The sequence below is a fragment of the Carex rostrata genome, chromosome 35 (genome assembly GCF_964058835.1).
Source record: "Carex rostrata chromosome 35, lpCarRost1.2, whole genome shotgun sequence".
Taxonomy (NCBI): Eukaryota; Viridiplantae; Streptophyta; class Magnoliopsida; order Poales; family Cyperaceae; genus Carex; species Carex rostrata.
Window position 1 is genome coordinate 3,983,561 of NC_135952.1, and position 72,089 is coordinate 4,055,649.

General features: G+C 32.7%; 3 protein-coding genes, 1 long non-coding RNA gene and 2 pseudogenes across 6 annotated transcripts; 2 read left to right on the top strand and 4 right to left on the bottom strand.

Annotated features, from left to right (window-relative positions):
• Positions 1 to 1,200: 1,200 nt before the first annotated feature.
• LOC144549578 (F-box protein At4g00755-like) lies at positions 1,201 to 22,259 on the top strand. 3 transcript variants are annotated; one of them, XM_078298351.1, is made up of 5 exons: positions 1,201 to 1,338; positions 1,432 to 1,857; positions 2,090 to 2,262; positions 2,370 to 2,488; positions 2,607 to 2,772. In XM_078298351.1, exons 1-5 carry the CDS (start codon positions 1,206 to 1,208, stop codon positions 2,731 to 2,733), a joined length of 978 nt encoding a protein of 325 aa, XP_078154477.1. In that variant the 5' UTR covers positions 1,201 to 1,205; the 3' UTR covers positions 2,734 to 2,772. The 3 variants fall into 3 exon arrangements, with proteins under 3 accessions (XP_078154477.1, XP_078154478.1, XP_078154479.1); XM_078298352.1 differs by having other exon boundaries at positions 2,693 to 2,772; XM_078298353.1 differs by lacking the exons at positions 2,370 to 2,488; positions 2,607 to 2,772 and adding an exon at positions 22,075 to 22,259.
• A 2,217-nt stretch (positions 22,260 to 24,476) lies between these two features.
• Positions 24,477 to 26,488, bottom strand: LOC144549658 (small ribosomal subunit protein eS7). The gene is made up of 6 exons (XM_078298431.1): positions 26,464 to 26,488; positions 25,681 to 25,779; positions 25,512 to 25,585; positions 25,286 to 25,409; positions 25,002 to 25,184; positions 24,477 to 24,791 (listed from the first exon to the last, which is right to left on the bottom strand). The coding sequence occupies exons 2-6, from the start codon at positions 25,753 to 25,755 to the stop codon at positions 24,669 to 24,671; spliced, it is 579 nt and encodes a 192-aa protein (XP_078154557.1). The 5' UTR covers positions 25,756 to 25,779; positions 26,464 to 26,488; the 3' UTR covers positions 24,477 to 24,668.
• A 978-nt stretch (positions 26,489 to 27,466) lies between these two features.
• LOC144549624 (uncharacterized) lies at positions 27,467 to 28,317 on the bottom strand. Its single transcript, XR_013509735.1, has 4 exons — positions 28,174 to 28,317; positions 27,974 to 28,075; positions 27,796 to 27,882; positions 27,467 to 27,713 (listed from the first exon to the last, which is right to left on the bottom strand). It is a non-coding gene; the product is annotated as an uncharacterized LOC144549624 (long non-coding RNA).
• Positions 28,318 to 37,063: 8,746 nt separating this feature from the next.
• On the bottom strand, positions 37,064 to 38,957 carry LOC144549545 (protein DETOXIFICATION 49 pseudogene; annotated as a pseudogene).
• On the top strand, positions 38,736 to 41,284 carry LOC144549360 (uncharacterized). The gene is made up of 2 exons (XM_078298065.1): positions 38,736 to 38,741; positions 40,388 to 41,284. The coding sequence occupies exons 1-2, from the start codon at positions 38,736 to 38,738 to the stop codon at positions 41,282 to 41,284; spliced, it is 903 nt and encodes a 300-aa protein (XP_078154191.1).
• A 21,776-nt stretch (positions 41,285 to 63,060) lies between these two features.
• Positions 63,061 to 64,949, bottom strand: LOC144549465 (protein DETOXIFICATION 49 pseudogene; annotated as a pseudogene).
• Positions 64,950 to 72,089: the final 7,140 nt, after the last annotated feature.

Genomic DNA, 72,089 nt, shown 5'->3' on the forward strand with positions numbered 1-72,089 from the left:
TATATTGATAAATGACGAAAATATTCTTGGTATTTAGTATTTAATAAATGTAATTCATTTTTTTGTTTATTTATTTTTTGAAATAAAGATATCTGTTAATTCGATTTGATTATTTTCAATTTGGAAGTACAAATAATATATATTCATTTTTATTTTTTTTAGTTTGACATTTAAATATGATAAAATATAACAAAATATCGTTTATTTAAAACAAAATTAGTTTGTGAAAACATAAATTAATCATACAAAAGTAACAAAATATAACATAAAGCTAATTAGTTCTATATATATTGTATGCATGTTTGTTTGTTTCTCTAATTTGTTTCATTACAAATGAAGTCTCTAATTTGTCTTCAAGTTTTAGAAATATAAATTTAGTTACTTTCTCTTTTTGTTATATTTTTAAGTTTTTTCACATTTATAAGAAGTTATTCTACATGATTTAAGAATTTGAGACATTTTAATAAAAAAAAGTTAAATATATACTTTCTTAATTTTTTATTATCGAACCGTTTTTCTTAACAGAGCTTAAAATTTAATTCTATCCAATAATTTACCAAAAACTACTAAGAGTCTACCCTACAGGCCTACACTACAGGCAGCAAAATATTAAAAGAGGCCAAGTCTGGGGAAAGGGACCCACGAGATTAATATTGACCGAAGGAGCTGCCTACTGAAAAGTGGGGACCAGCGAACAGAAATGAGGAAATTGTTGGAATTAATAGCACCACCGACTCTTTTTGAAGAGCAGCTTAAATTTGGAAAATAAATATATATATATATATATAATAAAAAAATAGAGAAAGACCTAAGTCCAATCTACAAAATTCAAGAATCTTCTTATTAGGCGTGAGTGCCAGTGAGAATATATATATCAAGGCTTTGTAATTCCAACAATCCGATTATATATATATAATTAATTTCCAACAGAGATTGCGTGTCAAGATACAAGAAATGAGTGATTTTCATGCACGAATCTCTAAATAAATGAGTGGTTGGATTTGAAAAAGAAGGTTCCTACGATTCCTTAGCAGATTTTTATTAATTTCCTTCGTTTGGCCAACGTAACTCAGCTAGCGTAGGCAGCAGACGTGTCAAATACGTGTCACGTGGTCGCTCATTAATTCCAGATTGTTTCTTTTGTAACAGAATAGAATATATAGGCAACCCTTTCTACTAATTTCCAGCTGAATTAATTAAGTTGGATGGAGAATTGGAATGGATTGGATTTGTTGAAGTGGCTTGGACCTGATTCCGCGACTAGCGTCTTTAACTACCTCCTTCATCCAGCTGATCTCGTTCGCGCCACCGCTGTCTCAACATCCTGGCGTCAATTTCGTAAATCATTTTTCTAGCTCTTTTCATCTTTTAATTTGGAATATATTGATTAATTTATCTACTGAATTACTTATATATTATTCTATGTTCCAGTAATTGAAAATGGTTTTAGTAAGCGGCTGTGCACGAAACTGTGTCCAGAGGTCTCATTCTTCACGAGCATCAAAGAGATCACCACTGGCACTGGCACTGGCACGACACCACTGGACGAGTCCAGTTCCACTCTAAAATGGAGAAACAATGAAATGTATCACAAGATCTACACATATCTCAGCCAACTCCTCGTTTCGACTGAGGCTACTAAAAGTTGCATTTCCTACACAATTGGTGCTTCTAGCACTGACAATTACCCAGAAGAAAGCATTGATAATACGTTTGAACCGAGTGAGAAGATCAATTCAAGGGCTTCTTATTGGTCAAGTTGTGGCCAAGTGGACCCTACTGTGCCGGAGAGTCTGACATACCAGCTCACTCATAATGTGGTTTTTGTCGATGCCATCAGAATACAGCCCTTCAGAGGTTAGTTCTATTTGATCTGTAATTTGTTTATGGATGGCATGCGCAGCTTTCCATCGGGACTTCGTAGCTAATTTATTTAGCCAAAATTATAAGAAATAATTAATAACTCAGGTGGTTGAGCAGAAATTTAAAGATTAAGTTTGTTTTGTTTTCTAATTCCAAAATTAAATATGAAGAATTTTCTACTAATCTTCATCTCTTTAAATGTTCTTCTTGAATTCTTTTTATGCAGCATTCTTTCAGTATGGTGCTCCTATATATTCGTCAATGTTTGTGCAGTTCAAATTGGGTTATACCAAGCAACTCATACCAGTGTCATTGTTTAAACGAAACCAATGTTTGGACCTAATTGCTGATGAAAACTATGTTTGGACCTATATCTCACCTCAATTTCCCATGCAACAGGTGAATATTAATATTTTTATATCCCATGTTCTATATACATTTAATTACCTGTTTGCATCACAAATCAAAGCTTACTTTTTTCTTTTCTTTTTTTGTTCATTTTTCAGGAAAATGTTTCACAATCTTTTGAACTACCACGCCGTATTCTTTGCATTGGAGGTGTAGTGAAGGTAGAACTGCTAGGCAGGGTTCAGAAACAAGATACTGATAACTTGTATTATATTTGGTAAGTTTTTTAATTATATTTCTGTGTATATAGAAATTCACCTTTTTGTTTTGTCCCTGAGTGGCCAAATTTTACATTAGCCTATATATCCTGTGTAATTAGTTATTTTCTTTTGAAGTATCTGCCATGTAAAAGTGAGAGGGCGCAAGTTACCTCAGTGCAAGTTATCTCCTTTGCTTGTAGTTGATGTGTCTAAAATAGCAGGTGGTGGTGGTGCTGTACTCAAATATAACCCGATGGCATGAGTGAACACATTTTTGGACGTGGCATGCTTTAGTTGTGCAAGTTAGACAGTCACATTGGAGCTATATCTTATGAAATTTATATTTCAATTGAAACGAAAATAGTTGTGGTCAGGGGCAGATCTACTGTAGCACAGGGGGGCAGCCGCCCCTCCCCCTCCTGGATTTTGAGTTTTAGTGGTGATCTATTGGTACCGATCAATTTGGGCTCTCCCTAGAAATTTTTTTGCGCTATTTAAATCCAATTCGATATTTTTTTGCGCTGTTTACAACAGTGATACATGTATGTGACAATACAAGAGTTCAATTGGCAGATGCTAGTAAATTATTTTTCAAACACACTTGTCGTTTTCCTTTTTTTTTTCTTTTTTTTTTCTTTTTTCAAGTATAATAGCTCACAGGTTTTATTTTTCGTACATTTTTTACCATGATTTAATATATGTCCTTTGTTTTTAAAAATTAACAAATATCTTTCTAAATAGGGAGAAGGAAATGAGATGTGAAGATTAAATTTATGATTGACGTGCAAACTAAATACAGTAACATATATAGTAGGATTTGTGGCAGTGAGGTGCAAAACTTGGGTTTCTTATCAAATTTAATATGAAAAATAGATGAAAGTGGTATTTGCAAGTCGTTAATCATTGTAGGAGATGTTTGTTCATTTTCAAATTAAATGCAAGGTATTTTAATCTATGGTATGGTGCACATAATTAATATGGAATTAATTAAGTGCTTGTAATTTTCTTCTGAAAAAGAAAATGATCATAGATCTCTCTGAAAACTTTGTAATTTAATAAATCTATCTCCTTGCCCTGTTGTCGATCTCTCTGAAATCGATGATGCTGATTTGGTGCTAAAATACTTTCCTGATCTACCAAGAGAAATAGTGGAAGGTCGACACCGATGGATATAATCATACCTTGCTGGTACATACTCTAAAATTGTTGTGTTGCATTTGCATATATTGTATATATTTGTGTGGGACCCATGTATCTTAATCGTATCTGAAGTTTCTCCTCCTATTTTATAGATTTTTCATGTGGAGGCCTGGAGGGACTTAATTGGTACACAGCGTTTGTAGTCTTACTCAGCAGAAGGCACAAAGAATCCAGCTTCATAGACTTATATAAAGAGAAATGCTCTCATTCCCCGAGACATCATATCCGAGTGTGGCTCCAACTAGTTTAACCAGAAAGAACTTTCGAATTTCAGTCATATTTAAATTTTAAAGTTTTATTTATAATATTTTATAATGCTATTAGAAAACAATTAAACACATATCTAAGTATTAAAATTCTAAATATGTGTAGTTTGAACTCCTAATTATTTTTGTTTTCAAGTCAAAAAATAAAAAATTTATTTCATCCACTATCTTTTATTTTGTGTTCATCATTCTCGTGCATTTCTCTGATCATTCTTGTTGTCTCAGTCTTGTTGGTACCATTTTATTAGTTATCCAAAATTGTTAACATATTTGAGAGATAAAGAAACGAAATTATCCATTGTTTGTAAATTAATTGGATTGATTTGATCATAAGCAACTGAAAAATATTCTCTTCATTGAGTTAATGCATCTGTCCTACTATTGTTCCGGATCCGCCATGGCAGATACAACTACTTGTATTTGTGCAGCGAGCTTGCCATCTGGGACCCTCGACTAAATCCTTATTAACTGAGATCGTTTAAACTCTTAAGCGGTGGTCGAGTCAAAATCTCTAAAGTAACTCAAATTTTGTGTTTAAATCAAGATCGTCTGATCAGAATCCTATCTATTCTGATCCGAGATGGAATGCATAGGATACCTTTAATACAAAACAGATCTGATGGTATAGATCTAAACTCAGAATTTGAGTTACTTTAGGTATAATATATCATTTTAAACGGTCGGGTCGGAAAATTTTCAGAAAACACCATTAAAAACAACAGGATCAAAGTAAATTCTGTTTTGGCACGACTATTAAAGGTATCCCATTAAAAACACTACTAAAAAATTACCAAATAATCTGTTGAAATACAGCACCGAGGCCCAAGCCCAAAGTTCAATTTCTAGATTATTCAAGACAAAGGAAAATACTAGAAATATGTAGAATATGTAGAGACATTATGAATTGTTTAGAAACTTCTACCACCGACTTAGTACTTGTATAAATAGGTGAGACTCCTATTGTGATATGTGTGTCCGTGATTGTATGAGATAAGTGAGTAGTGTAATAAGTTTTTGAATAAAAGAAATTTGCTTACTCCTCTCTTCTACTATTCAAGTTAATAGTCAACATAATCTATTTCCATTAAAAAATTGAATATACTCGCGTATTTATATCAAGTAAATAATTAGTCATGACAAGTACGTATTCCAAAAAAAAAAAAAAAATTCATTTGCATAACCCGACCTACAACATTAAAAATAAAAACATGTCGAGAGCTTAAAACATGTACGGACGGTGTTTGACAAAATGTTCGAGGGAAATCTTATCACATGGTCAACTAAATATATATATATTTGGGGGGGTTGGGGGGGTGGGGGGGATAGTGTTATGTACTCTAAGATAACAGAATATTTGATTGTAGATTTTGACCGTTGAATCGTAATACTTAGGTACCTCATATGAATTTGAGTCCTGGAGTCTTCCCGACAAATTAATTAATTAAGTCCATTTTTCTACAAATGGCACTTGTAGTTTTCTGCATCTTGGAAGGAAGCCTGTTGGGCTTGACTTGTTTTCTTCCGACTTCCCGCAACTTGTAGTGTTTTGTTAGCCTTGAAAGTCCCGTGAAGTTCAGTGTTGTAAAAAAACGGTCTTAACAGCCGTTTAGTCGTTAATGGTGGTCAAATCGTTACAAATATACTTAACGGATACCTGTTTGCAGATAAAAATAATTAATCGGTCGTTTTTCCAATTAATCAACCGTTTTACAGTTTAATCATCCGTTTATTTCTGTTTATTTTCATTTATTCCAGTGATTACTTATTTTTCACATTAATTTTTTTTTCTGTGATAATGTGTGATAATAAGTTTTATAAATTATATATTATAGTTATTTGTAGTTAGACATACATTCAATATTTTTATATATGTTTTCTCTTCATACTGACTTTGAAATTGATTAATTCTTCCGTTATTTATATATCATATATTTTTCTTACTAATTACTCATGTAAAATTTTCAATTAATACGACATATTCATTTATGAAACTAAGTTGTTATCATAAATTAAATTTAGTGATTTTATGTTAGAATGTTTCATTTATTTCAAATAATATGTTATTAGTATTTGAAAAAGTTTAATTCTTGAATTTATTTTTCATTAAATAGACGTGTTTCTTACAAATATAAAGTGCTTATCCATTAAGAAAAAATAAACGTAGTATTATGTTATAATAATTCCGATGAATCGGCCACATACCGATTAATCGTTTGGCGGTACCCCGTCCGTCCGACGACCACATACCGTTATTTACAACACTGGTCGTAGCACGCGTCAAGTATGAACAGAGCCGGTGCAGTCTTTTATTTTTACCATTAAAAAAAAAAAAAAAATCAAACAACCGGAAAAAAATACAAATTGAAAAAAAATGTCATCATCATGTTCAATACACATATTTGTTGAAAATATAATAACAGATGGGATTGCATTCCGCAAAAGGAGCAAAATAATTTGTATAGAATTAAATCAAATAATAAGTCAAGCACTCGGGCTATATAGCGTCAAACAATGAAGAGTACATCAACGAATCAATCTGCTCCAAGGAAAAGTTTTATTTCCGACTCGGCTATTCATTAGAAATGAAAGCATACGAATATACGATTCAAACCCGCTACATTAAGTTCATAAATGGTCGTACTGTTTTATAATAATTGAGCAACGATCAAATTCTAATTAAATAAATAAAGACTATTATGTTCTAATTAATTGAATATGACAATGAAAGCCGATGAAGCTTGATTGCTTCTTTTAACATATATATTAACATTCCATTTCACAATATATATGCTACATATTCATAGTTGTACTATATACATGATTACTAGTCAGAGAACATGGGCCCTGACTAGCAATTTCATATTGATGATAACTGATAACTAACCAGAATTTTTAACTTTGCAATGGCTAACTTGAAAAAATATCTAATGTAAATTAACAAAACATTCTGCCTTTTCAGGGAAAACATCAGTAAAAATAGATACATCCATCATAAGAACATCCAACAAACCAAGTACATAGGAACAATGTTCATTGTGTGTCACCAAAAAAAGAACATTAACAAAAACAAATGCTTCATGAAGCAAACAAGGCAGACTTGGATAGAGAATGAAAATGGAAATTAAACAATCAGCAAGGCTCACCTGATAGTTTCTATTAGGATTTCAAAAAAACAATCAACAAGGCCAGGCCAAAAATGAACATGAGAGATATTGCATAAATTGACAATATACCTCTCCCCCTAACAACAAGATCACTAACGAATTAAAAATTTCTCTCACCGAATAAAGCCAAAGGCATGGCAGGAGACCCTATAAGCAGAGAGAGAACAAGGAGGATGATGGCAATTGGCAAACAAATTGGAGTTAGCGTCACATACAACCCCAATCCAAATCACAACCATAGTAGATGCTGTCAACATAAACATACATGCAGCAAAATCAAAGGTATCTATAGGCACACCTGGCAAAGCATTAACAAGAAGTGCAAATAAACATAAGAATCCTAGGATAAACGACAAGGCGTTTGCTAGAATAAATGTCCAGAACATATAGCTCCTCACTAGAATTAGTGTACCGTGATCTTGATTATAACCTCCAGGGATTGTGAAAGCGGCAGCAAATGTTACAGTTGTGATCAGCACGGAGCCCAATCCAATGACTTGAGTTCTCTCCCATTTATCTTCCAAGGATGGTGGTGGTTTGACATCCATTACATCATTAAACCACTCTTTGGAAAAATTCTGCCCCTGAGCAATCTGGTAGGTTTTGGAGACACTGTTCTTCACATACTTGTTACCAAGGGGCACAATTTAATTTAAGTATTTTGGCCGCATAGTTCTCTGACAAATTTATCGAAAATTATTTATCTATTGTTTTTTATGCCTCAGATCAAAAGTATATCTGCAACTTTTCCTATACTAAGCCTTCAATCACATTGGTGTCAACAGTGAAGCTATTATGTATCATCTAATTAACTAGTGTGTGTTTTGCTTGCTTTGTAGTTTAGTATTTGATAGTGTCGTAGTGAAACACGAGTTAAGTAAAATTAACAAGAAATAATTTTTGGATGCATTTGTTAATTTGGACATACCTCATTACTATCTCGTAGTAATTGCATCTTGGAAATTTTGCATGGTGTCAAGTGTTGGTTATTTGGAACTGTTTCTGCAGCAGAATTCATATTCCACAATAATTCCATACAATACCTGTCCATTCATTGCTGCAATGTGCAATGGAGTATTTTCTTCATAATCTCTTGCATTAGTCATTCTTACTTCCCTATCTCTTTCACGACTTGGTACAAATTGACAAAGAACATTGTAACCGCACACTTCGGCAGCAATGTGAAAAACATTTCTTCCATGAGGATCCACCAACTCTGAGTAAATTTCCACGAAATCCCTTACCAACTCAAAGTCACACTTGCTTGCGGCTAAATGAATGTCAAACATTCCATCGAAAAATTGGGTGCATGCAAGATTTGGATCAACTTCTATCATTCCCATTGCTATGGAAGTAAGTTTATCCCCTATAGCAATGTACAGTGGAGTTAACATTTTGTTGTTGACCTTATATGCCGCTTTAGAATCCAACTTCATCAGCTCCATGCTAATATCTTCACCGTAGTATCTGATAGCAACATGCAAGGCCGTGTCTCCCTTTTCATTTGTTTCTTGCAGCACATCCTAGACAATGAAAAACTTGCAAAACAAGTTTGTTGTGCCCCTTGGTAACAAGTATGTGAAGAACAGTTGAAAGAAGGTCCTGTTGAAAGCGCATAACAAGATGCTAGAAACACCTCTACATTGTGCTGCCAAGGCTAGAAACCTTGAGTTCATCCAGATGATCATTCGAATAGATCCTTCCATTGTCAAGGATGTGCTGCAAGAAATAAATGAAAAGGGAGACACGACCTTGCATGTTGCTATCAGATACTACTGTGAAGATATTGTTAGTTTGTAATAATCTAGCAGTCAATAATACGATAATTTATCATAAAGCTTTGTTCATGAATTGGATGATTAATATCATTTTGTTGCCTTGAGTATTATTGAATTTATGGATCATTTCGAGTTCATGACTGAAATTGTGAAACTCCATAATATAGATGATATATACTCTTAATCTTAAAAGGTCACTAACCAAGGTAATTAGCAGGAACACTGATTACCGCTATAAGGTTAGTATGTGGATTAAAAGATGGTTAAGTTTTACAAACCATTTGACACGAGATGTCATTTTAATCACATAGATACATGTTCTAGGAACATGGTATTTGACAGACCCCGAATGAAAACATTAAATAGAATTGTGTTCGTGTCATTTATGTTTTTCATTCAGTGTCAAAGTTCTAAAGTATGAGGTATTTATCGTTCCCACTAAGAAATATATATGTGTGATTGCTATCTAACACTGTCCGTAAAAAGCAGTCATAACGGTAGCTTTTTGATATATATAGCTTAGCTGAGGAAGTGATAGTCTACCAAAAGTACTACTTGTCCCTCGTATCTCTATACGAGTTATAGCATCACTGGGCCCCTTGATAGAGTAAGATTATCAGCGCGCGGTATGATTACAAGAGTAATCATATTTGATAATCTGCTCAAGATCAAGAAAAGATTCAGTTAGCAAGGATGACACACATCTACCTTGAAACTGATCTGATAGCTATGAGACAGAAGAACAGACACAAGTAAATTGTTTACTGGATCGTGATATTGTACAGTACAGCATCATCTGTGTAATTGGATGGTCATGATGTGTTGCCAGACGCCACCCATGACTAACAGAAGTTAAAACAGTTTTAACTCTGTTTACCAACATAACACAGATCCTATTGGGTCACACCATATAGGAGTTAATCGGAGAATCTTATTTTGATTGATTATAAATTGGTTATGATCAATGATAAGATGGTTATAATTAATTATACGTGTTATAATTAAATTATAAATGTTATGTAAAAATAACAAGCAAAAACATTGGTTAATTTATAAACGTGTTTGACACGTTGTATAAAAGTTAACCGGTTAATTTATAAATGTGCAGGACACATTGTATAAATTGCCGAAACAACAACCGCAAGAAAAATATATATAATTATTCAGAATAATTATACGAATATTATTTGTGTTCGGGCCGAGGGCATTCGGATCTTTTCAGATTCGAGCTTATCCGCATGACACGTCATTGATTCTATCCAGATGACATGTCATCGATACCGAAACAAATAACCGAAAGAAAAATATATATATAATTGTTCAGAATAATTATACGAATATTATTTGTGTTCGGGCCGAGGGCATTCGGGTCTTTTCAGATTCGTGCTTATCCGCATGACATGTCATCGATCCTATCCAGATGACACGTCATCGATCTTATCCACATGACATGTCATCCTTATCCATTCAATGGCATATCCTGTAAATAGGCTGAACTTGGAGGGCATTTTGGTCCTTTGGCAACCGACCCTAAACCCTATAAATAGGGGTGGAGGGGTAGAGAGAAATTCACCAATTCACACATACCGTTTCGTGCAGAATCGGATCGGTATTTTCTCTATTTCTCGGTTTCTCTCCCAAATAGTGTTTCGGTTGAGAAAAGAAAGTTATACGTAGTTAACGTATAATCTTGCGGGTTGTTGTGGAGAATATTTACGGGATCGATGAATAGTGTTTTACCGAATTTCGCGGTATGTCAGTTTTGCATATTGATGAAACTGAGCAACCGAAAATTCGTGTTTACGGGTTTTCGTCTTTTCCCCGTGAATAGTGTTTTTGCAGAATTCCGCGGTTTACGGTACTTCTGGCAGAAGAAATAAACCGCTCTCCGGTTATTCCTGGTGGACAACCGATAGAGGCATCAGACGTCTGATGCTCCGTTTCGAGTCGATTCCTTCCCTGGTGAGGCTCTACTCGCTCGGTCTGCATTCCAACTGTGATTTGGAAACAAGGTATAAATATGTTATATTAATCTATTTAATTTGTAAGTAGATTAAAGTTTTAGAAATCAATCATGGAGTAGATCTGTAAAAGGATTAAATTGGGTTTTGATGCCAAAGGAATACTGAAGGTGGACCGCCTTGGAAAGTTTCCTGACATACCCCGTTTAATCCTGAGCTTAAGTTGGCTGTAGAAATTTTTGTTCTACGGTCATTCCGCACCTTAAGCTTAAACGGGTTTTGGTTACCGCGAAACCCCAAAAGTGGTATCCGAAAACCCTACAGTGGTATCAGAGCACAAGGCTCTCCCGCTGATTGATTTTCTAAAAGTTATAACTTATGCAAATTAGGTGCATATACCGTATATCAGTTTAATTCTTACATTTGCAGCTTAAGTCCAAAACCGATTAGAAATGAGATTTTCTTGGATCGGTTCTACCGACTAAGAAAGTTAAATTAGATTTAAGCTTTCTTTATGCTTTCTTATGAAATGTAAACTTTTACATTTCTTGGATCGGTTTTCCGACCGAGAAAGATAAAATAGGATTTTATGCTTTCTTTATGTTTTCGTTTTCAAAACTTTCAACTTCGGATAAGTAAAGTTCATCGAAGAATGTGATGAAGCAATAAAGTACCTGAGTAAGAGCTGTCATTTCCACACAAGAAAGAGATGGTTCTGTCTAGGAAAGATTGAGTCTTAGCGGTCCTTGTGACCCCGATCTTTCCTGGGAGCCCCTTTCACGTGTCCTAATGGCTGGCCCAAAAGGAACTTTGTCACATTACCAAATTGCTTTATGGACCGAAAAGAATATCTGATTTTAAAACATATAAATTGTTTATGTGCTTTAAATGGTATAAATAAGAACTGAGCATAGCTGCAAAACAAAGAATTGGTAACTGATATATTATATACCCGACTTGGTCCTGTATATAAGTAAATTAGATTTACAGCTTAGAGTAAATTAGATTTACTGCTTTAAAATGAAAATGGGTAAAACTAGATTTACCATCTTTCCAGGGAACCGTGAAAGAAAATTTTCTTTGAAGAAAAATATGAATGTGAGATCACATTTGACATTGTTTCTTTCTGACTTCCTTTCCACGACTGCTTACTGAAGCATATGAAAGAGGTCTTTTAGGAAAATGTAAATGAGATCGTATTCACTATTCTTTCTGTCTGACTTCCTTTCCACGACTGCTTACTGAAGCATATGAAAGAGGTCTTTGAGGAAGATAGGAAGTGGATCACAATCGGTATTTTTTCTGACAAGCAACTTTCACGTGTCCGTAACGCTGACCAAGGTCAACATTACGAACTGAAAGAAATATACGTGACTCGGTCACATATATAGGTAAATTAGATTTACTGCTATCATATAAAAACGTATAGATTAGATCTATCATTTTTATAAGAAACCATAAAAACTACCTCTACAAGATAGACGGTAGCTAAAGTTAGTTACAAGAACTGACTGCTTAATCAAGTCAAAGCATATGGAAAAGGTACTGCTAAGAATAGAAAGTAATGGGGATCATATTCAGTATTCTTTCTAGACTTCCTTTCCACGACTGCTTAATGAAGCATATGAAAGAGGTCTCTTTAAATACGAATAGAATCACATTAGTCGTTCTTTCTGGCGAAATGGTATTGCTAAGGATAGAAAGTAATGGGGATCACATTCGGTATTCTTTCTAGACTTCCTTTCCACGACTGCTTAATGAAGCATATGAAAGAGGTCTCTTTAGATATGAATAAAATCACATTAGTCGTTCTTTCTGGCAAACCTCCTTTTAAATATTGCTGGCACTGTTAAGCATAAACACCAACCCATTAAATATTAAGTAGTATGCCCTTCCCACTCTATCCTCCTCAAACTATTGTTCATTGGTTGATGATTAACCTGCTCAGTGGGCATCGCCTTTTACCTTTGGTGGTCGAGGGTTATGTGAGACATAACAAAACAAAATAGAGTGAGGTTACTTACCGATGATTTCTAAAAGAGTTTTAGGCTCGGGGCAAAGTCTTCGTTAAATACACGTGATGTTTTAACGAAACTAAGAATCACAAAGAGATGTGATTAGCATGTTTGCTTACCTAAGATAACTGATAGCCATGATATGCATACACTGCCTTGGTTATTGGTGAAAACATGGATCTTGGTCCTACTGCAAACGGGAATAGAACAAATTTGCAGTGGGAGTTTTATTCATTGAATAAAACATTACATGAACAAAGCTAAAATCTTTACTTTAAACGTTGTAGAAATATGGCTAAAGAAACGTCTTTTTCTTTACGCTCCTTACTCGAAAAAGTAGACATGCGTGAGAAAAGGGAATATATCCTAAATACACCGGTCCCTGCTGAAATAGTAGAGAGCAGCTCTGTCAGTACTCACACGCTTCGTATGACAAGCGATGATGAGAAACTGGAGAAGCTTAACTGTCCGTGGAGCCACGAGTTGGCCACGGAAGTTATCCTGAACTCATTTCCTCCCAGCTATTCGGAGTTCATTGTGAACTCCCATAAGCAAGAGTTGGATAAGAGCTTGCAGGAGCTCCAAGGGATGCTGAGGATCACTGATAAAGACATTGAGAATAGCTCTCATGTCCTCATGATCCAAGAAGGTGGGAGGAAGATCAAGAAAGCAAAAGGGAAAAACGGCGATTAAGTACAAAGGCAAAGGGAAGTTGGTTCCAGGAACGAACTCTCCCAAGATAAATGTTTCTGCTAACTCTGACTGCTATTTTAGCAATAGCAAATGTCACTGGAAGAGAAACTGCCCGGAGTGTCTTGGAGATATGAATTTTGAGAATGTCTCAAAAGTCTCAGTCTCAAGTATTTATGTTATTGAAATTAATGTTGCGACCTCTGTTAATGATTGGGTACTGGCTACTGGATCATGTGCTCATATTTGCACGAATATGCACGCACTAAGAGGAAGTTACGCAATAAGGAAGTACAACTCCGAGTTGGAAACGGAGCACAAGTTGCAGCCGTTACAGTCGGTAGGATAGAATTGTACTTGCTTAGCGGGTTTATTCTGGAACTAGAAAATGTCTATTTTGTTCCTACCATTTCTAGAAATATCATATCAATCTCGTGTTTAGAGATGAATGGTTTCTCGTTTGTTATAAAAGGACAATAGATGTTCTATTTATAAAAATGAGACATATTATGGACCATCTTACTTGTTAAATGGTCTTTATATGCTAGAAATGGAAAACCCCGTGTTTAACATCAATAACAAAAGACTCAAAACGTTTCATGAAAGTATTGACTTACATGAGACATAAGTCTGAATTCTTTGACGAGTTCAAGGAATTTAAGACTAAAGTAGAAAATCAACTGAACAAAAGTATTAAGGCATTACGGTAGGACCGTGGAGGCGAATACTTGAGTTATGGTTTTCAAAATGTACTTAAAGGAATGTGAGATAGTCTCATAACTCACACCTCTAGGAACACTGCAATGTTACAGTGTTGCCAAGAAAATGAAACAAACCATGCTGGACATGATTCGTTCCATGATGAGTGACGCCACCCTTCCAAAATCATTTTGGGGACACGCACTAGATACTGCCGCACTAACTATAAATATGGTTCCATCCAAGTCAGTTGAAAAGACTCCATACGAGTTATGGTTTGGGAAATCCCAAATATGTCTTATCTTAAAAATGGGATTGCGAAGTATTTGTCAAACGCCTGACGTCTGACAAACTTGATCCCAAATCTGACAAGTGCTTTTTCGTAGAGTATCCTAAGGAAACGAAAGGATATTACTTCTATTACCAGTCCGAGAACAAATTAGTTGTTGCTCGTCATGGTATACTTTTGGAGAACGAGTTTCTCGCAAAAGGAAGTAGTGGGAGTAATGTAATACTTGAAAAAATTCAAGATACATCACACAATACAATATCTGAACTAGATCAGATTAACCCACCTCTTGATTTTTTGGCTGATGAGCATCTGGAAGTACCAAGTCCACAAGTAGCTGTGGATAAGGTTCTAGTCTCGAGCTCAAGTGCTTCAACGCAAGTTGAAGTAGAACTGGATCCGCAGACAGTTGTGGATCAAGTTCGACAGCCTGAAGAACAAGTGCTACGTAGGTCAATAAGAACAGTCCATGCACCCGAGAGGTACTTGGGACTGCACGAGATCTCAGTTTTTGAAACTGAAGATCCTCTGACCTATGCGGAAGCAATGGATAGGCCTAACTCTGATAAATGGCTGGAGGCCATGAGATCCGAAATACAGTCCATGTATGACAACACGGTTTGGAACCTAGTTGTACCACTTGATGGGTGAAGCCCATAGCTAACAAGTGGGTTTTCAAAGGAAAACAGACATGGATGACAATATGACTATTTACAAAGCACGGCTAGTAGCGAAAAGGTTTCAAACAAATTCTGAGAATTGATGAAACTTTTTCCACCCGTGGCTATGTTTAAGTCAATTCGGATATTCCTAGCAATTGCTGCATTTCATGATGATGAAATATGGCAAATGGATGTCAAAACCGCCTTCTTAAATGGAAATTTAAGAAGAGGATGTGTACATGACACAGCCTACGGGTTTTGAAGATCCAGAGAATGCTGGGAAGGTATGCAAGCTTCTTGAATCCATTTATGGATTGAAGCATGCATCACGGAGTTGGAATCTTCGATTTGGCGAAGAAGTCAAAAGCTTGACTTCATCAAATGCGAAGAAGAATCTTATGTGTAAAGAAAAACTAGTGGGAGTGTCATCGCCTTTCTTAATCTTATATGTAGATAACATACTCTTAATAGGAAACGATATTCCTCTATTGCAATTAGCCAAGTCTTCATTAAAGAAAAGTTTTCTCGATGAAGGACTTGGGCGAGGATGTCTATATACTAGGCATAAAGATCTACCGAGGTAGATCAAAGAGACTTATAGGATTAAGTCAAAGCACGTACATTGACAAAGTGCTGAATCGGTTCAGCATGCAGGATTCTAAGAGAGAATTCCTGCCAATGAATCATGGTGCACAGCTTAGCAAGACTCAGTGTCTTTCGACAACTGATGAGCAAAGCACTATGAGTAGAGTACCATACGCTTCGGCTATTGGCTCTATCATAAACACCATGTTGTGCACTCACCCTGATGTCTCGTACGCTTTGAGTGTGACGAGTAGATATCAGGCTAATCCAGGCATAAAGCACTGGAATGCAGTAAAGAATGTCCTTAAGTTCTTGAGAAGAACTAAGGATATGTTTCTCGTCTACAACGTTATCACCTAATACGAAAGATCATAAACATCATAAGATGTTTATAATTAATTATAAAAGATATAATTAATATAAAGGTGATGTAAAGATAAGTAGAATTGACACAGTCAGCAACACAGCTGATCCACTCACAAAATCTCTTCCTCAAGCCAAGCACTAGATGCTTAATGCTTCTATGAGTTTGGAACACATAGAAGATTGGCTGTGAGATTTTCTCAGGATCTGCGAGATCTTAGAGAATATAGAGTTTTGTATATAAGTAGGGTCTACGATGATTGACTCCTAGCTTAAGTGGGAGATTGTTAGTTTGTAATAATCTAGCAGTCAATAATACGATAATTTATCATAAAGCTTTGTTCATGAATTGGATGATTAATATCATTTTGTTGCCTTGAGTATTATTGAATTTATGGATCATTTCGAGTTCATGACTGAAATTGTGAAACTCCATAATATAGATGATATATACTCTTAATCTTAAAAGGTCACTAACCAAGGTAATTAGCAGGAACACTGATTACCGCTATAAGGTTAGTATGTGGATTAAAAGATGGTTAAGTTTTACAAACCATTTGACACGAGATGTCATTTTAATCACATAGATACATGTTCTAGGAACATGGTATTTGACAGACCCCGAATGAAAACATTAAATAGAATTGTGTTCGTGTCATTTATGTTTTTCATTCAGTGTCAAAGTTCTAAAGTATGAGGTATTTATCGTTCCCACTAAGAAATATATATGTGTGATTGCTATCTAACACTGTCCGTAAAAAGCAGTCATAACGGTAGCTTTTTGATATATATAGCTTAGCTGAGGAAGTGATAGTCTACCAAAAGTACTACTTGTCCCTCGTATCTCTATACGAGTTATAGCATCACTGGGCCCCTTGATAGAGTAAGATTATCAGCGCGCGGTATGATTACAAGAGTAATCATATTTGATAATCTGCTCAAGATCAAGAAAAGATTCAGTTAGCAAGGATGACACACATCTACCTTGAAACTGATCTGATAGCTATGAGACAGAAGAACAGACACAAGTAAATTGTTTACTGGATCGTGATATTGTACAGTACAGCATCATCTGTGTAATTGGATGGTCATGATGTGTTGCCAGACGCCACCCATGACTAACAGAAGTTAAAACAGTTTTAACTCTGTTTACCAACATAACACAGATCCTATTGGGTCACACCATATAGGAGTTAATCGGAGAATCTTATTTTGATTGATTATAAATTGGTTATGATCAATGATAAGATGGTTATAATTAATTATACGTGTTATAATTAAATTATAAATGTTATGTAAAAATAACAAGCAAAAACATTGGTTAATTTATAAACGTGTTTGACACGTTGTATAAAAGTTAACCGGTTAATTTATAAATGTGCAGGACACATTGTATAAATTGCCGAAACAACAACCGCAAGAAAAATATATATAATTATTCAGAATAATTATACGAATATTATTTGTGTTCGGGCCGAGGGCATTCGGATCTTTTCAGATTCGAGCTTATCCGCATGACACGTCATTGATTCTATCCAGATGACATGTCATCGATACCGAAACAAATAACCGAAAGAAAAATATATATATAATTGTTCAGAATAATTATACGAATATTATTTGTGTTCGGGCCGAGGGCATTCGGGTCTTTTCAGATTCGTGCTTATCCGCATGACATGTCATCGATCCTATCCAGATGACACGTCATCGATCTTATCCACATGACATGTCATCCTTATCCATTCAATGGCATATCCTGTAAATAGGCTGAACTTGGAGGGCATTTTGGTCCTTTGGCAACCGACCCTAAACCCTATAAATAGGGGTGGAGGGGTAGAGAGAAATTCACCAATTCACACATACCGTTTCGTGCAGAATCGGATCGGTATTTTCTCTATTTCTCGGTTTCTCTCCCAAATAGTGTTTCGGTTGAGAAAAGAAAGTTATACGTAGTTAACGTATAATCTTGCGGGTTGTTGTGGAGAATATTTACGGGATCGATGAATAGTGTTTTACCGAATTTCGCGGTATGTCAGTTTTGCATATTGATGAAACTGAGCAACCGAAAATTCGTGTTTACGGGTTTTCGTCTTTTCCCCGTGAATAGTGTTTTTGCAGAATTCCGCGGTTTACGGTACTTCTGGCAGAAGAAATAAACCGCTCTCCGGTTATTCCTGGTGGACAACCGATAGAGGCATCAGACGTCTGATGCTCCGTTTCGAGTCGATTCCTTCCCTGGTGAGGCTCTACTCGCTCGGTCTGCATTCCAACTGTGATTTGGAAACAAGGTATAAATATGTTATATTAATCTATTTAATTTGTAAGTAGATTAAAGTTTTAGAAATCAATCATGGAGTAGATCTGTAAAAGGATTAAATTGGGTTTTGATGCCAAAGGAATACTGAAGGTGGACCGCCTTGGAAAGTTTCCTGACATACCCCGTTTAATCCTGAGCTTAAGTTGGCTGTAGAAATTTTTGTTCTACGGTCATTCCGCACCTTAAGCTTAAACGGGTTTTGGTTACCGCGAAACCCCAAAAGTGGTATCCGAAAACCCTACAGATATCAGCATGAAGCTGATGAAGTTGGATCCTAAAGCAGCATATAAGGTCAACAACGAAATGTTAACTCCACTGTACATTGCTATAGAGGATAAACATACTTCCATAGCAATGGGATAGAAGTTGATCCAAATCTTGCATGCACCCAATTTTTCGATGGAATGTTTTCCATTCATTTAGCCGCAAGCAAATGTGACTTTGAGTTGGTAAGGAATTTCGTGAAAATTTACCCTGATTATGCAAAGTTGGTGGATCCTCATGGAAGAAATGTTTTTCACATTGCTGCCGAAGTGTGCGGTTACAATGTTCTTTGTCAATTTGTACCAAGTCGTGAAAGAGATAGGAAAGTAAGAATGACTAATGCAAGAGATTATGAAGGAAATACTCCATTGCACATTGCAGCAATGAAGGGACACAGATATTGTATGGAATTATTGTGGAATATGAATTCTGTTGCAGAAACAGTTCCAAATAACCAACACTTGACCAGTGTTGTAAAATGCGGTATGCGGAAGACTACCGCATACCACATATACGGTATACGGTCACATATGCAGATTTTTATGCGGACTTATATATGCGGATTTTAAAAGAAACGATCAAATAAAATAAGATATAATACTCACAATATAATAAAACAAAGAAAACATACAGCCCAAAATAAAATAATAAATAAGCTGGACTTAACAAAGGGCTTTTATTTTTAATTAATGCAAATATATATGAATCTGTATCTCAAAGTAAATTTCGGCTCAAAATCTCATGTACTGACCCATGATCAAAGCTACGCATGCATCTCATTAAATGAAATAAAGTGAGTTTGCGCAGCGAGCCAGCGACAACGGACTTGTTATTCTTTAGTCCCACAGCATCAAATTAAATATATGAAGACGTTTAGGACTCTATAAAATAAGTTGGGAGGTTCCTTTCACAAATCACTTAACTGGATGTCTCCATCTGGATGAGTCTTTGCAATTTGATTGGATCCATTTTAACAATGGATATCAGATCATTTTTTTATAAATAAAATTATTTGAATTAAGAAATTTTAGAATCTGGTAATAGGTTTTAATATTTTTTAGTCTGTTTTCAATGTAGACCGCATATGCAGTCTGCATAATTATTTTTTATGCGGTTCTTCACCGCATACGCATATGCGCCGCATAGAAGCGCATTTTACAACATTGCACTTGACACCATGCAAAATTTCCTTCCAAGATGCAATTATGCAAAATTTCCAAGATGCAATTACTACGAGATAGTAATGAGGTATGTCCAAATTAACAAATACATCCAAAAATTATTTCTTGTTAATTTTACTTAACTCGTGTTTCACTACGACACTATCAAATACTGAACTACAAAGCAAGCAAAACACACACTAGTTAATTAGATGATACATAATAGCTTCACTGTTGACACCAATGCGATTGAAGGCTTAGTATAGGAAAAGTTGCAGATATACTTTTGATCTGAGGCATAAAAAATAATAGATAAATATTTTTCGATAAATTTGTTAGAGAAGTGTGCGGCCAAAATACTTAAATTGAATTATGCCTCTTGGTAACAAGTATGTGAAGAACAGTGTCTCCAAAACCCGTTGCACAATGAGAGGCTTCTGTTGTTACCTGATTAGATAATGTAATTAAAATTTCAGTACACACCATCAAAATTAAACATATTTGAAATTTAACATTTTCTAAGATTGAGAAGATAAGATAGAGGAGGTAACTAATTAAGGTAAAACAGAATTGGAATCGGCCGAACCACATCGGAAACTCAGATTTATTTGACTTGTTTTGTACTAAAATAATAGGAAAATGGGTAAAAAAAGCTTGTTAAGACAAACAAAAAATTAACACGAGACATTAATGCTGAATTTTTTTTTTTTTAAAATGTTCAATATGGGAAAATGGGCGTTTGGGTTTCATTTCACTTTCAGATCTTATGCTTTGAGAGGATGTCATGGCCATTACTATCACGTTTAGCCTGAACCTTGAATAGATAGTTGAATTGCTCTTTACTCTATGAAAAAGGAGGATAGATTGTTGGGGGTGAGATTTGGAGTCTGAAAATCAATAACTTGCTATATTTATTGAACTCACCGCATGTTGCATCATGGATGAATATTTTATGGCAGTTTGTAGGTCAATAATTAATATCTTATAGTTATTTAATTTAATTTCTGATCGGTAGCATGTTGCATCAATGGGAGGCCTTAACCATGGTTTGGACTTACCGGAGTCTCGCGTCTAGGCGAGTTTTTCCGCAAAACTCGGATGAACAGTGCTTGACTCGGCTGAGTTTTTCAATTTTCCGGCCGAGTCAAGCCGAGTTACATCGAGTTTACTCTGAGTTGAGCCGATTCAAAGCAAAAATAACGGTATCACACTAACCTGGACCGAGTCTCAGCCGGCGGCTGTGCGGTCGTAGGTCGAGTTGTGGCTGTGCTGTCGTAGGCAGAGGGTTTGGGGGGTGCGCTGTCGTAGGTGGAGGGCTGCGCTGTAAGAGGAAGAGGGGGCGGAGGGTTTAGGGTTTTAAGGTTTGGGGTGTGGGGTTACGCTGTAAGTGAGAGAGGGACGGAGTGGGGTGGACTGGAGAGGAAGGTGAAAGGGGGCCGGACCCGAATATTTGATTAAATAGAGTTAATTCCCATCCCTCCTTAATCGAATGGATCAAATGGTTCCAATTTTCGTGCTAAATGCATATCCAACGGATGAAACAATTCCAGAATATTACAGAGGTTCTAATTGATATGAATTGGGTGAGTTAATTGGATTTCAATTGAAATTGATTTGAAAATTCGTTACGAACTATTCGAATTTTATCATTCTAATTTGTAATCCGATTAATTCAATATTAAATTATACATATTCAATTAATTATTCATTAATCAACCTAACCGACTAAATTTGAAATTAATTCTTTTATAATACGAATTTTTGCGAATGACCTGCGTGAATTTTCTAAATTATAGTTCTCTTTATAACTCGTAAAAATTGTAATTATAATCACATCATAATAATTCATCGTTTAATTATAGATTTAATATTTGTTTCAAACGGACGTTTCATCATCCATTATAAGAACATGCTATATATTCGTCAAAGTTTGTGCAGTTCAAATTGGGTTATACCAAGCAACTCATACCAGTCACCAGTGCCATTTTTTAAACGAAACCAATGTTTGGAACTAATTACTGATGAAAACTATGTTTGGAGTTTGGACCTATATCTCGCCTCAATTTCCTATGCAACAAGTGAATATTAATCTTTTCTGTCCCATGTTCTATATATATTTTATTTACCTGTTTGCATCACAAATCAAAGCTTACCTTTTCTTTCTTTTCTTTTTTTTTGTTCATTTTTCAGGAAAATGTTTCACAATCTTTCAAACTACCGCGCCGTATTCTTTGCATTGGAGGTGTAGCTAGTGAAGGTAGAACTGCTAGGCAGGGTTCAGAAACAAGATACTGATAACTTGTATTATATTTGGTAAGTTTTTTAATTTCTGTGTATATAGAAATTCACCTTTTTGTTTTGTCCCTGAGTGGCAAAATTTTTATCCTTTGTAATTAGTTATTTTCTTTTGAAGTATCTGCCATGTAAAAGTGAGAAGGCGCAAGTTACCTCAGTGCAAGTTATCTCCTTTGCTTGTAGTTGATGCGTCTAAAATAGCAGGTGGTGGTGGTGCTGTACTCAAATATAACCCGATGGCATGCTTTAGTTGCGCTAGTTAATTAGACAGTCACACTGGAGCTATATCTTATGAAATTTATAGGTATTTTAATCTATGGTGCACATAATTAATATGGAATTAAGTGCTTGTTTTTTTCTTCTGAAAAAATAAAATAATCATAGATCTCTCTGAAAACTTTGTAATTTAATAAATCTATGTCCTTGCCTTGTTGTCAATCTCTCTGAAATCGATGATGCTGATTTGGTGCTAAAATACTTTCCTGATCGACCAAGAGAAATAATGGAAGTTCAACACTGATGGATATAATCATACCTTGCTGGTACATACTCTAAAATTGTGTGTTGCATTTGCATATATATGTCACGCCCCGACGGCCGGGCCGGACACGCGACGCGACAGAACGACATCCTCACATCTATCTGCCGTCCTGTCAACCTACGTCGCAACAGAAAGAAACAAAAACAATACAGAGTAATCTACAAAGCCGAGTAACCAGTTATTTAACGACACAGCTTCTCTATAATTGGCTTAATAATAGTAAACAACTATATCAACATGATTGAATTAATCCACACAATTAAATAATTAAATATCAGATTACGTATGCATATTTAACTGATAATATCAGTTGGGTCTAGTTTTTCAATAAAAGCAGTTCCTTCTAGTTGGAATTCATGAAATAGGCGATTTCAGTATTCCAGTCCATTAAAAACAACTTTAATATCTAGACTCCATATTCCAGTTAAATACACCATTATAATCCGATTACCCAATTCCATATCAAATCAATCAAACAAATCGAAAATACATATTATAGAGAAGTCTGATTACCTGATAGCGATCAATTCAGAAATCTCAATTCGAGTTGCAATGATTACTCAGAATCAACGCGACGTAAACATAATTCCAAATCGATATCAAAACATTTACCAAAATTACTTCTTTTATTTTTCTCCAATTATTTTCTTATCTATTTTTTTTTGCCATTTTCGGTTTCATTTCATTTTCTTGCTAACAGGGCGCGTATAGATCAATTCTCATACGTAGGATACACATATCCTCTCTTTTAGGCAGTAGCAGCAAGAATTAGGAATAGGATAGTTAGAATTTCCTTACCTTTTCTATTCCTAATGTAGCATCGCTGTATGTAAACTATCTCTGTGCTCAATAAATGCCCAAGGGCTTCAAACCAAAAAAAAAAAATGAGAGAGAAGAACCTTTTAGGGTCTACGGGAATCAAAGGAGATCGGGTCAACGGGAATAAAAGAGATCAAAAGAGTTATAGGGTTATGCCGCGTGGCATGGATGCCACCTCCTTTTGATTTTTTTTTAAATTATATTTACATTTTTCAATGTTGAAAATAAGTTCAAAATCATTAAAAATGTATATCGGGGTGTTACAATATATCTGTGTGGGACCCAAGTATTTTAATCGATTGTATCTGAAGTTTCTCCTTGTATTTTATAGATTTCTCATGTGGAGGGACTTAATTGGTACACAGCGTTTGTAGGGATCTTACTCACCAGAAGGCACAAAGAATCCAGCTTCATAGACTTGTGAGAAATGTTCTGCCCCCTGAGGCGAGTGCGCTCCTCCAACTAGTTTAACAGTTTTTCATTTTTGCTGTCTCGGTCGGTACCATTTTACTAGTTATCCAAAATTGTTAACATATTTGGAAGATAAAGAAACGAAATTATCCATTGTTGTAAATTATTGGATTGATTTGATCATATAATTACATCAGAAAGCAACTGAAAAAAATTCTCTTCATTAAGTTGATGTATCTGCCTCTGACCCACTGTTTTGATCATCAATATACACAGATTTCTAGCAAATGTAATTAACATAACAATTTTTTATCAATAGAGGTCAATATCCACATAAGAATTTTTATTAATATATACACCAGAGACAGAACTTGAAATCGATGTCCATGATCAATTTGGTATTGGAATCTGAACATTAATTGGTGAAATATTATAGTTTAATTAAATGGATATCCTCTTTTAAGTGCTGTTCCCTGTTGTCTATTGCTAAATACTTTGTTAAAATAAAGCTAAACAAATATAAAAATAAAGAGCCTAAATTATCTTTCATTAACCCAAAAAAGAACTGTCCAATGTCATCCCTGCAGGACTTGAAACAACATATTGCCAAAAATCCCTAGCTCTATAACACCAAACAGAATACAAAATCCATCATTAACTGGGTACTCAAACAAAACATTCTAGATTCAAGAAATGGTAAATATTCTCCCGATATGTTTTAAGCAGTCTCAGTAACTGGGTACTCAAACACCACATCCTTCCCGCAAAGCTTGCGGTACACCGAGGAGAATGTCTCCAGCTTGTACTCAGTGTTGTTGCGCTCCTTTGGGTCCAAGAAGATCTACAAAAATTACCAATAAAGTATTAATTTAAATTACTTTACTTCTTGGTTCCGATCCGATCAGAGCCTATCAGTTATGCAGTTTGGCAAAAGTAAAATCAGAAGCACAATCAAGTATAAATAACAAATGCTATATTAGTATAGACTGTAAGCTTATAGTAAATAAAACTGTAAATAACCAGGAGGAAGGAAATAACTATAAGAACAGACCTTGATCAACTTGCTGCCATCGAGACGGTATCTGATGCGCTTCCCGACAATCTCAGCAGGGTAGACAACATCCTCCAACATACCCTCGTGCACTGCAGTCAGAGTACGTGTCCTGGGGCGTATCACAGCTGATCCCTTCTTCGGGGGTTTTACTATCCTTCTTGTTGCAACAACAATAACATCCTGCCAAAATTAAAGCACTAATTTATTCTGACAACAATAATGTAATGTTGTCATAAATGGACAGCTAAGTTCTTTGACGAGAAAAAGGAATGAATACCTACCTTTCCACTGAATTTCTTCTCAAGCTCTCTGACGAGCCTGACATGGATCTTCTTGAAGGCTTTCCTGAGTCTGTACGGGACATGAATTATCACAGCCTTCCTATTTCCAGTCACATCCAACTGACTGTACAATACAATCCAATAATTAAAAATAATGAATTGAATAATCAATTTACAACAATGGATAAAACAAACAAGCATCATCAAGAATGAACATCATACGTACATAGCAGAGTTGATATAGAGATCCTTGAGGTCACTCTTCAGCTCTTGATTGCTGTTCTCCAAGTCAAAGAATGCCTGAGAAACAATGTACAATGTACATGTCAGTTGAATAATGAGTTGATATAGAGATTAAAAAGGGCAGGCAGTAATAGTAACAATTAATTAATTACCTGAGCAACAGAGTCTTCAAACTCAGTTGGCTCAAGGTCTTTGTCCTTGCGGATCTTACTTGATGCTGTGTACATTTTCACTTACCTGATCTGCAAATTCTAAAAAAGAGAACAAAATCAATGAAAAGTAAATTTGTCAAGGCAAGATTTTACTGTAAATAAATCATCCTGAATTTCACGTAGAAGGAAGAAAAACATATATTAACCAATGAAAAGGACTTGAAGAGCAAGAATTTTTAAGAATCTGCTTTTGCATATGAAAATTTCTATTCACAAGGATCTCCACATGAATTTGATAAAACAATAATTTTAAATAAGATTAAATAGTAAATGGCTGGTACTGTTAGTTGAATTCCCAACCAAATTATACACAATACGGTACCAGCAAATCAGGGGAAAGAAAAGGAAAAACGACTGGTACAGGTAGAAATGCAAATCAGGTGGGTACCAAAACATGTACCAGTACTGAACTTGACCAGGTGGGTACCAAAAACTAAACTTATCTCAATGTTAGTCAAGTATAAGGAGCATATCATCATATTCATATAATTTACCATTTATGCCATCGCCTAAGGAAACAATGTTTAAACCAACAAGAATTCATTTGGCGAAACTAAAATAAGGTCGCCTAATTCTTATAATTTACCATTTATGCCATCGCCTAGGTTTTGTTTCTTTAGCAGAAACATCAGTACAATGCCGAGATAGCAGAGAAGAAGAGGAGATTTTTGATCGGAACGAGTACAACGAAGAAATACGAATTGGAAATGGAACAAATCTAACCTTGCAAGGAGTTGCAGTGAGTTGCGGCGCCTCTAGGTTTTTCGAGCGACAGAGAGAGAGAGAGGGAGCAAGCACTGCCTATATATACGCCTCTGGGTTTTTGGAGTGCTTATTATGGGCCCATAATAAGACAACGGGCCATAATTCTATTTGTTAATGGGCTTTCTCCTTTTCTTCGATTTTTTTTTTCCTTTTGTTTTCTCATTTAATAGGAATGCAGACAGATTGAATCCGGATCGGGTAGTAATAAAATAATGTCCACATCCCCAGATATAAATACAAATTAGATATTAAACGGATACAAATATAATCAAATCCCTATTCAAATATTGTAACAAAATCAATATATTAATCGACAAATTATTTTTCTCGTTAGAATCTAAACTCAAGCGGTGCATTAATAATTACAACAACAACAATAATCAAGCCTATAGTCTCAAACAAATGCATTAATAATTAATTATTAATACAGAGGATGCCTACTCCTATGTACATGTAAGTGCATGTAGTTTTCTTCTAAAATGTATATTTTGAATTAAAATGAAATAATTTCTTATCCAATTTAATAAGAAAAAATAGATGAAAGTGGTATTTGCAAGTTTGCAACTCTTTAATTAACGTGGGAGATGTTTGTTCATTTTAATCTATGGTGCACATATTATGGAGGTGCATGTATTTTTCTTCTAAAAAACAAAAGAATCATAGATGAGAAAGGAGAGAGTAGGGAATTATTTGCAATGTCATCTTCACTTGTATGAATCTGTATAGCATTGCTGATATGATAATGTTGTTCCTAGTTTCTGTTTGGAATTATAATTGATTTTGGTTCTATTATGGAATTGCTACTTTTTTTTGTGGGCGCAAAAGGTTTATATGGTACACAATGTATACGGTTATATTCACTCGACCAAAAAACAATATATAAGAGAGATGGCCCATTGGTAGAAAAAAAGGAAGAAAAAACCCCATTAAAATCAACACTGGGTTGTTAATGCCAGTTTCTTAATTTCCTCTGAAAATTTGTTTAATGATCAGAAAAACAAACAAAATGTCCAGATTTTGCAATACAAATACAAATTATGAAATCCAACTAGACATCAGGCTTGTTTTATTTTACTTGTCTAACTTCAACCATCAATATTTTGCGTGTGAAGCAACCATCGTTTCCTCTTGTCAAGCTGTACTTTGTAAAGCAACTAATGCCAGCAACTGATATGCTACAAGAACTTCTCCAGTCCATAAACCAGATTCTGTAAAACCAGGAGTTTGTTAAATTTGTTCATCTACAGAAACCAATCAAACAGTACAAGTTTTTCCAAAATAATTAATTACCTTTAATTGTACCACCTTTCAAATTGCCAGAATTAACCCTGGCATGAGGCACTGTACATTTGTTATGTCATGTCTTAATGTATAAACCTGGAAGTAAATTAACAAAAATTTGGTTATATAGATTGCGGCACTTGATGGTAAACTTTTAGATTAAATAACGAAATGATTTACAACTTACCTCGCCAGGCCCAGAGAAGTGAACTGAGGTACTTAAAGGAAGACCAGGAAACACTAGATTATGTACACGTACACCATCTTTACCTAATACTTGACCTCTTGCCTTTTGAAATACCATTCATCAATTGATTAAGTTATATATACTGGTATATTATGTGTAGCAATTCAGTTACAAATTGATTCAATATGTAAACTTCATACAGGATTAGCTGTGGATATATCTTCTCTATTATACAACTGACCCATATGTGACAGGTTGTTTGCAATATGAATTGCATTTTGTGATGGAAATTCCTGCATATAGACAACAATAATAACATCAATATTTATTTCCACGAGTCTTTGGTTTTAAATTTGATATTTTAGTTGATGGTCTTTTATTCTTTGATCAATATCCCTATTTCTTTTGTAAGTTAATCAGATTTCTTTTTGTAAACTAAAGAATTGTGTTTAAAGGCAATGATAACTATGAAAAAAATAGTAGGATGCGACAGAAATTGAGTTCCCAGGATGATCGATGAATAAGCAAGAACCAACCAGAATGGAAGAGTGCTTCATCAACAGGAACATAGATCAAGAGAAATGTGCACATATAATAGCTTTGACATATTTAACGGCCTTGCTTTGGCACCCTATTTAGCTAATTAACTTTGAAAAGTATATTCCTATTTGAATTTTTAATAGCCACTCAACCAAATTGCTCATTTAGAAGAATTTTTTTATTTATTTTTTTAATTAGAAGTACCATTCAATATATGGCATTAAGATTTCAGGAGCTAATTAAAATGGATCTTAATTTAGAGAAAATTATAAGTGGCCATATAACCGGGTCTCTACTCCCTCATTCCCTGTATTTCAGCTCTGCATCTTGCTTTCTCTACAGCTATTGAGGTATTAATTTCATACCTTTTTTTTATTTTTCATTCTTTTAGCTTTGTTTCTCAACTTTAGTTAGTGTCTTTGGAGATAATAAGCAGTAATGTAGTTTTATGGTTAGACATCGACGCTTCAAATTTGTTCGCGAATTTTACATCACACTGATTTAGGTTATGAGTGACAATGACATGCCCTTGCAAAAGCATATTATTAGTCAAAACGTTAGGTGTCTACCCATTTCACATCATATATATTACTATGCATTAGACCAATGAAAAGGTTAAGTGAAATCCTGAAATGTTCTATTTATCTCTCTGTTATCACTACAAAACAAAGTTGTTATTTAGAGTCTCAAACATTATTCTAAACCCTAACCTCTAAGCATAAATCAATAGGGGTATTGGTCTGATAGTGAAATTAGGACTTGAAATTGCAAAGCAAACTAACACACATTCTTATTCTGAACAGTGGTGAAAGCAGCAAAGGGAAAGAGAAGGGATAATCATATCATGGCTGTATAATCGCTTTGACATATTTTGTTAGTTGTAAATATTAATTATTGTGTTGAAAGGCCTCATCAACAAAACACTTACATTTATATTTTCATGACAAAAAACTATGTTTGGAAGATTTGTCACAAAGAGAGCGCGCTCACACAATGGTTATCCCTCTTCCAAACATAATTGCCCTTGATTAGAGGTGAAAGCATGCTTGAAACCTACACTGTTACGTTTTTGTAATATGTCTATTAACTCAGTAATTTCGACTGTACATAATTTATATGTCTATTAATTCAGTCTCCCATGTCTTTTAGTCAGATATTGAATAGATATGGATAGTGTAGACATGGGATGAGCTACTCTTAACTAAAAGACACACATCAATAAACCATTTGATGTAAACACCAATTAAAATTTTTACCACCTGAAAAGTGCCAGTGACTTGGTATTCACAAGATTTCACACAGGTTCCCATGAACATAATGCAAGCAGGCTGAATAACAGGTTTCTATCAGCAAATGATAACCATAATTAATTGCTAATTTGTATTTCATAATAGTGGCATCATGTGATTTACTTGGAAAACCACAAAATTGACAATACAATCCTAAAAAAAGTATCAAAAAAAAAAAAAAATCAAAGACCCAAACAACTAGAAAAAAAAAAAACATTTGCTAAGTACTGAAGCCGGGCATCTCCAACTCGCGGGTGGTTGAGCATTGACCAATCTCTTGTGTCTGAGGCTGGGACTCATCCTTTCCTCGTGTAGGACTCTCCATGGATTTTAGTGCTGTCTGAAGCACGGCAGCAACTTGTCTCATATCTGGTCTCCTCTCCCCTTCCATGAGCAAGCATGTTCTCGCTAGCTAGCTCCACCACTTGTGTAATAAGTCCCATGTTCTCTCTATCCCCAATGATGTGATCATCCAATATTGCCTCAGCACTGTTCTCCTTCATAGCCAACAAAAATTCTGTTGCAAGGCTTCTGATTTCCATCCCTTCCATGTAAAAGGCCTTCTTTCTGGTGAGAAGCTCTACGAGAACCACACCAAAGCTATACACGTCACTTTTTACGGTGAGCAGGCCAGTCTGCATGTACTCTGGGTCTAAGTAACCCCGGGTACCTTGCACATGGGTCGCAAATTCTTCATCATCCCCTGTTGGTGCCAAAACTGAAGCACCAAAATCAGACACCTTGGCCACAAAATTCTCATCCGAAGTTTTCACATCACGGTGAACAATGGAAGGGGATGCCCATGAGTGCAAATAAGCTAATGCTTCTACGGCCTCGTGAGCAATCCTTAAGCGAGTGTTTAACAAAATGACCACAGCATTCTCCCCATGGAGGAGGTCAAATAGAGTTCCTTTTGAAATGAACTCATAAACTAAGACATGGATTTCCAATTCAAGACAACAACCCAGAATTCTAACAATATTTATATGATTAATTTGGGAAAGGATCAGAATTTCTTTACCAAATTCTTTGTTTTGCCTCTCGTTTATTGTCTTGCATTTTTTTATTGCTACCTCTTTGTTATTAATGGTACCTCTGTATACTGTACCATTTCCTCCTTCTCCTACCACATTCTTTGAGTTGAAGTGGTCGGTAGCATCTTTCAGTTCTTGTTCCTTGAATATTCTAAATGAAAATCCCTGCTCAGATTTCATTTCTTCAAGCAACAAATGACCTCCATATTGTCGAAAATATTTCTCCTTGAGTGTAGTGATTTGTCTTCCTTGATAGACCCAATACACCAATGAGCTTGAAAGTAATATGATAACAATAAAAATACTAAAACCTGCAAATTAAATGAATTAATATTAGTTCAACTAATCAATTAATCACTTCTTTTTAATATAAACTAAATTGATCATTTTTTACTTTTTGAGAGTAAATGCCCGTAGGCTGTAATATAACTAAGAAAAAACATCGTTTGACATACATCTATGCAGCCCTTTCCTAATACAACCGAGAAAGTACCTAGCTGGTACATATGTACAAACAACAGATACATATGTTAAATATGTACAAACATGAAAACTAATGAACTGCATATGCCATTTTAAAATACATATGTTTTTCTTTTCAGCCAACTAAATTGATCAATTACTTAAAAGTTATTTTTTTTAGGGTTACCAGCTCACAAACATTTTGTATTAAAAAAGGTTAAAATGGTATTCCAGTATTGCCCCTATTTACACATACCAGTATAGTTCTTGGATTTTGCCCCTATTTACTCGTACCAGTATTTTGGTATATTTCCTATTTACAAGAAAATATACCAGACAATTACCTACTATATAAAAAAAAAGAGATAAGTAACTCATAATGAAATAGCAATTTTCAAGAAAATTACCTATAACGAGCTTGCCCCATAATTGAATTTTCGGCCCATTCTTGTAACAACCTTCAGGGATTGTACTATTTCCATGTGTGCCTGGGGGACATGCACATTTGAATGATCCCTGAGTGTTTTTACAAATCCCATAGCAATTTGTTGAATTAATCAGGCACTCATTTATATCTAGTAAGAAAGAAAAATAGGAGAAAATTACAAATTAGCTAGGGACAACATATTTTTTCTTTCAACTGAAAGAAGATCGAGCAAATTAAATATCTTTTTCTAACAATGTGCATATATAACCTTGACCAGTGGCGTGGTTAACACATGTGCTATCAGTGCTAACACATGCATAACTTGTGCTATTCTTTTTTGCTCTTTTGCAGGTCTTGTCACCTACAACCCAATCAAGGACAGTAGACATCCTTCTGAAAGGTGCCAGGTCTTGTGAGATATGTGGTGATAAATTTGAAGCTTTTTGTATCCATTAACACTGCATATGCACAAGGACTGAAGCTTGACGTATGGGAATTGTTAAAACTATGATCAAACCCAACAAAATATTTCTTCATTCCAAATGGAATGGCAGTCTGGCAGCAACCGATACCACAGCTCCTGCTCACTCAAGGTCACAGATGTACACCCCGTTCCGTAATAGCCAGATTCCACGACATATGCAGATGTCTCACTTCCTACTACCATAAACCTGTTTTGGGTATTTGATAACCAAAACGTCGAATCGGTAAAATTAAGTTTATAAGTACTGCTGTTAATTATTTTTTTGGTTGAGATATTGTAACACAGAAAAGAAACGTCGGCCCGAATCCGAGCTTGGCCTTCGGACATTATAGGAGACCGCTAAATTAGGCCCAGTTTTATTTTCTGGGCCTTAATTTGTTTTTGTTAAAATATGACAAATTAGAACGCAATTGGAAGGTATCAGTTATTTAGTTATGTCAGCAAGTGCCAAAATTAATTTGCATTAAGTGTGTAAAAAAAGGTAAATAACTAATATCAAACAATGTCGGTGGTTAGTGTCATTTGTGTTAAATGTGAACAATATATGGACAAAAGTGAAATAAATCAATGGATGAAAATAGAAGCGGTTAATACTAGCAAGCAACGTGGCAATATGTTAATGGTGGTTGAGCTCAGAATGAAAATACTTCAAATGTTAATCAACAGACCTAAAAATGTATACAAGATTAATTATACTTAACTTCTTAAATTTTTTAAAAAATTAGCATTACACGAATTTTGATTCTCATATATTGAAAGAAAGAAAGAAAGAAAAAGTTAATAGTAAATATTCAGTTTTAACAAAAACATGCATCTTAATTGAAGGTGCAAGCTAGGGATGCCTATTATGACCATTAAATTAATTTACAAAAAAAAAAGAAAGGGTTTGTCTTGTCATATAAGCACGTATTGAGTTTGACAAAGAGTTTTTGACCTTAAATCTGCTATTAAATAAGATTAATTAAGGTCCACGCATATAATAAGAAAAATATCTATCATATATAGTATGTGTATCAAAAAGTCAAATCCAATTTAAAATTCAGTAATATAAATTACAAATTAGCTTCAAAACGAGAACAAGAAAGAAAAAAAAAATGACATTCATAATTAAGCTCAATGTTTTTATGAAGTCAAAATAAAGTCAAATATTATTTTCCAAAGTTTCCTCTTTTTATTAATAGAAAATAATATATAATAATTATATATATGCAATGCCAAGAGAATTTTAGAAAATAATTAAACCGGACACATATATGTAAATTTACACATAAAACTTATGTAGGTTAATTTAGACATATAAAACAAACAACAGATTTGGGATGTTGACATTGGCAGCTAGCGTGTTCTCTAATGAATTTATTTGAGAGAACAAATTTGGTACAAAATTGTGGTTAAATTAAGTGAAAAAAGTCAAATGCTATCTTGGTACTTGATTTCCTTTATGGCAAAACTGTTGGCGTTTTCCAGTGAAGTGCTATCTAAGGCATATATTAATACGAGGAGGGTTCAAGTGCCTTCATTTTTTGTGTTTCTGTCATGTCTTCATTTTTAAAATTTTTAATAACTCAAAATTTAAATCTTTAAATTCAAAATAAAACTATTGGATATGAACTACTTCATTTTATCTATGCATGTGTAAAAAATTATGGCATTTTAACTTTGTTTTGGTTGTCATCTTAAGCTTGTAAAAATGTATACTAATGTGGATAATTTACACACATTGATTTTTCAACTTATTGATTCATATAAAAAAAAAATCAAAATGTGATAATTTTTTATAGGCACATAGAGAAAATAACATAGATCACATCTAATGGTTTTATTTTGACGTTTAAATTTTAAACTTTGAGTTATTTAAGTTTTTAAAAATGGAGGCATGATAGAGGCACAAAAAATGGAGGCATTTGAACCCTCCTCTATTAATATATATAACCTAAAATAGTCAAAACATTTTTTGTTCATGATAAATTTTAACAACATATATTATAAGCCAGTCTTGAAATTATCCTTACTTCAAGCAATGTTTTTAAATTAAACAATACAAATATATATGTCAACTGAAAAAAATATGTCAACTGGTAAGGTTCTTTGAGATAACAAAATAAAATAGTTTCTGATTGTCAACTGAATTTAATTTCTGTTGGATTAATTTCAAATTACTTTTGTAGCAACGTGCGTGTCTGTTACTGTTCGTACATTAACTTCAAATAATAATTTGGAATAAAACATGAGTAGGGTTAAAATGTCCCATTGTTTTTTGCCCCAACTATGCCCCATCTCTATATCTTCGTTTACAAAGTTCAAATAGTCGATCCAAACCGTTCATCTTGTTCTACATATTAAAATGTGCTTAGAGACTAAATTTTATATTTTTTGAAATTTTTTTTACTATTTTTTTAGATAGGTACAAAATCACTACATTTGGACTATCCAAAAACAGTGATTTTGTACCTATCTAAAAAAATTCCAAAACATATAAAATTTGGTCTCTAACCACATTTTAATATGTAGAACAAGATGAACGGTTCGGATCGACTATTTGAACTTTGTAAACGAAAATATAGAGATGAGACATGGTTGGAACAAAAAACAATGGGGCATTTTAACCCTACTCATAAAACATATATCTCATTTAATGCATGAAAATATTGGTCGTGCAACATATATAGGAATTATTATTTTCCAAGAGAAAACTTGGGAATTGTTGAGCTATCAATATTTAATAGATACATAATATATATACAAAGTAGACAGTTTTTGCGAGAGAAAAAAATACATTTATGACTGTACTCTTTCGCAAAAAATACCGTCGCGAATAGAAAAAACACGTTTATGACAATACTTCCTTGCGAAAAGTTACTTTTACTCTCGCGAAAAGTCACGTTTTGCATGATTCTGACCCAAAACAATCAAGTTTTCAAATTTGATATATGATGTCTCAATTCAAATCCGTTCGATTCACATATGGCAACCTATATATAGAGAGAGAGATTGCCTAATATGCTTTCGGTAGCATTTCGGTCCAAGTGTTATTAAGTCAAATTTTAAAAAATTGCATTTGAAACTTCGAACTAAGTAGTTCAATAAATTAGTTATATATGAACATGTTGAATAGCAAATTTTTATTATTTTTCAATTTTTTTACTATTTTTTTATATGATTTATGAAAGATGGTGAAAATTTTTAATAACATAAAATTGTCAATATCTTAGGTCATTTTTTGTTATCTTTCAAAATCATAAAAAATAATAAAACAAATCTAAAACTAGTAAAAATTGGTGTTCTACAAGTTCAATATATAACAAATTGACTGAGGTACTTAATTTGAAGTTTCAAATGCAATTTTTTAAAATTTAACTTGGTAGCACTTCGACCGAAGTAGTACCGAAAACATATTAGTAATCTCTCTCTATTTATAATAAGACCTGGTCAAAAGAAATGTACAAAGTTAAAATTGACGACTCTAATTTTGTTTCTTAATTTGGATCATAACTCGGTGAAATTATCATGTCATGAGTCACATGAACCAAAGTAATTAATTTTCATGCACCAACCACACCACACGGATCTAATTATTTTCTGATGGTTTGTTATTTGAATTGCTGCTTTTGTTGACTTGACATGATATTTTAGAGTTATTAATATATATTAATGACATTTATTAATTTGTTTGTTTTCAGAGTTCTAGAGGGGTGTGCTGTCAAGGAATATACATTGAACCAGACCAATCATTTGGTCATGGTCGTAGAATATATATGCTTTAATATCGACCGACACTAAAGCCATATATGGTTTTGGCATTATATTTTTGACCTTTTTGGTTTAAAATTTCCAATTTCCACGCTCTAAGGAGACCGGAGAGTCGGAGACAATTATTAAATAAATATCTCTTTCATATATGTTGCTAATTTCCTATGTTCAATATTTGTGCTAATATCCGACAAAACAACATTCTGCATGGTTTAATTTCTATGTGGATTAGGAATTCGGATTGTGTACAGAATGTTTATAACCGAATATAAAAATATTTTTAAATTCAAAATACAATACAAAAATATTGATAACTGAAGCTCATATTGACTCCACCATGTTATTTAATATTCAATTAAATGCTGTTAATTATGATCACCGATAATTTTGAGTCATTTGATCAACAGTAAAACTTGCACTAAATTAATTTCATCATGTTTCATCTGTTAGTTATATATAACCATTATAATTTTGTAGTAATTTAGCCTTATATATTGGTAGTGTATCAATATTTATGTAATTTGAATAAAATGTCGTTAATTCTGATCAATGGTAATTTTGAGTCATTTGATCAACAGTAAAACTTGCATCAAATTTCATCATGTTTCGCATGTTAGTTATCACCACTACCAATATATAAGAATTAACGATCAGAGCATTTCCATCCCTGAAATTTAATGGATTTCTAATTTCACGTGGCGATTTTTATTATAATTTCAGAAATGTACCTCAATTTCTTATTTAGAAACTATTGAGTAAAGATTCTTATTATCAATTTCGAGTTATTTGATAAATGCGGCACATTAAACTTTTATTGAATTTTATAACTTTTCTTATGTATAATATGAATTTTAATTTTGGAGTTACATAATTATAAATTATCTTGTAGTGTTGTCAACAATTTCAAGTTAATTCATGTCTATGGATCATCACCCCTGAAAAAAAAAGGTTTTTTTTAATCATTCTTTTGAAAGAAATTAATTAACAAGATCATAAATGAACAAATAAAATGCATATACAATATTTTTCCCAAAATATATAACCAAGCAAAAATGGTAGACATCATTTATATTGTAAGCCAAAAAAAAAAAACCAAGTAATTAAAAACAAACTTGTCTTAGATCACCCGGACTAGATTACAAGAATATATATATATATATTATATACGACCCAGTAATTAAGTAATTAATCCAACAATTGCAATAATCCTTCTCTTATATCAATAATCAAATTTGATTTTTCATCTCCATCGATTGCGGCGGTTTTTTGCGGCTTCTCTATTTTGTTAACCATCTCCAATAATTCATCGTCAGTCTCTTCTTCCTTAGTAGAACTGGTACCAGTGAGCATTAACGCACGCTCAGCTTGTAACTCCCAATTTGTAGATTTAATGACCGCAAGCATCAACAACACACACGTGCCTTGCGCCGAGAGCAACCCGAGCCAGAGTCCCTTGAAATCCATTCTGTAGCAGAATGCGAGACCAAGCGCTACGGGCATTCCAACCACATAGAAAGAACCAAGGTTTACATTCGCTCCGGTTTTCGGTCTAGCACTCCCTCGCAAGACACCGCAGCCAGTTGTCTGGGGACAGTTTCCCAACTCACACATTCCCAAAATTGGAAGCACCGCTGCCGTGAGTTTAAGGATATCGGCATCAGTGGTGAACATTCTTGCCCATGAATATCGCACCGATGTGGCAAAACCAAATGCAATGGAGCCAAGTATAAAGCTTAGTATGATGCCAACAGTTGATGCTCTCTTGGCATAGCTAGGACGGTTCGCACCTAGTTCATTGCCAACACGGGTGGAGACACCAAAACTAAGAGATGATGGAAATATGTAGATGAGAGATGTGGTTTGGATGAGTATTCCCATTGAAGCAACAGTCGCTTGTGGGTTCGATAACAGGCCACAAAGTATGATCATTATCTCATACCACCACCATTCGAGACAAACACTTACGGCACTAGGAATGGATAAAGCAAGAAGAGAACCCCATCCATTGAGACATTCTTTAGTAATGTTAAACCCACCAGTTTGTTTGTGCACCCCTGAGAAGTATGTGTATGTCAGGAGAAATATAACAAGGTTAAGATTGGCCCAGACAGATGCCAATGCCACACCCTTTATACCCAGGTCAAGAACTGACACTAGAAGATAGTTTATTGGGTAATGAAGAAATATTGCAAGCATAGCACAAAAAGTCAATGGAAAATTTATGGATTGAGTCCTGAGATATATACGCAATGGATGGATGAAAGATTGGAGAAGGAGGTCAGGAAGGGAGTATATGAGAAACACATGAGCAGCAGATGCAAGATTCTCTTCCTGACCACAGAGAATCAGGATTGGTTTCATGTAGGTCCAGAGTAATGAAATTGGAATGGAAACACATAAAAGGAGAAGCACGGTGCGTTGAAGAGTGAGACCGAGGAGGCTGTGGCGGTGTGCTCCAAACGCCTGACCACATATCGGTTCCATACCCATGGCTAGACCACTGAGAACAGAATATCCTGTTATGTTTGCAAAGCCAATAGCAAGGGACCCACCTGCCAGGGCAAGGCCACCTAGTTGTCCCAGAAAGAGCATGGAGATCATGGAACGGAGATATAAGATTAGACCGGTTATGATCATTGGTACAGATAAGCCGAGAATAGACCTTGCCTCTTCTAGATACTGATAGATCAGGGTATCAGTTTCTTCTCTTTGTAGTATCAATGGGGCTGTTTCTGGTGTGGTAATGATAATGATTTGCTCATTGCAATTGGTAGTCATGGCTGTACTTAAGAAGGGGGTTTTAATTAAGGAACTAATAATTTCTACCAAATAGAACAATATATGATGTATGGATATAGTATATATATATATAGATTACAAAAGAGCAGTCAGGTTCAGGTTGTGATAATGATTTTGCATGTTTTGCATGTGCTAAGTTTTGTGGTGGGTAAAGGAGAGGGAACTGAGGAATGTTTTGGATAACAGTTGATATGACACCGCATGGAGGTTGAAGAAGACACAAAACGGTTTCCTCGTATATATAGACTAAAACAGAGTAGAGAATTATAAAACAATTTTTTTTAAAATATGAATCATAAATTGATAATTGCATTATATTGTATCGTGTCTCCAAATCATATATAATACCGTCAACAAACAGCAGCGGAGCGAGGGCGTGTACAAATATAAGATAGACATATAATTTCAGAATTTTATAATAAGTCAAGTATACTCTTATAATTTTTATTTTTCAAAGTATTGTTTGAGAGGTTTATTTACAAAATATTTTCTGGTGTTATTTACACAAAGTATTGTTTTTAAAACAGACGATAATTAATGTTTTAAATTGACACACGAAATATCTGAATCAATTGACGATCTGAATTTTTTTTTCTCTAGTCTGAGGCTGTCTGATCAGAGCGTCGTAAAACTGTCAGAATCCCCAAAATAATAAATTCATACACTGCAAAACACATGAATTTTTTAACTTAGAGGTCAAGGTTTAAATAAATTAAACCTGATATGTCATATCATTTCCTCTTAGTCAGGCAGAGCCAAGTGAGGCCAGTGAACACACTGTTTTTTTTTCTCTCCTTTCCGCTTGACTTCGCTGTTCTGTTTCCACTGAACACCTCCCCCCTCTCTCAATCGATGAATCTGCCTCTCTACTTCACTAGTAACTACCCTTTCTTTTCTCTCTGTCGTTCCGTCACAAATGAATAGGAATTAAAAGGAGGGGTTTAGGCTGTGATTCCGACAAGGCTAATATATACCCGTCGCAAATGAACATCAATATTTTGTTCTGTTTACTGGCTGATGATGCATGCCTCACTGGTACCAGTGCTTTAATGCATACCCCTAGGTACCAGTCAGTACTGGTTCCTACTGTTGGCTTTCTTTATCAACTCTCTCTACCTCTGTGTAAAACACTGTAGTTTTTTTGGCTCTGTTTAGATTGTGATTGATTAATTTTTCGAATTATATATATACATTTGCAAATTGCAATCCTAACTTGTCAAATAAAACATTTTAATTAGCACCTCTTCTAAATTAAAAGTACCAATTCCCAACTGCCCCCTTACTTGTTTGTGAAGAAAGATTATGATGTGTATTTAATAAATTATTTAGATAAACCAAAAATAATGTTATGGAAAAAAAAAATACCCACCATTGAATACAAATATGTTTATTAATTGAAGATTATTAACTGTCGGCAACACGTAAAATCAAGATGCAAAGAACATGATATACTATACAGATTGGATTGGTATAACATTGAAACTGTATTCTTACGCAACCTTGCAAGTTTCGGCGGAGGCCGCTTTTACATTTTCGTTAAAAAAAAAAAAAGACAAATGGTGTTTGTTTTCTCATCTATTAAAGACCCATTAAAATTGATTTTAAAGATGATCAAGAGGATTTTTGCAGCCAAGGGTTCGTCTGTTTCTTTGGAGAGTGGTTCATGACGGCCTTCCTCTAGCGGCAACTCTCGACAGAAGGATTAATACAGGGTCTCCATACTGCTCAGTGTGCTCTCAAGGGGTGGAAGACCCAAACCACCTCCTATTTATGTGTGATTTTGCGAGAAGATGTTGGCTGCTTGGGCCAATCCCGATCAGAACGGATAGGCTGACAGGATCCGTTAAGGAAAATTTGGAATATCTAGCCTCGGCAACACCTGAAGAGGATTGGAGCTCAATTGGGAATGTTATCTGGGCTATATGGAGGGTGAGAAATGCTAGGACGTACCAAGGAATCGCCCCGACTCATGAACAGTTCTTGGGGTTCTTAACTGGTATTCAGGAGGAAACCCGATTGGCGCAAGCAATGGACAAAGGTCGGAAGATGAGAGAGGAAAATTCCAATTTAAGAGATGCTCAACAGGAGGTGACTACGGATTCCAGTTGTTATGTCGACGGCTCTTGGGGAGGGGGATGGATGGGAGGGATGGGTTATGTAATTATCAAAGGAGGTACTCTGCTACAGTATGGTGCGGCTCCAACAAACGCTAGCAGTCCGTTGCAAGCTGAAGCTGGAGCACTGAAGGAAGCAGTGAAGCAGGTAGTATCTTTGGGATTGCATAGCTGCACCTTCTTCTCAGACAGCTTAACTCTGGTACAGGCAGTCTCTCAATACCAGCCCCCAATTGACGTGGACTGGAAAGCTTACGGAGAGATCCATCAGATGTGGTTAGCAGCTAAAAGGAATAGGGAGTGGGTATTTTGCCACATTAATAGGGACCAGAATGTAATAGCGGATAAATTGGCAAAGTTAGGAAGAATAGAAGGGGATAGGATAGTGGGGCACAGATACCCTATTTACTGATGTAAAACTGGATGGATGTAACTGCCTACGGGCGTGAAACAAGCAAAAAAAAATAAAAATAAAAGATGATCAAGTGGCAAATAAACTTTTTATTAAAAACGCAGCTAATAATTAATAATTTTATTTTTGATGTGTACGTATACGGAGGTACAACGACATATCATATGTTAAACAATTTTTGTACGTATCTTCACCTGTAGGCTTTTAGGGGGCATTGACAGATTCACTGGATCAGAAGCTAATTAAGAAGCTAACAAAGAAGAATTTTTTCTTTTTTTTCTCGTGCAATAAAATAATCTCATGCATCATCCATTGATTGGTTAAAACAAGTTTCCCATTTGCAAACAATAATCCATATGACGATCCTAAAATATAAAATCTCTCAAAACTGTCGGCAAAGATGCAGTCAATTTTTTTTTTTCATTACAAATTATAAAAAGAACTTTCAATTCAACTAGGGGTGAAAATGGAGCGGATAATGCTAATATTATATTCTTATCCGTCTTTTAATGAGCGGATATGGAAACATATACGTATAGTAAATGAATATCAAAATTTAAAATTAAATCCGCTTTAAACGGATACGGATACGGAACGAATATTAATCTACGAATACGGATACGAAACGAATAATTATTGGATAATTGAGTTATACACTTTAAGATACAAATAAAAATATGATAAATAAAAAGTTATAATTAACTCAAATCAATTTAACAGAGGTTAAAAGCATATTACAGTTATGGACTAAAGTTTTGAATAGAAAAGAATGGAAAGTGAAAAAATTGAAGTAAAAAGGAAAAAAAAATAGCGCTATTATAGCATCATCATTAGCGAACAATAAATTAAATTAGAAACCGGATTGTATTATAATTCATCCAACAACCAAGACTAAAATGAATATGGGATAATTATATAACAACTTCTATCCAGAGCATTAAAGTCAAAGCCGGTTGGGAGCACTTTTGAATCCAGATACATCTGGATATCCGCTCCGTTTACATCTTCATGAAACTGTCCGTATCTGTATCTATCATTATTTCACTGTATGCAAAAAATATATGTATCTGTTTAATCTGAATTCAGATAATCTCTGAATACGAATCGAATACAGAGCGGATTATCTGTATCCGTTTACACCGCTAAATTCAACCCATCATGCTATTTGCGTCTTCTATGAGAATTAGTAAATTTTTGGTCTTTTAGATAATTTTGAAATGTTCAAGACATAGACCTTGACGTATGTACAATAATTTTGAAATGGCATTTAGTGTGTAAAAATCATTTTGAGGTATGTACATTAATAATGGATTCATTTGCACGAAGAACATAATTATGAAAATTGAAGGGATTGTAAGAGAAGAAAATAGGAAAAAGAAACTTCAATAGTAAATTTAGGGATCATGAGAACCTATACTGATTAAATTTCAGTTTCTTAATTATGACACGTCACATCTAATATTGATTGACTTCTCTTTCTTTTTTATGTTAATTGAAAGAGTCATGTATATAATCTTGCTTTTATATTCTCATTATAAAATGTTTGTTATGTCTAAGGAGTTACGTATTTTTTTTTAATTGATACGATTAATTGTATTATTTTGCGAAAAATCTTACTTAGTTAATTGTGTTGTTTTTCATTATACATAATTTTAACGTTTCAACAAATATTAATTTATTTTTAAATTTCCTGCATGCAAACTTTTTGGTAGAAATTGTCTCCTAAAATTTATATTTTTCTCTCGTAATTTTTTTTTCTGGACAATTGAAAATTATCCCAAGTTTTTCAATTCATCATATTGTACTGAACTGTTATGTCACATTACCATCAATGTGCTTGATCTACATTTCGAAGTCAATGAGTATAAAAATCGATAGAATCTATACCGATTTTTATATTCATAAAAATTAAGTTGTACTCTTTCTATTTCTCTACTCTCTTTTTTTTTTTATATATATATTTTTCACAGATAAAAAATTTCTCCTTACACGGATCTTCATGTGACTTTTCCATAGATTTGAAAAATGCTGACATTATAAATAAGAGATAGCAAGCTACAATAGTATCTCTGTGTATTCCCAACCGTTAATTGATATCAGACTTAACTAATTAGTGAATCTTTAGATTCAAAGAATATTCCAATATGGTATCCGTATCTCCATCTATGATCAGCGAATGTCATCTGTCATGTTATTAAAAATGATAAATATATCAATATTCCATAATAGTCGTAAATCAATCATTAAATATACTCATATTCATATACAAACATATGTCAAACTTTTCTTAATAATTTTAAATTCATTATCAAATAACGGTTTTCAAGTAAGTTCTTAAGCCTAGCTATCTTGAAAATGGAAAAAATGGAACTCTTAATTATGTCTATAGCCGTACTCTTGGACCAAAGAAGAAAATGGAGACGGATACAATAAAGTAATGCAAAAAGATTCAGAACAATTAATTAACCAATTTTTTTCATTGGTCAGTTTGTTACAAAAGTTATAATCAATATATATAGAGAGAGAGATGGGCTATGGTGCATTGCAATGCATGGAGGGGTTTGTGCATTGGACCATAAATCTAAAATTCAAAATCCAAATGACCGATCCAAACCGTTCATCTTGTTCTCCATATTAATATGTGCTTGGAGACCAAATTTTACATTTTTCTGAGTTTTTTTACTATTTATTAAGTATTTTACAAAATTGTTGATCCAACGGTGGCTACTGATTTTACTGTTTTGTTAAGTCACCGTTGGATCAACAATTTTGTAAAATACTTAATAAATAGTAAAAAAAATTCAGAAAAATGTAAAATTTGGTCTCCAAGCACATATTAATATGGAGAACAAGATGAACGGTTTGGATCGGTCATTTGGATTTTGAATTTTAGATTTATGGTCCAATGCACAAACCCCTCCATGCATTGCAATGCACCATAGCCCATCTCTCTCTCTCTATATATATATATAGAGAGAGAGAGACTAATATGCATTCGGTAGCATATGGACCGATATGTATACGGTCCAAATTTGAAATTTCAAAATCCAAAAAGTCGATCTGAATCTTTCATTTTGTTCTCCATATTAATATGTGCTTGGAGACCAAATTTTACATTTTTTTTGAATTTTTTTATTATTTATTAAGCCACTTTGAAAAATTATTGATCCAACGGTGACTTAACAAAACAGTAAAATCAGCAGCCACCGTTAAATCTTTAAACAAAAAAATTTCGGTTGAATCAAAAAGCAAACAAACCGAGTTGAGATGACTTCATTCACAACTACTTTTTAGCAAAAAAAATATAACTAGTGCATGTTAAAAACATACAATGCACAGCTATTTTTTACGATTATATGTTGAAAGTTTTTAATTTATTAAAGACACTTAAATTATATATTGGATACCAAACATTTTTTAAAACTAATAAAAATATATATACAAAATTGATTTTTAAACATATTTGATATTAATTCAGATTATATGATTCTTATATCGGTACTGAAATTGCAAATACAAATTTTTAAATGAAGTGCGCAATAATTGATGCTCTACGAAGCTCAAAAATCAAAACTTGAAGTGCGTCTCTGGACCAAAATGTGATCGAGCACAATAATTGTTCTTCAAGATGCGCACAATAATTGTGCTTCAATTTGATTTTGGAGCTTCAATTATTGTGCTTCAAGTCTCTGCCCACAATAATTGATTCCTATATAAGATACTAATTGAATATTTTAATATGAAAATTATATTGAGCAGTTTGGATCAATTGATTATGTGAACTTTGAAAATAAAAATAAGAATGTGAGGTACGATTGAGACATAAAAGATCGAAGGTATATGAACCCTGCTTCTAATACAAATACTAATATAGTTCATATATGAAAGTAAAACTTGTTTAAATTTTTTAAAATGAATTTAATTTTTCGATACAAATACCTATAAACATATATGATATATACATATTGTAACAGAACTAAACTTCAAATCATGTACTTAATTATATTTTCACCCAATCCATATAATGGGAGAAATCAAACTTAATTAGCTCAGCTGCTGTGAAAACTAATAAATTAGCTACTTCTTGATGTGATTAAGCTATTTTATTATAATTATTATTATTATCAAACTTAATTTAGCTAATAGTTTTTAAATTTTAATGCTTCTTGGCTCGTCCGTAGCACCGTAGCATGTAAAAATAAAATATATATTATTTAAAAATTATTAATATCTTATTTTCTATTTGTTTATAAATACTCTTAATATATTGGTACCCATTTTCTTATTTTCGTATTTTATTTAATAATAAAAATATTTATATTTTATAGAATAATAATTAATAACTTATGTTATGTTATGTTAGTTTTTAATATGTTTTATTTTATTACACTATTAATAATTTTATAATATTAATTGTTTTAGAAAGAAAATAAAAAATTTCACAATTAATCCTACGGTACAACCGAACACTCATTTCACCAAATTCCCATACGTACCCGTATTCATAGATTTCCATTTTTTTAAAAGTGAGTTCTCATTTCCGTCAAATCTTATCTCACATAATCCTAGAACAAACGAACATATCCTTATTAGATTCAAATATAGAATCTTACATTTTTCATTATAAATATATACATGTAATCTACAACGAAAGAATGTTTATCGGCATTAATATATGTGTATGAAATGCGCCAAATATTATACAAAAACTATAATTTATTACGCACCACTTAAAAATTAAAAAAAAGAGATAATTTTTCTTTGCTTACAGGCAAGCTAATTTAACTGGTTGCTGTGTATGCATCTTGGTAAACACTAAATAAATTAAAAACAATAAACAAAAGGCAATGATATCTACGTATAGAAAGTCAAATCAGAATCATATAAAAAACTTTTAAATAAATAGTTAATTGCAAAAAAAGCAAACTAAGAAAACGAAAATTACTTGTAAAACTTCTGACAAGAATAAAAAAATTAAGAATGGATTAAGTCAAAACGTATGGTCGAAGTTACAGTCATTAGTTTGGAAGTTAATATCAAATACTAGTTTGTTAATTTTGCATGTAAATTTTGCTGGAGATCATTAATCTTTGTCCTTTATTACGAATTGGTCCTTCAAGTTTAATTTGTTCCAATATATTAATCACTGAATTTTTTATTTGTCCTAATCAAGTCACTTTATAACTTTTCCATTCAAAACATTTAAGGGTACATTTGGATGAGAGTTATAATAGCTAGAATAGTGAAATTTAAGAATAACAATGAGAATAGAAAACAAATAGTGATTTTCATATTAGTATAAAAATGGTGCTATTCGGATTAGCAAAAATGTTGTTTGGATTGTAAATTTGGAATTATGAATAGTTGTAACCGATAAAAAATGGTGTTAACAATGTGTTAATTAAAATGAAAGATAGGTAAGTGGGGTCTCAAATGAATTGTCACGACGTGGAGATAACAGAAGTGGTGTCAATTTTATAATTTCGGAACTGTGTTAGCGGAAATCCAAGAATGAAGCATTTATTTTTTTCTCTTCACACTTTCGAATAGTAGCTATTCCAATATTTACAAGGAATAGAGAATAGCAGCTATTCTAACTATTCCGAATAGCAAAAATGTTGTTTGAATGCACATTGCTATTTCGAATAGCCCCTATTCTAGAACAGCCCAACCCTCTAGGGTACGTTTGGATGAAAGCTAGAATAACGAAATTTGAGAATAATAAATATTTACAAACAAATATTTTCAGATATAGTTGATTTACTAAAATACACAATCTTTTAAATATAGTGAATTAAATCTACGTAAATATAACAAAAGGTCTAGAAATTCAATTGAGATTGCAACAATTATTATTTTTCCCTCTGTTGGAGAGAGAGGGTGAACCAGCGAGGCTGGAAGGGCCCGGGTTTAAGGGGGCTACGTTCTCTTTGAGTTAAAATTTTGCAATTTGACCTTCAATTTTTTTTTAATGTTTTGAAGAGGTCCCATTTTTAGAAATTAAGTATAAGATTTTACGTATACGATATTGCCAAGTCTAAAAACGAATATTTAGAAAGAATATTAAAAATTACGGATTGTTACAATCAATACGTCTAGTATATATGGTGATATCTAAAAGTTTAAGTCTCCCTCTAATGTAACATAATAGTATAATACTGACCTTGACATATAGCCAAAACTGAAGATCAATTTATTTTTTTTCATTATATTTGTAAGAAAATTTTGTTACAGAGAGCATTCTATCCAAATCATGCATGACCGGAATAATCTTATATTGAACGTAGCACATGTAGACATGGGTGGAGCCAGACTTTCAAGTTATGGAGGTCAAATATAAATGAGATCAATTATTACTGTATCTATAACATTCTACCCCACACTATATAGAAAATTGTATATAAGTACAAAAAAATTCAAAATAAATGAGAGTCAATTGACCTTCATTATTTCTTGACTATTCAAGTTATTGGTTTGTTTAAGGGACCAGTTTGGAGGCCCTTGTCTTGAGCCCATGACTCAGGCCCCTATCAATTAATTAATTGAGATAATTTTCAGACTCGGAATGCAGAAGCTATTTATATAAAAAAAAGAGGCCCAATTAAGCCTTTCCTTTATAAAATAAACAAATTAAATAAATAATTAATCATTCCAATGGAATTTCCATATTTCGCTGAGCCGGGTCATATAATAAATGTCAAGTGGGGAATTTGTATGATTTCAGTGGAGTTGGGAAAACAGCGGTTAGAGATGTAAAATAGTCACGTAGTTGGGGGTGTTTATTGGTTGGCTTCGGTTGAAACCGAACTGAATTAGACAAACTAAAATTATAATTCGGTTTTAAAAATAGAATCGAATTGAACCGATTTAGTATTGTAATCGAACTGAGCTGAATCAAAGTTTTATTTTGATTTGTTCGGTTCAAACCAAAATATATTAAATTTTTATTTAAAGCAATTGATTTATAATAAATCAAAGTATATTAAGAAACAAACCGGAATATTAAGAAATAATATATAAAAGTTCGGTCGGTTCGGTTATTTCGGTTTTGAAAATTTTCAAACCGAACCGAACCAAAGTTATAATTCGGTTTTAAAAAGCAAACCAAACCGAACCATTAAACCAAAAAAACCAAACTGTTTGGTCCAAACTAATTTAGTTCGGTTCAAAACCGACTAAACCGGATCCAATGAACTACACGTAGTTAGGGGTGTTCAAATGGTTCGGTTTATTTGGTTTTGAACCGAACCGGTAAGATTCGGTTTAAATGGTTCGGTTGTTCGGTTGAATTGGTTCGGTTCGGTTGATTTTGTGACTTAGTTCGGTTTAAATGGTTCGGTTCGGTTTTAATTTTTCAAAACCGATTAAACCGAACCGACCGATTTTATTGATAGGGTCAAGACTTCTAGTATTATTTTGGTTCATTAATCAAAACCGAAGTTTAAATTGGTTCATTAATCAAAACCAAAGTTTAAATTGAGTATTATAGATGTATTGAGTTTTGATTTTTGAGAAAGTTCGGTTCAACCGAACAAACCGAAGTTTAAATCGGTTTAAATGGTTCGGTTTTAATTCGGTTTGCTATTTTAGTTCGGTCGGTTCGGTTGGATTTTCAAACTTCGGTTTTAAGTTCGGTTTGATTATTTTAGTTCGGTTTAAACCGAACCGACCGTTTGAACACCCCTACACGTAGTGATCGGGTATATTACGTTACATTATTTTATTACAGCACATGTCTCGTCTCGTGACAACACGATACAATTTTGTCACAGCATGTGTCTCGTACCGTGAGTTATTCACATGACATGATTATTTTTAGAAAATTTGGTACGACACAACACGTCAATCGAAAGATTTAGTCAAGAGATGTCACGTAGTCACATGACTCACACATAATTAGAATCATTAGATCTTGATTGAATGGTGAATCTTGAATAAACTAACTTATATTGTGAAAAAAATAGTTAAATTTGACCAAATGTGACTAGTTACATTTTGGACACATCATGTTTGGTCACGGTGTGACTAATGTGTCGTGATTGTCTTTATGAATTTGATCACGACACGTAAAAATCTGACCTAGTCACAGCACGACACAACATATATATGACCCAAGTCACGTCATGACTAATCACAGCACATCATGTCACGTATTTAGATCCATACATAATGTTGCAGAGGTACTTTTTTTTTAGATAAAAAGGTGGAGGTCTAGCTTATCAACTTTTATTTAATTGTTTATAAAGAACTTCTATCTGAGTTTAAAACCACGACCTCTCATATATAGAGGGTGTTGCTTTTTGCCACTAGACAAGGGCCGGTTATTGTTGCAGAGGCACGTAATTCAAGTCCCAATTACAAATGCGGTGTGAGGCTACAAAAATAGAATACCATCCGCAAGGGTAAAAAAAGCTATTCATGATAATACATCGACAAAAAAATGTTATTTTTAAACGTATTGATATTGCCGACATAAGTATCCACGAAGATACCGTCAGCAAAAAAAACAATTTTACCCTTGCGCAAATAATGATACATTTTGTAATGGTACGTACGTACCAAAGAAACTATTTTTTAATTTTAATTTTTATAAATGACATAAATAAAATATAATATAGAGGAATGGAATTAAAGTAGATTTTATATATAGTTGTGCTAAAAGTAAAAACATATATCTTTTATTGCGCCGGCCGCAGACAGTGTTGCCTCGTCCTGCCAGACATTAATTGTTTTTCCAGCAGTCTGCTTTGTGTCACGCTAAGAAATTGCTCTTATTAACAAATTAAGTTGACATTAATTCTTTGTGATTAATTACAAAATTATTGGCTTCATCATGCCCTTTGACTTGTTGTGATACGATTGCGACAGCTAGCTAGCTTCTACTTCAGAGGAGTGAATCAGCAGCAGTTCTCAAATGTCAATACCAATGCCTGGGATTTGGAATTTTTTTCATAGACCATAATTAATAAAACGTTTTTTAGGGACCAATATGATTGATTTTTTTTTTTTCAAAAACCATAAGGACTGTGGGAACCCCACGGTCTCAAATTGATTTTTTTTTTTTTTTTTTTTAAACAGATTTTTTTTTTGAGACCGTGGGTTCCCACGGTCTCAATTTTTTTTTTTTTATAAAACATAATTTTTTTAATTTTTTAATTTTTGTATTAAAATATTATAAATGTTGAATCTATTTTTTTGAAAATAGATGAAATACAATATAATTTGATTTATTAGAAATACTGCAATAAATAACCCGGATCAATATTTTTCAGGTCGGGTTTTTCGCGGCTGTAAGAAAAATTAATATATTTCTTTATGTGTTATTAGAAAAAAATAAAAATGCATAGATTCTGAGTTATTGATCACGGTTCAAAAGTCACTTCTAGGTAATCCAGAAAATATTGTGATCCTTCTAGGACATTTAATTTATAAAAAGTTATATCTATTTTGAGAATTCTTTTTGAATAACAATTATTAAATAACTTAAAAGTTATTGTTTTTTTCAAAAATAGATACAACTTTTCATAAATTAAATTTACTAGAAATATCACAATATTTTCTGGATTACCTAGAAGTGACTTTTGAACCGGGATCAATAACTCAGAATCTAAGCATTTTTATTTTTTTTCTAATAACACATAAAGAAATATATTAATTTTTCTTACAGCCGCGAAAAACCCGATCTGAAAAATATTGATCCGGGTTATTTATTGCAGTATTTCTAATAAATCAAATTATATTGTATTTCATCTATTTTCAAAGAAATATATTCAACATTTCTAATATTTTAATACAAAAATTAAAAAAAATTATGGTTTATAAAAAAAAAAAAAAATCAATTTGAGACCGTGGGGTTCCCACGGTCCTTATGATTTTTGAAAAAAAAAAAATCAATCATATTGGTTCCCTAAAAAACGTTTTATTAATTATGGTTTATGAAAAAAGTCCTGGAATTTGTGCCACCAAATATAATTAATACTCAAATTAATTATAATTAATACTCAAAACTGATGCTGGGACCTGAATATATATATATATATCTTGTCTGGGAAGATTCTCAAGAATAATACCCAAATATAATTAATAATCAAATTAAATATATTCTCCTTTTCAACTCACTTAGTTGTATGAATTAATTTGTTTTCACTTTTCAATCATATGATTTGTAGCAAGGACTCTAAAAATTAATCAATTAGTATATATATATTATAGCTAGCTAGCTAGAATGCTAGATCCTTTTGACTCCTTAATGCATATGATTTGTAGCTCCAAATATGAAATGATTGATTTATTAGAAATTATATATTAATGTTGAAACAAGATGGATTACCGCCAGCCTACCTAGTAACGTGTTGATATTATTAATAGTGCACAAATGAAAATTTGAAAAACAACCTACGTACCTATAAGTTGACACTAAACGGAATGATACTTCTGACTTTGATTTCGAGTACAAAACAAGTGAAATGATGAACTAAAAAAGAATATATATATGTATATATATATTTTTCTATGTCAGAAACACAATTTAATTACCAGACTAGCTAGAATTCTTCAGAACTGGAAAAAGTCAGCTGTAGTTTGACAAACAGTCGAACTCAAATGCAAAACAAAAATGAGGGATCCAATTACATCATTTTAATTATATTGACACTTCTTTACACCATGTTTGTATAAGTCATTTTTGTGATTTCAAAATTCAAATAGGCGATCCGAACCGTTCAACGTGATGTCCATATTAAAATGTTCTTGCAGACCAAATTTTACATTTTTTTGAAAATTTATTACTATTTATTTAGAATTTTTTTAAATTGTTATTTTTCAATGGTTCAAAATTGGCTGAAAACAACAATTTTGTACTGTACACATCTTAATAAATACTAAAAAAATTTCAAAAAAAATGTAAAATTTAATCTCCAAGCACATTTTGTGTCACCATAAAATGGTGTAATTGGATTCCTCCTCAACAAAAATATATATTATATGTAATCATTAATTGGTGCCTGTTTGTTGCTAACTGGGGGTTCAATTCTAGCTTGGACAGTGTCAAGTCGTCAACAACTCAATATAAATTATTTGTTGATCACACAAGTAACACTTCCATGCGCACATAATTAATGATCCATATAATCTAATACCTATATACTGACGTTTTAATAATTAAGTTCCAATATTAATTGATGATATATATATGTAACCAACTGATCGATCGTTAGGATTACTATTATCATATTATGGAAAGAACCAAATCTCAGGATCTTAATTCCAACAGAAAAGGAAAGCAATATATATTACTATTATCATATATAGTGACTACAAATTACAATGACAGGATGTAAAATTTCCCAATATATATGTAAAAACTTAATTTATATATTACTACTTTCAATAAAATTAGGTAGGCAATCGGCTATCATTTTATAAAATAAAATAATAGTCTACAAATTAATTAATATATGAAACTAAAAATAATAATGTGGAATAAGAGTACAGAATTATTCAACTAAAAAAACTTTAATCTACCTCACCAATTATCAGTCCAAATACAAAGGATATATTTGTCGGCAGAACGAAATAAATTAATAAAATATTGGACTTGTTATTTAAAAATGCTACTGTCTGTGAATAAAAGGTCAAGCGATATATATGTTTTCCTGAAAAAGTTGTTTTTTGTTATGACTACTGTTAGAGATTATTACAACGCATATTATATTTAAGCATATACCCTTAACAAATTCGAAGTTGAAGTTCGACCCAGGGGCGGATCTACTATAGCACAGGGGTCAGTCGCTCCCCCTGGATTTCGAGTTTTAGTGGTGATTTATTGGTACCGATCGACTCTGCCCCTCTCAGGAAATTTTTTTGCCCCTCGTTGGGTGTTTGAGTTGTAATTCGGATTAAATTTAGTATTAAAATCAAAATAAATTTCTTGAATTATGATTGGTAATATTAATTATAAGTTATAGGATCAGAAATTATAAGTTACGGTCTTGAAAAAATAAGTCAAAACATTATTTTTTTATCGAGTACTCAATTAATTAATGGGTTTAAATCCGATAAGCTATTTATATCCGATTCGATATTTTTTTGCCCCTTTCCGACGAAAATCCTAGGTCCGCCCCTGGTTCGACCTATAGCTAGTGAGTAAATCAAAGATCAAGCTAGTCTACAAATATATGAAATTAAAATAATATTGTAGAATATATATATAGGAGTACATAATTATTCAACTTGAATAAATTTCTACCTCAAAAATTAATCGTTCAATATCAACGACATCATTGTCGGTAGATCAAATTTCAAATAAATAAGAGTGAGTCTATGGTACTATGCATATTACGATTTGGCACCGTGCTACGGCTCTATATTCGAGTTTTCAAATCCTAACGGTCGATCCGAACCGTTCATCTTGTTCTCCATATTAATATGTGTTTGGAGACCAAATTTTACATTTTTTAAAATTTTTTTACTATTTTTTTAGATATTTAGAAAATCACTTGATCTGAAAATTCTGGACCATCCAAAAACAGTGATTTTCAATAAATTTCAAAAAATAGTAAAAAAAATTCAAAAAATATAAAATTTTGTCTCCAAACACATATTGATATGGAGAACAAGATGAACGGTTCGGATTGACCATTAGGATTTGAAAACTCAAATATAGAGCCGTAGCACGGTGCCAAATCGTAATATACATAGTACCATAGACTCACTCAATAAATAAATATTGTACTTGTACTTCTCACTTTAAAATGTTACTGTTGTGTGCCTTATTGGACAAAAAGGTCGTTAAAATGAAATTTTGTTCCTGAATTTGTTTTTTTTTTTTTTGGCATTGCTGTTAGAGATCGTTAAAATGAATATTATAATTAAGCATATACCCTTGATAAATTCGAAAGATACTCTGTTAAATTATTATTAGGAACTTTAAATTCGGCCTATAGCTAGAGAATAAAGCAAAGGTCAGATGAAGCTAGTCAATCTAGGTTGTAAACGAATTTAATGAAATTAATGAAAGATAGAAAATATTATTGCTGAAAAGAAAGATTAAACTGATTTAATGAACTTTGAAGATGAACTAATTTTGATGCTTGTAGTTTTGAATTCTTAAATATTATTTTGCTTTTATAAGAGAATCAGTCTTTAGTAAGATGGCAAAGACAATGTCCACTGCGTGAAAGATCAGAACTCTCTTGTAAGTATTAAATAATTGGGTGGTTTAATCTCCAATTTTTACTTACAAAAACTATATAGCTTAGCGTATCTCACCATGTGATCTGGTAGTATTAAGCAATTTAAGAACTATTTTGGTTTTGATAATTGATACTTATTAATTACAAGGTCTTCAAGTATTCCTCAAGTAAAAATTTGTTATTGTTGAACAAATACTTATCTACTTCTCTTTCAACTCAGTATCTTTTGATAATTTTTTCTTTATATTTGACGAAAGTTAAACTGTTAAATTCTTGATTCTCTCAAAAAATTCATTATTGTCGTTTGGATGAAAACTTGGGTTAGTGAGAATAGTAACTAACCTAATTTTTAGTTAGATTAATAGAATAGTGAGCTAACTCGCAAAAAACAAACAAAGAATAGTCCTTAGTTGCTAACCCAAACACATAATAGTAGTTAGAAATAGTCGCTAATCCAGATTAGCACTATTCTTTGACTCATCCAAATGCACCTAAAAAGTATTGACATTCTCATTTTTCAGATTATTGAAAATCTTATGTGGATAGTATTTATAGTATATATGCACTAGTGCACAATAAATAATGTTAAAAAAAAAATGTAAAAATGATCCTTCATTATTTATAATTTAGACTACATAAAACTAGAAACATAGTTTTTCTAAATAAAGCTGATTATATATTCTTCTTCAGAAGAGGTTTATTAAAGAAAATGAAGGAAAGCGAAAGGAAATGATAGGATAATCGGTCCTAAACTTCTAATCGAAGATATTTACTTGCTCCTGAACAAAAATTTTTGAGGGGGAGGGAGGTTGCAATTGGAGGGGAACAAGAAAGATAAATGATAAATTGTCCCGAGAAACTTTCTGATTTTGTACACCTCCGATTTGAGATGTAATGTAGAGAAGATGAATTCATTTACTTTCATACGTAGTTTGTGGAGCACGTCCTTAATCCCACCTACCTATTGTTAATCCATCAAATCCTTAATTTGTTACATCCTTAATTATATGGAGCTAATTGCTTTGTAAAGCTTAGAACGAGTTTTATTGCTATTTGTTATCTTATTTTACATTTTATTTGTTATATAACCACTAACCTATTAAATTGTGTAACTTCAAGTAGAAAATAATTATTAATCAATTATTTAATTATTGTTATTTTCTTGATATTAATTTCTTAGTTTCCCAAATATATCATCTCACCATGTCTCTAAACACGCACCTATAAAGGCTATAATTCAACCAAAACACCGGAACAGCCGAAACCCCTGTTTTGAGCTATTCAAGTTCATAACATACCGTAATCAGACTGGATTCATTATGTTTATACATCATGGTGCATTCCAGCTTGTTTCACTCTGATCTTTTCTTACTTGGCATTGTTTAAATAGTGATAATCCAGTCAATTAAATACGATTCTAAGTTCCTTTTAAAAAATCTCTGAAAATACATACTTGATTCAGTGCATGCACTCAGAATTAATTAGCTGTACTGGAATGCCCATCCAATCAGATCAGAAATTGGTGCTTTGGGTGCGTATATACGTTCCATTAAATTAAAATCTAACATTACGACCAAACAGATCCGAACTGTTCAACATGATCTCCATATTAAAATGTGCTTGGAGACCAAATTTTATATTTTTTGAAATTTATTAAGATGTTTACAAAATTGTTATTTTCAGGCAATTTTGACCCATTGAAAAACAACAATTTAAAAAATTCAAAATACATAGTAATAAATTTTCAAAAAATGTAAAATTTGGTCTCCAAGTACATTTTAATATGGACATCATGTTGAACGGTTCGGATCGACTATTTGAATTTTGAAATCGCAACAATGACTTATAAAAATATGGTGTCAAGATGTGTTACCATAAAATGGTGTAATTGGATCCCTCCTCATATATTTATAAATTTATTAAGCCACATTGAAAATCGTTGATCCATTGACTCAGAAATTTTTACTGTTCACAGTAAAACAACGATTTTCAAAGTGGCTTAATAAATAGTAAAAAAATTTCAAAAAATGTAAAATTTAGTCTCCAAGCACATTTCAATATAGAAAACATGTTGGAACGTTCGAATCGGTTGTTTGGATTTTCAAAATGAAAATATAGCGTGGAGTACAAACGTGTTTTACTCCATGGCTCACCCAAGTCAATCTCTCTCTCTCTCTCTCTCTCTCTCTCTATATATATATATATATATATATATATATATATATATGAGTACGGCTAACGCGCTTCCTCTAGCATATTGGCCGAAATGCTTCTGGTGAAAAGTTGAAATTTCAAAATCCAAAAAGTCAATCTGAACCGTTCATCTTCTTCTCCATATTAATATCTGCTTGGAGACCAAATTTTACATTTTTCTGAAATTTTTTACTATTTATTAAGCCATTTTGAAAATCGCTGATCCAACGGTAGCTTCTGATTTTTACTGTTTGGTAAGCCACCGTTGGATCAGTGATTTTCAAAATGGCTTAATAAATAGTAAAAAATTTCAGAAAAATGTAAAATTTGGTCTCCAAGCAGATATTAATATGGAGAAGAAGATGAACGGTTCAGATCGACTTTTTGGATTTTGAAATTTCAACTTTTCACCAGAAGCATTTCGGCCCATATGCTAGAGGAAGCGCGTTAGCCGTACTCTATATATATATATATATATGACTTGGCTACGGTGCTATGGGTTGCATAGAGGCCTCCCGTGCTACGGCTCAATATTTAACTTTTCAAAATCCAAACGGTCGATCCGAACCGTTCGTCTTGTTCTCCATATTAATATGTGTTTGGAGATCAAATTTTACATTTTTTGGAAATTTTTTACTATTTTTTTAGATTTATTGAAAATCGCTGTTTTTCAGACAAATCTGGACCATCAAAAACAGCGATATTCAATAAATCTAAAAAAATAGTAAAAATTTTCCAAAAAATGTAAAATTTTGTCTCCAAACACATATTAATATGGAGAACAAGATGAACGATTCGGATCGACCATTAGGATTCTGAAAAGTTAAATATTGAGCCGTAGCATGGGAGGCCTCTATGCAACCCATAGCATATTAGCCAAATCCTATATATATATATATAGAGAGAGAGATGGGCTATGGTGCATTGCAATGCATAGGCCATGGTGTGCATTGGACCATAAATCACCGATTCAAAGTCCAAATGACCGATCCAAACCGTTTATCTTGTTCTCCATATTAATATGTGCTTGGAGACCAAATTTTATATTTTTTGGAATTTTTTTACTATTTATTAAGCCACTTTGAAAATCGCTGATCCAACGGTGACTGTTTGGAACAGTAAAATCAAAAGCCACCGTTGGATCAGCGATTTTCAAAGTGGCTTAATAAATAGTAAAAAAATTCCAAAAAATGTAAAATTTGGTCTCCAAGCACATATTAATATGGAGAACAAGATGAACGGTTTGGATCGGTCATTTGGACTTTGAATCGGTGATTTATGGTCCAATGCACACCATGGCCTATGCATTGCAATGCACCATAGCCCATCTCTCTATATATATATATGGTGCTATGGTGCATTGCAATGCATAGAGGGGTTTGTGCATTGGACCATAAATCTAAAATTCAAAATCCAAATGACCGATCCAAACCGTTCATCTTGTTCTCCATATTAATATGTGCTTGGAGACCAAATTTTACATTTTTCTGAATTTGTTTACTATTTATTAAGTATTTTACAAAATTGTTGATCCAACGGTGAATTAACAAAACAGTAAAATCAGCAGCCACCGTTGGATCAACAATTTTGTAAAATACTTAATAAATAGTAAACAAATTCAGAAAAATGTAAAATTTGGTCTCCAAGCACATATTAATATGGAGAACAAGATGAACGGTTTGGATCGGCCATTTGGATTTTGAATTTTATGGTCCAATGCACAAACCCCTCCATGCATTGCAATGCACCATAGCCCATCTATATATATATATATATATATATATATATATATAGGCTAATATGCTTTCGGTAGCATATGAGCCGAAATACACACGGTCCAAATTTGAAATTTCAAAATCCAAACGGTCAATCCGAACCGTTCATCTTCTTCTCCATATTAATATCTGCTTGGAGACCAAATTTTACATTTTTATGAATTTTTTTACTATTTATTAAGTATTTTACAAAATTGTTGATCCAACGGTGGCTGCACAAAACAGTAAAACCGTTGGATTAGCGATTTTCAAAGTGGCTTAATAAATAGTAAAAAAATTCAGAAAATTGTAAAATTTGGTCTCCAAGCAGATATTAATATGGAGAAGAAGATGAACGGTTCGGATCGACCGTTTGGATTTTGAAATTTCAAATTTGGACCGTGTGTTTTTCGGCCCATATGCTACCGAAAGCACATTAGCCTATCTCTATATATATATATATATATATATATATTACACCCTTTTTTGGTGACACCGGATTACACCCTATGTTTACAAAGTCCAAACAGTCGATCCAAACTGTTCAACTTGATGGATATGTTAAAATGTGCTTGCAGATCAAATTTTATATTTTTCTGAATTTTTTTACTATTTATTAAGATGGATACAAAAATTCAACGGTCTGAATATAGTGATTTTGTTAAATATTTAATAAATAGTAAAAAAATTCAAAAAAATGTAAAATTTGATCTGCAAACACATTTTAACATATCCATTATGTTGAACAATTTGGATTAATTGTTTGAAATTTGAAAAGTTTGAAAATGGAGAGTGTAATTCGGTGTCACCAAAAAAGGGTGTAATTAGATCCCTCCTATATATATGCATAACATAGAACCCCTCCATGCAACGGCTTGGATTTTAAGTTTTCAAAATCCTAACGGTCGATCCGAACCGTTCATCTTGTTCTCCATATTAATGTGTTTGGAGACCAAATTTTACATTTTTTGAAATTTTTTTACTATTTCTTTAGATTTATTGAAAATCACTGTTTTCAGCAAATCTAGACCATAATTTTTTTTGCTACTACTCTTTCCAACTGGAGTGTAAACCAGCTCTTGTACGGTTTACCTAGTTGTGTGCGGATGGTGATAGAACCGCATGCTACTAAGTTACTTTACATTGACAGGTATTGGTAGTAGCATGTGGTTGGTGACAGACTGTACGCAACTGTTATGTTGTCCAAAACCTAGATTAAACGAGTTTGAATGATATAATGTCTAATTGTCTAGAAGCTCATCTTCTAAACACTTAATCTAATATCACTTCACTGTTGTAACTGAACATTACAACCAAAACAATATACAATCAATCAATCAACCACAATCAACCAACCTAAAGGAACCGATAACCTAGACTTAGCTTACACTTGGATCTCTTAATTTACCATCCTTGTTGATCGACACCCCGATCTATACTATACACTAAGTTTGTTCGCTTGCGAATTGACAATAGAGTAGAAAATTAGGGTATAAATATTATTAGCATTGATTTCCACCCAATCAGATATGGATACGGATATAGTCAGATAATATCTGATCCGTTTGCACCCTTGTTCGCACAAAAGTGTATCACAAAGTTTCAATACAGCAAGCTGTACCTTTTAAACCTTGAATTAACTTCCGATTAAGATTGCAAGTGCACAATCCTATCGTATAGTAAAATCAGGTATCGATTCAAGGGACGGTTTAAATCTAAACTGGACTCTACTTAAATTAATTAAGTACTAGAAGTTAGAAAAGGTTGATTTGGTTTGTTTATTTTCCTAAGTTCAATAGCAATAATTAAAATGACCGAAAGTAAAATTTGGTTTTTAATCAGTTATAAAAAAAGGCATTTCTAGGGTTTCTGATTTCATCTTCAACTCTGCCTCTCGGCACCAGACGCAACCCACGTGGCCCTCGAGTGAATACAGCTGTTATCTGTTCCTGTGTTGTTTCTTTGTAAGGTTCTATTGACCGTACCTAATGTTCCTAAACCTCAACTCTCGTTTGTTGGCTTAATAAACTTGGTAACGGAATTGCAATTTCGCCCTCTTAGGTGTCCAACCTCAACTCTCATTTATTGGTATTCTACCTAAGTTATTTGTCTGGTTTACTAAAGGTATCCATCATCTCTCGATAAATGGAAAGTTCACCTCTTGGTTACTATTGGGTCTAGCCTCACGGCTCGAAAACCTACCTCAGATACTTGGTCTGGTTGAAAGAAACATCAAGGCCAAAGTACTAGAAAGATGCTATAGATCATCTGACAATAAACCAAGAATCATTCAAACAATTTCAACAAAGCAATTAAAATAATACTCAAACAAATAAACACAAACATCAACACAGATTCAAACAACATGCTTATAAAACAGAGTATCCGACTATATCGTAACCCTAGAAACTAAATAAACTACTCAGACATGATCAAAAAGCAAATAAAATAAGTGATAAAAGAAATAGCCATGACAAAACCTGAAGAACAAAGAAGATCCGTGAAGAACTTGCGTCTTTCGCTTCTCAACTTCATCTCCAAGCTAGCCGTCAAGTCCAAACCCTAGGAATTGTTCTTTTGCTCCAGAAAATGCAGAATGAATGGTCTGTAGCAAGAAATCCCGTATTATAGCTATTATGGCCGACCTTCCTTCATTGAGCCTCTGTTTCCTATTCTGTTCTATTTCTGGAAAAGGCTGACGCGACCCGCGTCGGGTGTGACGCGGCCCACGTGTCTGTGTCTCTCGCATGAGTGATGAGTGATAGCGTCTGTGGTCGCGTCAGGGTATGATGCGGCCCGCCTCGGATGTGACGAGGCCCGCTTCTTCAGAATTCAACAACTTCCATGATTTTGCCTGTTTTCTGTAAAATGAGAATAAAAGCGCAGTAGTACTACATTTTATAGATATTCAATGTAATAGACACGATTTGGTGGTTTAAAACACAGATTTTGGTACATAAATTGGTCGGAATAATAGGTCAAATAACGAGACATCAACCCTTATCCCAAGCACATTTTAATATGGAGAACATGTTGAGCACTTCAGATCAATTATTTGAACTTTAGAATTCGTAAAAACAAATTGATAGTACCAAGGCTCAAGAACTATTATTTTAATCTTAGCCAACCTCTCTATCTTTGTGTGTGTGTGTGTGTTTATTTTATTTATATTTATTTTTGCGATTTCAAAGTTCAAATAATATGTGTGAAATGTTCAACATGTTCTCCATATTTAAATGTGCTTTGGGACCAAATTTTATATTTTTTAAATTTTTTTACATCCCTATTTTTCATATTTTATTTATTTATTTATTATTATTCAAAACACTGATTTTAAAAAATTCTTAAAAAAATTGTAAAAAGTTTAAAAAAAATGTAAAATTTGGTCGTCAAACATATTTTAGTATGGAGAACGCATTGGACACTTCAGATCGACTATTTAAACTTTAAAACCGCAAAAATAAATTGGTAGCACCAATACTTAGAAAAAATTACAGTAAAATTGACAGGCACAGTTCGCAATACTCTCTACAATACTTCCTATGACACTAGGATCCACTTTCACTTTCATACAAATCTTCTCTCTTTTTTCTGGAAACTTCTTTTCCTCTTCTCTTTTCTCAAACCTATTTATCGTCTTCTCTATTTTTTTTTCTATTCTTTGCGATGCCATTTCAACAGCAGTGCGGTTTTCAGTCGGGTGTGATCCCATCATCTGTGCAAGTTTCGGTCCAAAGCTTCCAAAAACTTATATTTAATTTGACTGGATATGAGTCGGTTTCGATTTGAATTGATCAGACCAAAACCGAATACTAAAAAAAAAAGCATCACTAATATTACATGTTCAAAAATGTATAAATATTATTACGGGGTGTAAGCATTTAATTTGGACATGTCTTAAATTAATTTGTTTTAAATGCGACAAAAAAGTAGTCTGTTTTACGGGCTCTAGACATTTGATTTCCGGCCCAAAATGTTCCTTCTTATGTCAAGCTTCGTTGACATGTTCAACATGTCTGAAAGATTCCAAATTCTAGGCCGGACTAAAACAAACAACTTTTTACATGTTATACGCCACTTAAATTCGTTGACATATATAATGGCTGGCGTGGCTGGATATATATCGATTATGAATTTACAATCCGTATAGCAATTCTCACTCGCCACTTAAATTAGGAGTGAATTTATGCTACGTAACTAACTAATTAACCTCGTCATTTTTTTTTTTACTTTCCTTCATTTTTACAGTAAGCTACACGTACAAATAATAATCATCATGTTATTCCTTTTTGAATAATCCAGGTGGGATTTGAGTAAGGGACGATAGATAAAAATGTTAACAATTTAAATCTAATTAAAATATTAATATACAAATTCCTAAACTGCAAATTGTATTATGCGTTGTGAAATTCAGACTTCACATGGTAGAAAAAAAGTTCGAAAATAAAACAACAATCCAATATTTATAAAAAAAATAATTAAATTAATAATTGATAATAGGAGAGATGTCCAACTCTGAACTATAGTGGCTCTACCACTGATCTAGGATATATCAAAGTCATAAACAAATGGGAAACAGCACTAGTAAGCATATATCTGATTAAATAAAATTAACAGTTTTGACTCAAGACTCTCTTGCATTATAATGTTTACACCCAACAAAATCAAGATATATTGCTCTTAGTTTGCAATATATTTTTCTCGAAAATAAAAATAAAAATTAAGTTATATCATTTACAGTATAGAAATAAATGGAATAGCAGAAAAAAAAAAGTAATTAAATCCAACTTGCTTTTGGCCTATAGTGTCGTCTAACCCGACTCAGTCAAAAAAAAAAAAAAAAAGCAACACATGCATGTATGTTATATCATTGACTGGTTATATATAATCTTTGACGGTAATGACCAAACTTGACTTTTCATCTCCATCGAAGGCAGCCGTTTTTTGTTTTTTCTCACATTCATCATCAACCACATCATCTCTCTGTGTTGCTCCCGTCAGTTTCAACGCACGTTCTGCTTGTAATTCCCAATTTGTAGATTTTATAACCAAAAGCATCAACAGTACACATGTGCCTTGTGCCGATAGCAACCCCAGCCAGAGTCCTTTAAATTCCAGCCCGGAACAGAATGCAAGCCCGACCGCTACTGGCATTCCAACCACGTAGAAAGAACCGAGATTTACATTTGCTCCGATCTTCGGTCGAGCACTCCCTCGTAAGACCCCGCAGCCAGTTGTCTGTGGGCAATTTCCCAATTCACACATACCCAAAATTGGAAGCACGGATGCTGTGAGTTTAAGGATGTCGGTATCAGTGGTGAACATTCTTGCCCATGAATATCGTACCGATGTAGCAAAGCCAAATGCAATTGAGCCAAATATAAAGCTTAATATGATACCAACTGTTGCAGCTCTCTTGGCATAGCTGGGACGGTTTGCACCAAGCTCATTGCCAACACGAGTTGAAACGCCGAAGCTGAGAGATGATGGAAATATGTAGATAAGTGAGGTTGTTTGAATAAGTATCCCCATTGATGCAACAGTGGCTTGAGGGTTTGATAATAATCCACAAAGAATTATCATTATCTCATACCACCACCATTCGAGACATACGCTTACGGCACTAGGAATGGATAAGGCGAGGAGAGAACCCCAACCTCTTAGGCATTCTTTTGTAATGTCAAAGCCACCAGTAAGCTTGTGCACCCCTGAGAAGTATGTATATGTAAGGAGAAATATAACAAAGTTAAGGTTTGCGCAGACAGATGCCAATGCAACGCCTTTGATTCCTAGATGGAGAACTGAGACTAGAAGGTAGTTTATGGGGTAGTGAAGAAAAATTGCAAGCATAGCGCAAAATGTCAAAGGGAAATTTACGGATTGACTGCGGAGGTAAATTCGAAGGGGATGGATGAAAGATTGAAGGAGGAGGTCAGGAAGGGAATATAAAAGGAATACATGAGCAGCTGAAGCAATCTGTTCTTCCTGACCACAGAGAATCAGAATTGGTTTCATGTAGGTCCAGAGAAGTGCAACTGGGATGGAAACACATAAAAGGAGAAGCACAGTGCGTTGAAGAGTCAGACCGAGGAGAGCATGGCGGCGTGCACCATATGCTTGGCCACATATTGGTTCCATTCCCATGGCAAGACCACTGAGAACTGAATAACCCGTGATGTTTGCAAAGCCGATTGCAAGGGACCCACCTGCCAGAGCCAGTCCACCGAGTTGGCCGAGAAAGAGCATGGAGATCATGGAACGGAGGTACATGATTAGACCGGTAAGGATCATTGGTGTGGAGAGCCCCAGAATAGACCAAGCCTCTCTTACATATAGTGAGACCGATGGAGCCGCTTCCTTTTCTGGTACAGGGGTCATTTCCGGAAATGCAACGATGACGAACTGCTCTTTTGTGTTTCCATTGCTGGAGATCAGGTTGGCCATGGCTATACCAATAATTCGATTAAGATATATATATATATATATATATGACTATGTAATTATATATGTATAGGTTAATTAGGTAAGAGATTTGAGGGGATGAAGCACAGCGCCTTCTCTTTGGTATAAAGAAAATACTTTTGGATTGTTTGAAAGAGGAGAATAGAATAGAATAGAATAGGAATAGGAAGTGGAGAACAAACGAGAAGGACGGGGCTTATATATAGACTAGTATGAGAGCCCACTCAAAGATAGACAGGCATTAGTCAAAGACTTTAATTTTTGAGAATTAGTCTTTGCCAAAATGTAATTTTTTTTTTATTTTTTTATTGGCAGGTTGGTGGTTGGAAATCGGATAGAATTTTTTTTTATTGATAGGATAAATTTTTTTGGAGGTTACTAAATTTTATATTTTTGTCACGAATTGATTATTAATTAAGTTTAATTTGTCTATTTGTAATTATTAAATTTTTCATTTGTATTAATCAAGTCATTATATAACTTTTCCCTCTAAAATATTAATATATATGCTCATTCTGTTCAAAATACTAATCGAACATACTCATTTCGTTCAAAATTTTAGTGTAAAATGCTCATTCCGTCAAATTTACTAACAGAAACGTTATATTTTTTTTTAATGGAAAATTCATAGGGTGATTTGATTGGAAAAAATTTTAAGTTTAGTAGCTACAGAGAGATGAATCAAACTTGAGTCACTAATTCGTAACAAAAGACAAAATTTAGTAATATTCGGTAAAATTTATCCTTATAGATATTATATAGTTGAATGGTTTGACCTTCAATTTTTACTAAAGAAAAAATATATATGTTTTTCGAAATGAGACTTCTCATGCAAAAACATTCATTTGTCAGTGTTCTAAATAGCTAGCTATAACTTTTTCAGATCCTAAAAACTATGGCGTGATGGGCGATATATAGCTAGCTACTTAGTGCAATCGTTTTTTTTTTAACCGTCCCGCTATACCGCAATAATTGCTATTTAAATCATTGGTTATCAAACTAAAAGATGGTTCTTATAATTAATGAAACTTATTTTAACGATTTTAATAATATATTTTTAAATTAATTTAAGTAATATTAAAAATTACTTTATCGTGGTATCTATAGATAAACGTTTGAATGATATAATGAATGGGGAAAAAAAAAAATTTCAACGTCATCATTTTTTGTGATTGTCAAATATAACAAAATAATATTGTCAAATGAAATCTTCATATTATTATATTGTGTATAATATGAAAGTTAGAAACCCAACAGAAATTGAAGTTTGATCTCAACCGTCTATTGCCATTTGACCTCCAATCTGAGCGGCTTAATTATATAAAATAAAAGTGCGGAAAAACGTGTAACAAGTCCAATATTGTGATCGTGCAACTACTGTTTGCTTATTCACAGTTTTTGACTTTTTTTTTGTTCGTAATTGATATTTGTTGGCTGGATAGGAGTCTTGTCTCAAAAACAGGAAGCAAAGATATATTTGGCTTTTCCGGTCTCTTTTTTCCATTTTAAATATTTTTTTGAATAATTATATATTCTTCCCACCTCTGTCCTCTCATTTATCCCCACACTCTCTCTCTCATTTTTTTTTCTTTAACTACCATTAATCCCCCCCCCCCTCAATTATTCTGCTCATAATTTCATTTATTCCTGCATTAAATTATACTGTCATTTAATAACAATCTCCGCATTAATTATGCTGTCTTCTAATAACAATCCCTACATTAATTATATTTTCCTTTAATAACAATCCCTGCTAATAAATGTTTATCTATTTATTGATGTTCAAGAAAGTTTTTATCATTATTGTTGACAGGTATTTATCACAATGTATGAGAAATATTTATCATTGTCTATGACATGATAATACTTTAATTTGATTAAATATTACTTATTAACAAGTTCAAGAACAAATTTTAAAAAAGTATTTATCATTGTTTCTGACAAGTATTTATCATTGATTCTGAAAAGTATTTATCATTGTCTTTGATATACATATGTTTTACTGAAAATTATAATTATGTCTGAGAAGTATTTATCCATGTAAAATAAAGTATTTATTCATGTAACTTAAAGTATTTATCATTGATGTTTTACTGAAAGTTACAATTATGTCTGAGAAGTATATATATCCATGTAACATAAAATATTTATCCATGTAACATAGAGTATTTATCATTATATCTGAGAAGTATTTATCATTGATGTTTTACTGAAAGTTGCAATTATGTTTGAGAAGAATTTATCCATGTAACATAAAGTATTTATCATTATATCTGAGAAGTATTTATTATTGGGTGAAGGGATTGTTTATTTAATAGTTCCCACTTGTGCGGGGACAATCCAGGAAAAAAAAAATTTTGTGCGAGGATAACTGACAAGTATTTATGAGGAGATTATTTATTTAATGATCCCCACTTGTGCGGGGACGATTCAAAAAAAAATGTGCGGGGACAACTGATGAATTGATTTATTCTTTCATAAATAGAGATCATTGCAGATAGATTAATACTTTGAAAATTCAAAATAAATACTTTGATGCTTCAAGTTAAATACTAAAAGTCTACTAAACGCTTATTAATAATTGAGCGGTCCCCCCATGATTTTTTTGATAATTTTTGCGGGGTTTTTTGCTGGAATAAAGCTACAAAAATTATTATCAGGATTCTATTTTTTTATATATAAAAAGCTTTGTAAGTCATTAACAAACATTGACTGTGTGCCTGATAAGAGCAGTTATTACTAAACTTTTTATATATAAAAAACTTTGTAAGTCATTAACAAACATTGACTGTGTGTCTGACAAGAGCAGTTATTACTAACCACTCTCATGTAATCTCTTGCCATTCATCATGCCATCGTGAGGAATGCGTATCATGTGCATTAACTCAAAAGAGAATCTTTTGAGTTAATAAATCTCAATCGTCTGATTTTAAACATAATTAATTCGGCTTTTGTCTATAACATAGGGTGCCTTTAATATTAGTACGGATCTAATTTGTACGAATATTAAAACAGATCAAATGGTTAAGATTATTAACTCAAAAGATTCCCTTTTGGGTTAATGCAGAGGATACGAATTCGTCCGTGAGAAATGACTTATTGTCAGTAATCTCTATGAAAGTATTGTAAATAACGATATGTACTCGTTCAGACGCATCTAGTATTATCAAGTAATTAGTCATAATTTTACAGATACATTTTTTCATTAAAATTACATGCATTTACTGATAATTTATAAAAATGATTAATTTAACTCATCAAACTTATTAAATAAATTTATTGTTAATTAATATTTTTTTATGAAATTGTCATTTAAAAAATAATCAGATAAGATAAGACAAAGTATAGTGTATGTAACGAATAAATGCTGAACAAGAAAAAAAATAAAAGTGATCAACTAATTTGCCATATAAACAGAAAACGGACAATTAATCGGACCAATTTAAACAAAAAAGAGAGATTAATCGAACAAATTGGTCGATTAGTCGGTCTCATCCGTAAAAAATCTTTCGATAAATTTGTTCATGAAGGTTTAATCACCGTCTCTGACTAATCAACCCATTAGCCGAATTAAACGGCCGTTTTTAAAAATACAAAGGTTTGCCAATATATAGGTATGTGGATTCTGCCCTCGTGTGTATCCGTTAAGTTTTAGTTTATTTATAATTTATCCTTGTATGTTACGATAACAAATAAAAAAGAATAATAAAAATTATCAAAAAAATTTATAAATTATATAATTTAATCTAAAAATATAACAAATAAATATATTAAACACATCATGTAAATAATATTATAAAAATATAAAATAAAAATTGAAAGAAGTGGGTAAAACATATCGATTTCTATTCAACAAGAAATCATACAAAGCATTCAGTTCAAGTACCACCTAAAAATAAAAATAAAATTATATCTTTTTAAATTTTAAATTATTAATCAAATAAAACAATATAAAATATTATATAAATTGATTTTGTGATAAATTACTAATAAAAAAAATATAAAATGTTGGATAAATGAATTTATATCAATTGATTACATACAAGAAGATACGCATCACTAATTTCAGTTATATAGATATCTGTCAAAAATAAATTTGAATCAGGCTATTTTAAATATTCCATTTCTACTTTACAGAAACCGATGTTGTTTGAGACATGAAACGATTTGCTGACTCTATAACTTTGTATGGATTATATTTTTATTTTTTTTTTGAAAGACCTGATACCGCTATCAGGTTAACAGTAAATAAAAATAAGAATGATTGTATGGATTATATTACAAGTGTCATTACCAGTTGGATTCATATATATTGATTTATGTTTAATTCTTTGATCTAAAATTATCATGATTTCCTACATAAAAGATGTATGATTTCATATTATTCTACTTCAATTATAACTTTCTTTTGTTTATTTTTATTAGAACCACAACTTCATATCTAAATCCCATTCAATTCTGAATATTCCAACAATAATAACAAGATACACATAATATTTATTTTTAGTATCTTCTTTTCCGAATGAACAGATGAATGAAACAAACATCTATATTTTTCAAATAATTCAGAAAATTTACTAATTATATGAATTGCTTTCAAATTATACTCAAATTGTTTGTGAAGTATTCGCATAATATATTTTCTTATATAAAAATTCAGAATTTTAATATATTTATATGCATTATAACAAAATGTTTTTTTTTCCAAATTATATCCGCATTATATCGAAACCACATCTTAAGTATATTAACATGATGGACTATTTGGGAAAAAAATAAAATAAAATAAAATAACTAACATGAAGGATCAAATTAATACTTGTCTTGTTTTCCCATTTGATAACGAAGTAGTTTTTTTTTTTTTACTAAACCAAAGAAAACAATATTTGAAAGCTACAAGTATTTAAAGTTGAAATTTTGAGTAGTTGAAAACAAAATCATGAAAATCAAGAAGATTAAAATCTTTCACTCTTCTTCCCGTTAATGTTTCATTTTTAAAATCATTTAAATTTGAAATATATACTTTATAGTTTTATAGCATGTACTGAAACAGAGACAATCCAAATAAAATTCTGTTGTTTGTTTTCAAAAGTGCAACGACTCAACACTATAACATTGTTGGTATAATTAAAATAATATTTTTCATATTTTGTTCTCTTCCTAAAAAAATATTTCTTTTTCTTTAAACAATTTAGGAATTGATTATAAAATAAGGGTCCATTTTTTTTAACTAATATTTAGTACGGACATTAAATTTAAAAGTTTTGATATTTTAATTTATTGAAAGTGTTTCGTAAATGCATCTGTCAAATGTCGTGGCATTATGAAAAACTCAACCATATTTGACTTTGATTAATTTTTCTGTTTATTTATCTTTATTAAGAATTTATCAATTCATCATCGGTGTCAACCTATAAAACAAGATATAATAAAATAGATATAATAGGATAAATAATGCTATTTGTTTTATTTTAAAGCAATATTTTTATGTGCTGGAGATGAGGTGGTTCAAATATCTTTATACTCACTCCAACAGTGTTGGAATTAAAAATTTAATATATATATATATATATATAATGGCTGAGCCAAAAAAATTCTTTAGTTCTAATGTTTGCGTCAGACTCTGCGTATAATTATAAAAAGAATAAATATATTAACATAAATTCAAGTCAAATAATTGAATAAAAATGGTCAAATAATTTTTGTATGGAAAAACCAGGACAGCCTCAGCTTGCATCCTGTTTTGTCTAACTCTAAATTGAATGATCTTCTGTGGTACATATTACTGTAGCCTTTTATGTGAAGTTTGAACCGACTCCAAATCTCCAATCATGGATCATGAATTTATTCTACATATTTTCTGTTGCTGATCAAAGCATGAAACTACTTTAGTTTTAGCCTTTATAACTATGTGGGATAACATGCAAATTATGTTAGTACACAGCTTGTCTAAATTGACTTTTGTTATGGAATTAATTTTCTTTAGAAATAACAATTAATTCTTTTTCAAATCGTTAACATTTCTTTTTATTTATATTAATAATATCACTGGTTCATGAAAGGGTAGGTAACATAATTGTCTAGAAAAATGTCCTAGTGCGATTCCCCTTTACAACTTCGCAGCCTCTGCGAAGGTTTTAAAAAATATATATATCCCTGATTCATTTTAAGACGGTTTTCCAGACCATGGGCTCTTTGTGTTCCGTGCATCCATTCATCAAATTACAAATTGTAAATTAATGTTGTTAGAAATTGTTAGAAATTCTTTTCGAGGGTTCTAATACCTTATCTTTTTTATATCTCATCATACTTCATATTTTATAACTTCGTTTCTAAAGTTTAAATTATTGATATGAACCGTTCAATATTATATCTATATTAAAATATGCTTGAAGATCAAATTTTATAATTTTTTAAAACTTTATAACTATTTTTTCATATAGGTAGAAAATCATTGTTTTTGAACGTCCGGAAACATTGATTTTGTACTTATCTTAAAAAATAGTAAAAAAAAGTTTCAAAAATTATAAAATTTAATCCCGAGACATATTTTAGTATGAATATTATGTTGGGAAGTTAGAATCGACGATTTTGAACTTTAAAAACAAAGATATTAAATCTGAGATATGATGGAGTATGAAAGGCATGAAGTATTGGAACCCTCTTCTTTTTAGAAATATTGTTATTACTGGTGTTATAGTTACATCGAATACAAATACTAAAGTTAAAGAATGGTTTAATTTGTAAATTAATGCCGTTACATGTTGTGAAAGTAACTACAAAATTGTGGCACTATCTGCGAGGGTAAAAGTGTTTTTTGTCGATGGCATCTTCGCGGATATTTCTGTCGATAATACCGATACGCTCAGAAATAGTATTTTTCTGTCGATATACTGTCACAAATAGTCACTTAATTTCTACCATCTCGGATAGTAACGTGTTTTTTTAGTAGTATTAATAATAATGTTTTTTGTTTGAGATAATCAATGGGGTCTAGCCCTCGTATTTCCATTAACTATATATAATGGGTTACAAAGTTTTTGAGTTTATGAATAGAAATCCGGATTGTGTTAATAACAATGTTAATAATGTGTATGATAATATTGGAATGATGTAGCCAATCTTAACAGACAAAATATTTTGGGTTTATGCATGTATTTTGCCCAAACGTTGTGGTGATGGAAGTCAACAATTTTTAAAATT

Coding starts and splice junctions, on each gene's coding strand:
- LOC144549658 (XM_078298431.1), bottom strand. CDS start 25,755: ATGTACACAGCATCAAGTAAGATCCGCAAGGACAAAGACCTTGAGCCA. Junction 25,185..25,285: donor AGAAGAAATTCAGTGGAAAG/GTAGGTATTCAT, acceptor TAATTTTGGCAG/GATGTTATTGTTGTTGCAAC. Junction 24,792..25,001: donor ATGGCAGCAAGTTGATCAAG/GTCTGTTCTTAT, acceptor TAATTTTTGTAG/ATCTTCTTGGACCCAAAGGA.
- LOC144549578 (XM_078298351.1), top strand. CDS start 1,206: ATGGAGAATTGGAATGGATTGGATTTGTTGAAGTGGCTTGGACCTGAT. Junction 1,339..1,431: donor AACATCCTGGCGTCAATTTC/GTAAATCATTTT, acceptor TCTATGTTCCAG/TAATTGAAAATGGTTTTAGT. Junction 1,858..2,089: donor CAGAATACAGCCCTTCAGAG/GTTAGTTCTATT, acceptor CTTTTTATGCAG/CATTCTTTCAGTATGGTGCT.